Source organism: Sorghum bicolor, chromosome 7, assembly GCF_000003195.3.
Source record: "Sorghum bicolor cultivar BTx623 chromosome 7, Sorghum_bicolor_NCBIv3, whole genome shotgun sequence".
NCBI lineage: Eukaryota > Viridiplantae > Streptophyta > Magnoliopsida > Poales > Poaceae > Sorghum > Sorghum bicolor.
Genome location: NC_012876.2, coordinates 52,600,829 through 52,672,519, shown reverse-complemented (window position 1 = coordinate 52,672,519; position 71,691 = coordinate 52,600,829). Strand labels below are relative to the sequence as shown.

General features: G+C 42.2%; 5 protein-coding genes, 2 long non-coding RNA genes and 1 other non-coding gene across 10 annotated transcripts; 2 read left to right on the top strand and 6 right to left on the bottom strand.

The window, feature by feature from the left end:
* LOC8073534 lies at window positions 528–6,608 on the bottom strand. 2 transcript variants are annotated; one of them, XM_021464253.1, is made up of 11 exons: window positions 6,480–6,608; window positions 5,571–5,881; window positions 5,208–5,285; window positions 4,580–5,115; window positions 2,946–3,521; window positions 2,699–2,853; window positions 2,197–2,402; window positions 1,983–2,116; window positions 1,602–1,903; window positions 1,388–1,491; window positions 528–1,041 (listed from the first exon to the last, which is right to left on the bottom strand). In XM_021464253.1, exons 2-11 carry the CDS (start codon window positions 5,854–5,856, stop codon window positions 971–973), a joined length of 2,448 nt encoding a protein of 815 aa, XP_021319928.1. In that variant the 5' UTR covers window positions 5,857–5,881; window positions 6,480–6,608; the 3' UTR covers window positions 528–970. The 2 variants fall into 2 exon arrangements, with proteins under 2 accessions (XP_021319928.1, XP_002444307.2); XM_002444262.2 differs by lacking the exons at window positions 528–1,041; window positions 1,388–1,491 and having other exon boundaries at window positions 1,676–1,818.
* On the bottom strand, window positions 14,284–16,004 carry LOC8073533. Its single transcript, XM_002444261.2, has one exon. It carries the CDS (start codon window positions 15,847–15,849, stop codon window positions 14,560–14,562), a length of 1,290 nt encoding a protein of 429 aa, XP_002444306.1. The 5' UTR covers window positions 15,850–16,004; the 3' UTR covers window positions 14,284–14,559.
* Window positions 20,644–21,905, top strand: LOC8073532. Its single transcript, XM_002445422.2, has one exon. The coding sequence runs from the start codon at window positions 20,687–20,689 to the stop codon at window positions 21,512–21,514; it is 828 nt and encodes a 275-aa protein (XP_002445467.1). The 5' UTR covers window positions 20,644–20,686; the 3' UTR covers window positions 21,515–21,905.
* Window positions 26,614–26,684, bottom strand: TRNAG-GCC. The gene has a single exon. It is a non-coding gene; the product is annotated as a tRNA-Gly (tRNA).
* Window positions 30,363–34,877, bottom strand: LOC110436789. The gene is made up of 3 exons (XR_002454632.1): window positions 34,753–34,877; window positions 34,611–34,659; window positions 30,363–31,198 (listed from the first exon to the last, which is right to left on the bottom strand). It is a non-coding gene; the product is annotated as an uncharacterized LOC110436789 (long non-coding RNA).
* LOC8070055 (protein HOTHEAD) lies at window positions 33,940–38,535 on the top strand. 2 transcript variants are annotated; one of them, XM_021464289.1, is made up of 6 exons: window positions 33,940–34,188; window positions 34,818–35,128; window positions 36,125–36,438; window positions 36,556–36,944; window positions 37,623–38,194; window positions 38,284–38,535. In XM_021464289.1, the coding sequence occupies exons 1-6, from the start codon at window positions 34,186–34,188 to the stop codon at window positions 38,336–38,338; spliced, it is 1,644 nt and encodes a 547-aa protein (XP_021319964.1). In that variant the 5' UTR covers window positions 33,940–34,185; the 3' UTR covers window positions 38,339–38,535. The 2 variants fall into 2 exon arrangements, with proteins under 2 accessions (XP_021319964.1, XP_002445466.1); XM_002445421.2 differs by having other exon boundaries at window positions 34,774–35,128.
* Window positions 36,852–39,513, bottom strand: LOC110436790. The gene is made up of 3 exons (XR_002454633.1): window positions 39,085–39,513; window positions 38,866–38,977; window positions 36,852–37,422 (listed from the first exon to the last, which is right to left on the bottom strand). It is a non-coding gene; the product is annotated as an uncharacterized LOC110436790 (long non-coding RNA).
* LOC8070054 lies at window positions 41,303–44,892 on the bottom strand. The gene is made up of 3 exons (XM_002444260.2): window positions 44,564–44,892; window positions 42,513–43,482; window positions 41,303–42,099 (listed from the first exon to the last, which is right to left on the bottom strand). The coding sequence occupies exons 2-3, from the start codon at window positions 43,460–43,462 to the stop codon at window positions 41,610–41,612; spliced, it is 1,440 nt and encodes a 479-aa protein (XP_002444305.1). The 5' UTR covers window positions 43,463–43,482; window positions 44,564–44,892; the 3' UTR covers window positions 41,303–41,609.

Genomic DNA, 71,691 nt, shown 5'->3' with positions numbered 1-71,691 from the left:
TGTAGTGAGCAACATTTATTTTGGGACGGATAGAGTAGAGTACAGCTGTCTTACTTTAAAAGAAGTATGTGCTGACTTGTGTCTCGTAGACTGTCAACGGGGAACTGATGAATGCAGGGTTACAATAGGGAAGCACGCTCAGTGAGTTCCCAATCTTGCATCCTTTCTCTTTGCTGCCAGCGGCCAGGAACCATGTATGCCATAGGTTATTATTAGTGTGACAATTATTATGCAAGGTCAGATTAAAACTGGGTTCATACACTTGCATCATTGCATGTAGTAAGGTGCTTGAGGTATAACTAGATGAGAAGTGTTCATACTATCCATTAAGCACCAGATAATAAGAATGGATTTATTTTCGCCATACACAGGCACGGTGCATTCTTTTGCGTATTCAAGAAAAAAAAAAGACGAGCACGGTGCATTGGCAACCATTTAGCGACGACCAAGACAGAGATAAGTTCTGCCTAACCTAAAGTTTTGGGCACAACCCGCCATAGTTCCATACTTCCATACATATTTGCATGTAGTAATGATGCAAAATCAGATTAACAACTCTAACATAAGCTGGCAAATGTTAAAAAGAAATCACATATGGTACAAATGCCCGGCAACAAGAGTGGGATGCCACGTTTCCACGTAGCACAAAAACGAACATCACAACAACCAAAATGACATAAAAAACTATGCAACACAAATTACAAATTGCAAAAGCCTTTGTGGAGATCAACACCCGCAGTTCAGCGGGCTGTCTATGAAATGAATGGATCTGTGCCGCTGTTATAGTACATAATACTGTGCCCATTTCTCCATGTAGGCAGCAACCATTCTTCAGTTATATTGAGTGGCCTGTGTCCATCCAATACAAATGAGCAACGAATGCTTTGGCCTGGTGGTCTCACACTCGTCAAACAGGTTTGTTTCAGACCCCCAGTATACAAAACAGTGCACTACTTGATGCTCAAATATCCTATGACCTTCCTGATAACATGACAGAGGTGGCATGTATCTCCAAAGAGTGCTCCGGTATGTACGCAAGGCCTGCAGGGCAACAGTCACTTCACAAGACTTCTTTTTATAAAGGTCCTCAAGGCTTATACAAAGATAAAATGTATATCGCATGAAGCAGCTAAAATAACGAATGTATTTTTGGTAGCCTAAATCCACTGCACTAATTAATTTTTTTAAGTCACTACAAACCAGGACAACTAATCCTTCAAGAACTGATAGATAGCAAGCAAATAAACAGACAGACACTCCCTTCTTAAAGTCGACAATCTGTACCTAGCTGCTAAGGACTAAGGTAACATTGTATTGGCAACATTCTGCGTTTAGCTGCCAAATCCTTCTTTTGCATTTTTTAGAAAAAAAAATAATGAAATAATACCTTTCTCACTTGCAGTTATTTGAAGTGTATCAACTGTAATGATTCCATCTGTTAACGGAAGCAGCTCAAGTTTGGCAATGGTGCTTGAACGTGCAGGAACACACCTGTTAGCCACATTCACCATAGCTAAATGTTATTCGACAGTATTTTGGGATATAATTAGCTCAGTCTCGAGTTGACTCTTAAGTAAATCAAAACAGGAAAGGGTCAATACCCTAGGGGCACTGCACTCTGCAACCACAGATGAGTACAGTCTGAAGCATTACTCATTCTATTTCCTCCATTGTCACCTTCTTGTGGAGATCCAGCTAGGACAGAATTCAATCTTTGAAAGCCGATTCCATGTTTTCCCAATCCAGATCTTTTTTCTGACTGATTAACACCATCGAAAGAACCATTTGGGGTGGCTGGATCTGAGTTTAAGGATACAACTGAAGAAGAACCAGATGCTTCAGGAGTAATGACAGTTAACGTAAGGTTTTCTGATGTCATATTAGTAGCTTCGAGTGTTAATACCTGGAAGGAAATGATATAACATTGTCAAGGTGATAAATGGAGAATTTCTGTAACATAATTGAAGAGATACTGCAATAACCTGAACGGGCAGTTGAGGAACTCGAGCACCCAGACTTGGATTTCGTAGAGACAGTTCAGATGATACAGATATCATAAGATCGCTAGCTGCAGAGGGTCGCCAGCTTGTTGCTTGCTTGAAAAAAAGTTTCGATTCTACAAAGATAAAAGGGCTGAATCAGAACTTTCACTGCATTCCTGTTTCACAGAATCTATTTGTTTTGTCAATAATTTACCTGTGTAATTGCTGTGATAAGATACCACTACAGCATACTGGTCACCTAGAGCAACATATGGCTGACCAACCCTTGGTGTATGATTATTTAAAGTAGATTCAGTCATTGTTGGGAGTGACAAAGCCAGAGGTGCGTCACTGTTGGTCTTCCATTCCCTTGAGGACATAAATGCTGGCTTGAGAATAAAAGAGTGCTCCTCGCCCCTCCTAGAAAAATAACAGATAATGTAGAAATTTAAAACAATTGTCACATCCTTTATTACGCACACAACAAAAAAGTGAATCTTGGATATAGAAACAAAAAATTTGTGGTAAAATATGTGAATTAAGATCTCCAAAACATGTTGCAATATTTTGTTTACTTATTTTGTATCTGAAGTTGCTATAATTTGGCATTTTCAAAGGGGAATAAATTTCTTATGGCTGAAGTTATGTCTTGATTCAAGTTTACATAAAGCTGCAATAGATCATGAGCAGAATCAATGAGAAAAGTAGTAATATACCTGAGTGCTAGGTTTGGTAAGTTGTGACCATCCCCAACCTCAATACTAGCAATTGGTAATGACAAAGGAGCACCTCCTTTGGATGCCTCCTCAAACACGATAGTAATTGCGTCAATGAACACAACTATATCTTTCGCATGAGTAGGAGAAATGTTCTGCAACAGGAATTCATGGTATAAGCATTATTTTTGGAACATTAGTTTTACGAAATGAAACATGAATGGATGCTTTGATATATCCGACAAACCTTTACTGTGACACAGAGAATATTTTCCAGAGTACATTTTGCAGCAAAAGAATGAACCTCGATTGGTTGAATGATTTCAACTTTTCTCCGCCATCTTTTACCCAGTAGATACACACCTTCTAGACCACAACGTACAGAATATCGTTCAGGTTCCAAAGGAACTCCTCTAAATGAAAGCTGCCCATCATTAATAATAGCAGGGGTTTTTGCAGGTTTTTCATGTATAAATTCTTGACTTTCAGATATTTGTGGTGGTCTTATATCATTCGGTGTCACAGAAGAGGGTGAAGGCATGGAGTAGCTTCTAAAGTTAAATATTTGAGACCCAGGCGCAGAATAAGAGTTGTGTGATACACTTGTACTGAGAGTAGGGGGTGCTAAAGAACGAGGCGGTAATGTACGATCTAAAGGGAGCACCCAACTAATCAGCTCCCGACATGGATCATCATTACTGTCAGAAAGTCCATCCACAAGATTATCAAGCATATAATTAATTGGTGTACTTTTCTCAAACTGAAGAACTTCAAGCACAGGATCTTCCAGTTTGTTAACCCCAACATTCACCTGCAAAACAATCTGCATCCTTCCACCAGAGAAAATGATTGCTGAATCAGCATGCTTTTAAAACCACAGAGGATTGCAACAAACTACATCATTGAATAATTAATTAAATAGTAACACCACAAACTTCTAATACACAATTACTTTTTTCCAAAAATAAAGTCATGCTTTTCTCTGTGACCAATATATTAATGTATTCTGTATTTACATAGAAGGATTCACATGGATTTTATGAAAAATAAATAATTAATTGAGTAGATTTCAGAAAATTACATTAAGGTTGCAAAAAAAATCAAAAAACTACAAGAATCAATTTCACAAATGTACACTTCCATTGACATTCTATATTGATAAACTAACCTTTTTAACAATAAACATTGCAAAACCAAACTTCAATTATGATACTGCATTGCATAACTACACATTACTTGTTTCATGTTGCAGATCACACATTTAAAGTTTCAAGCCCAAATGAAAATGCAGTTTCACGACATGGAATGACAATAGATGTGAGTTCTGTAATATGTAATGAAAAAATAAGTACACAGCTGCTAAATAAATTCTAATTTATAAGTTCAGTTTTTTTATATGCATGCGAATAGAACTGTATTGCAAAATTGGTTACAAGAAGTGTAATGTAGCTTTCTGAAATTTACTTTAATTAATTATAGAAGGCAATGTGATATTTAAAAGTTTTCAGGACACATCAGTAGCTATTTCCAATCTACAATAGCACTGGGTGGCAAGTTCTTTACATAGATGCCCTTATTAAGTGGAAAGATATATATACTTCACCACAGTTAGTGAAGCCATTTAGAGGAAATGTTGCCTAAAGAAACAAAAAGGACAAGAGTCAAAATCTAAATGAACTTGGTAATTAACAATGCGTTGAATTTGAGTTAGTAGCAAATCTGAGTCGATTTCAAGGTAGGTGCCTGATGCTTGAGCTTAGGTTGAAGCACAAAGCTTGCAGTTGTTTATGCAATGCCCATCAACACCCAGTGGTCATGCACTGCAAGAAGTTGTAGTACATAATGTCACACAGCAATTAAAAGGGACCCTTCAACACATACCACTATGTCTCCATTCTGCAGAGAATAACACTTCACAGTATCTCGAGCAACTCCCCCAGATGTGCTACCATCAAACATCCCTTTATCAGAAATGGTATTGTAAACATTACTCCTTGAGGTCTTACTATTTCCCTGGCTATCTGACCAGTCCTCTGTCGTCGTAGTTGCATTTACTCTTTTCTTGGACCAGAGAGGTTCGTCTGACTCTGCAATTCGGACAAAAAAATTGGATTCTCTGAATCTTTGCAACATATGTTCTATTTGCTGCTTATGATCTTCCATTTGAAGGAGAGATTGAGTCTCCAAAATATCATGTTCTGAAGGACAGCCTTCACCATTGAGTTCAACATCCCGATAGCCACTTTCTCCAGCTTCTCCATTATCATGACCATTTGCACTGACAGGGCTAGATTTATTTGTAGAGTTTTGCAAAGAATTTCCATTCTTAGACATCACTGCAGCAATTCTAAAGGGGGATATAACCTGTCTATCTTGCTTAGAAGCTGACAGGCACGCTAGTATATGAACCTGCTCGCCTGATAACTGAACCAAGTCAATTCCAGAAAATACATAACAAGATGCAATAGAACCAGAGTGTTTAACTAAGTCACAATGAAAACACATTTACCAGGAAAAAGGAAGGAACGGTCCAGAGCCTGCAACTGTACCATTTCTGAAATATCATTCCAACTTTCAGGAAGTGCCTCTGTAAGCAAATTGTAGATGTTACTAACTAGCAGAGATTTACTAGCATCAACTGTTCAGCGGATAATAAATGATTGGCTGACACTTTCAATCTAAAACTAAGTTATGGTCAATAAGTTGGTAGTAAAGAAAAAAAAGGCTGTATAACCTTACTTATGCAATGTAGGTCAAGGATGAGGTCAGGAGTGATCACTTGGTTCATAAAAGATAAGTTCCATGTGATGAATAGAAAACATGAAATGTTTATGATACATAACAAAAATGAGACAAGTCAAAGGCACTTAACTGTATGGAATTGTGATCCACCCTTCGTCCTCCGCTACATCAGTATGTGTCCACGGTGGGACCGGACTTTTTGAATCTAGAGATGAAGGATCTCTGCTGATATTCCCGGAACCTTTATTAGCATCTCCATCTTCACTGCGGGCGGAGGAGGGCAGGTGTGGATCATCTGCGATGAGGCCCTCCAGTGTCATAGTTGGCTTTCGTAAGGAATCGCCATGATCATCTTGCTCTGAAATTCTTGGCAACTCAGGTGCCGCAGGCTGCGAAGTTCGGTACAGGAAATTCATTTCTCAGTACTACTCGAGTTACTTCCTGCAGAGCAAATAAATGCAGAGGCGTAAACAGACAAGATCCACACCTTATTTTGGTAATTTGCAATTCAACATCACATGAAAACAGAGAACATTTTTAACAGAGCATATTCATGACCAGGGTGGAATAGCCATAATCGGATCATGGATTGGACTACATCAGTAGGCCAACACAATGCAGCAGCACCAAAACCACAAATAACTGGATCAGAATAGATAAAGAATAAAAAAATTTAGGTGCATTATGATCAGAAATGTTTTGAACTTTTGGAACCACCATCAGTGTTACGTTTTTTAACGGAATAATCAGTGTTACGTTCTTTAAATTAGCTGAAATTAAACTGAACTTATGTGGCAATTTCAAAGACTATGCTACAGCTAAGGAGCGGACCCAATAAAGTACATGAGCGTACACATTTACATCTGATAATTTTTGCAAAACAATCGAAGTTAGTAGGCACAATGCATGCATATACCCTTGTAATTGAATCAGATCCGAATACAAATGGTAAGGTAGGGTTCGTTCAAAAAAAAATGGTGAGGTAGGGTTTGGGTGCTCGGTTTCGCACAGTAAGAAGGAAGACAAGGGATGGGCGTACCTGGTGACGCTCGTCGCCGGCGAAGGGCCCGAAGATGACCTGGGCACTTGCTTAGGGCGGCCGCGACCCTGAAGACCTGGCCACCTGGCGTAGCGAGAGAGAGAGGGAAAGGCCACGGTTGCTGACCGGGCTCCTTCTAGGGATATATATATACTCCCTCCATATACTAAATAAACGTCGTTCTAGCCACTTCGGCAGTTTGCGGAAAAAACGACGTCGTGGAGCCATAGCTGGTGATTTGGACTTCTTTGCCCCGGCCTCTTCGATTATCGCATGCGCAGTTAATTACTGGCCTCGATTGTCATCTACGCCGCCCACTTGCCTAGTCGTTGCCTGTTGGCTTTGTTAAAAGGACTCGACATCTATGCCGTTGTACCGCTCGCCTCGCAGCTCGAAGCGCTGCTCGCATCACAGCTCCACTCGCCAGTCCTCGCTCTCGATCGATAGTACTCGCCGCTAACTCGCCAGGCTCCCACCTCGCGTGCTCGCCGGCGTGCTCGCCGCGCCGCCACTCGCGCTCGCCGGTCCGTCGCGTGCATGGCTTCATCTCGCTCGAGCCGCTCACGCTCACGCTCGCCGCGCCGCTCGCTGGACAGGGAGATCGCCCCAGATTCACCGTTCGAGTCTGTGCCAGACTCCATCGCATCGCAAGAGGTGCCGGACTCCATCGTGCTGGACTCGGAGATGGTGCCGGACTTCGTCGCGACGGACTCTGAGATGGTGCCGGAAACCTTGCCGCCGGGAGCTTTTCTATGCCCTCGCTGTCATCGCGTTCATGAGAACCGCGAATCATGGGATCGTGCGCACTCGCTGTTTTGGCCATGTTCTCGCTGCGGTCTCGTCCACAGAGAGTATAGAATCGGTGCCTGGCTGTACGACCAAGACGAGTTCGACTGCGAGCTTTTCATTCCCGATCTGAACAATCTCGTGATGCGTGGAAATTCTATCGTGTTACCTGAACACGTGATCAACATGCTCAACGAGCTAGCAGCCGCGAAGGCCGACGCCAAAGCTGCAGCAGCCGTGAAGGAGGACGACGCCAAAGCCGCAGCCATCGCGAAGGAGGACGACGCCAAACCAATAGTAAGATAAAAAGCTTGAGTTCTCATTAACTTTTACAAGGATATCTCTACTAATTAAGCTAACTAGCATTACTCTAATTATTTGGTGCAGCAAGAGTAGCTTCGGCTTCATGAAGTGAAGATGGTTCACAAGGGAGAGAATCTGGCAGTCGGTCTTCTCTTTCTAGTGTATTTTTACTCATGTGAGAAATTTTGAACTTGTTGCATCCTTTCACCTTCATAGCTTCAATGTAAACACTTTGCAGTGTTACAAATATTCGATTAGTTTTGTGTGCCGAGTACTCTATGAATGCCTACAAAACAAATGTGGAACAAATGAATGAATGAGCACTTTTGTAGTTGATGAGACAATGAAACATGTGTGAACGATTTGATCAAATTACCTGTTGCACCGTTGGAACTAGAGCTTCTATTGATTTTGCATTCTTCTTGTATTGAATTGCTTGAATAGCTCGAAAAAAACCCAAGTCAAGAATGTTGAAATCTGGAGAATTTGGTGGTTGACAAATTAGGCGAATATCAAATCCTTCTTGCTTAGCGGCCTCACAAAAATCCGGGTCATCCAATTTCAAATGCGTAGGTGCATTATCTTGTTGAATGAAGATTGGTTTGCCCACATCTTCTCTTGGCCATTTGGCTCGGATGGCAGGTAACACTTTGTTGATCATGAAATCTCTAATCACATCTCTTGTGATCGAAGTTATGGGCTTCATAACCAAGTCTCCACGGACACGTCCGGTTCTCCCATTACCTCTCATAGCCGGTTCATACCGAACAAGTGGAAAACAACCAATCCTACCATCAAATGTACAATTCCCATCCCTAAACCTTGGCCGAGCAACAACACACAAGAACATAAGCCTAGGGATGTAGTTCTTGTTCTTACAAGTCCGATGGGGCTCATCTTCATCGGGTAGTAAATAATATTTTTCAGATTTTTGATAGAGATAGAACCACTTTTCATCAATGAACACAAAGTCATACAAATCTTTGAACCTTGGGTCGGCTAGCAAATCTCTCTTCACCATTTCAACACACCACTTTAATCTAGCCTTCTTGTTAGCTTGCGTGAGATACGGTTTGATGCTACTAGAGTGGAGCCTAAGAAATTCTTTTTTCAAATACCTTTGAATAGCCCATTTGCTCATGTTAAGTTTAGCACACACATCTTCAATGGTCATTCTTTCTTTGTAAGGAATGCTACGCAAAACTTCCAAATCAGCAGTAGACATAGATGACTTACGGCCAACTATTCCCTTCTTACGACTACCAACATCAACCGGAATGTTATTTGCAAGTGCTGTTTTACCTTGCTTCCATAGGCGCTGAACTTGACGAAGATGTACACCAAACTGAGCAGCCACAACTTTTGTATCTGACTTGCCTAGCTTCCCATTCTTGCTTCTTAACAACAAAGTTTGATAAACTTGCTTTCTGACTTCTTCGGACATGTCTTTCCTTCGTTGGTTTGGTTGCACGGGAGCAGGATCTATTTATAGTGAAAAAAACAAACATAAATCTTCTATTACTCAAGGCATGTTCTATATATAGCAAAATACATGGAAAAAATTAAATAACATAGAAGAAATATCATGGATAAACAAACAGACATGGAATAAATAACGGCGTACCAGCATGGTTTTGTAGATAATCAAAGTCGACCGCACCAAATTCATCTAACGGCAGGTTTAAATCAAATCCTGTGACAATAGTCCTTCTGATATGAGAAACGATTGAGAGAAAGAGATAGCACCGTATAGCAAATAAATGGACAAGAAAAGAACAGATAGTAGTACCGTTGTCATGCTCCAACGGAGGTTCTTCGTTGAGATCAAACGCCGCCGTTGCCATTGTGTTTAGCGGAGTGGAAGGATTAGAAGAAAAGCAGCAAGGTGAGCATGCAAGAAGCAAATGCACGGACGGGAGCAGTATGCAAGCGCATAAATACTCCTTTGGTAGCCGAAACGTCTGCACTGCCAGCCGAAAAAAAAAGAAAAAAAAGCGCCAGAACCTTACAGCCGAAAAAAAAGGCGCCAACTATACGCGCGAAGTATACGCGCTCAGGCTCCACAGCGAAACAGTGCCATGCAAAAAGTCGCCATGCAATATTCAGCCAAAAAATTTGGTGTCCAGGGGAGTCGAACATCAGCTCCCCACCTCAAGGTGCTAGCCAGTTGGTCTGTGAAACTTTTTCGAAAAGGATGCACGTGAAGCTGTATTTATTAGGGGCAAACAGGGAAAACTTCACCATAATTAATCACTCCTTGGTATGCTAAATCATGTCCTAAACGACCTTCTTTTTTATATGGAGGGAGTGTATATATATATATATATATAGAGAAGATATATATATATAGGGAAACTCCTTTATACACGTACGTACGTGTATCTACTCCGACCTGGAAGTAACGCACGCGAGCATCGAGCCAAATGGAGCATAACGGGCCGTTGACGTGCGGGTGGTGCTCGTCCACCGAACTTGGCTTCTGCTTATCGGGTTTAATAGCACATCCTTACCCGTTAGATGCATACATCGATACACGGCGTCCTGCATCTTGAGCCTACCAAACCACACGAAGCGGCGGCAGTGGCGCTTTTCCCCATCTCGACGGTGCCCGCGGCGCCCTTCCCCCATCTCGATAGTGGCTGCTGCGCCCTGCCCCATTCCAGTTCTGACGCGGCCGTGGTGGCGCCCCTTCACTGATCGACGGCAGGGCGTATCAGGCGCATGGTGTGGCGCCCCTTCCCTATCCGCTGACGGCGGCGGCTGCGGCCGCGGCCGCAGTGGCGGTCCCTCCTCCGTAGGCGCCGCCCTTGTCCCTCCCTACCGGCCACGACCCAGACAAGTTGTGATCCCCAAGCGGCGCCCCTATCGCGCTAGGCCGTATGTGCTGCCAGCGGGCGGGTGGGCTTGTCCAATGCGTGCAACGCTTCTCTGCTCTCATGCGTTCAGTCAATAGCTAACAGGTATGAGTTCATACCTCCTCTTGAAATCTGAATCAAGATGACGAGTGACGAATCTGATCTCCGTTCGTATATGCAATTGGATCAAGAGAGTATACGTGCATGGCTGCATCTGATTGGTCATGTTATTTTCTTCTTCTTCTTTTTAGGCAGATATCTCTTTATAGATACCACACATGCAGCGATTATGGATCTAGCATTACATTTCTGTTGGCCAAATTTATATTTCTCATGTATGCATATGTATGTCTGCATACTCCTCTTGCCTTCTAACCATGTATGTAGATATACTACCACGAAATATACTACCAGAATCAATAATCAAGAATAAAGAGAGTATGCTTAGATACTGTTTTCAAATATGAGTATGTTTAGATACTTTCCAGATCAGTGTATGTTTGCATACTTTTGTTCATCATAGGATCATTTGATACTTTTCATATTACTGTATAACTTACAATATTTTTTTCTGATAGGTTTGGAATCATGATTTTTATAAAGGGCTCAAATATACGAGGGATGAGTATGGCACGGTAAAGTAGCAAGTTAGTTTATAGCTGATTGTAGGGACTGCATATATATTCAGTTTAGAAACTTTTGTCAGCATGTAGATGCAGTAGAATTACATACCAGTTTGTATATACATTATAGAGTTACTACAATCAACTAATGGACCCATCTCATGAAATCAGAAGCCAGTATATATAGCAAAGGGAGTATATACTTTTACTCCCTTGTAAAAAGATGTACAAATACTCCTCAGAATTGTATACACCATATAATCTACTAGCTCGTCAAAAGTATGCACACGCATACTAGCATACCATTTTTTCTCCTCAATCCTCATTTAATTAGTGTTAGACACTTTATTATAATGTGTATGTACTGATACTCGTCAAAAAGTATATGTCTACAGGTGTCAGAAAGTATGTCCGCATACTATTTTAAATTTGTACTCCTAAAACGCTATATATACTTTATAATCAAATTTCATGTGTATATAAATCTACTCGTAAATACATGTATGTAAATATACCCATTTTATTTATTAAAATATGTATTCATATTTTATTTATTTACGGAAAGCATATACCAGCAGCTTCTGTAGATACGCTCGGGAGCAGCTCATGGAAACCCGTTAGTGGAGCTAACGGACATACGCCCGACATTTCTGTTCCCGTTAGATACGTCCGCGAGACTCACTAGCACTCCCGTCCGTACGTAGGAGTAGTTACTCGTACGTGTAAATAAAACGTGTCCTATATGGTAAATTTTTTCTACTCCCTAAAGTAGTTACTCTCATGTGTGTATCTCTAAATTTACGACATATATGGTCCAACGAAGTATATGTAGATGTAGTATATGATCATACTAGCTAAATCATCTAGGGTAGTATATATATAAAGTATGCAAGTATACATAAAGTATATGGTTATACTTAATTTATATAGTACTGCGGAAGTATTTTAGTAATATATTAAAAGGTATGGTTTTTTTGAAAAAAAATCATATGAAGTATCTTAAATTGAGTATATAAACATACTCAAACTGATAAGATAAATTAGTATAAACACATACGTAACATGGTTTATTGAATATATATATATATATATATATATATATATATATATATATATATATATATACCATTTGGTTCTCGATCGGTTCTCTCGGTTATTGATGAAATTCAGTTTCTAGAACGTGGAAACCGATCGGTTCAAAAGAAATTACGAACCGAGCATTTCGGTTCTCGGTTATTTTGGATCCGTTCCTATTCTAACTGAATTTTTAGCAAAGGTTAATACAACAAAAAATATATAGACTTTAAAACAAATATAGGCAACATTACCTCTAATTTAGGTAATAATAATTGATAAGGGAACAATAGTAATATAGTAACATAAATATATAACAATTCATTATAAGACGTCACATAAAAATTAAACTTTATCTTATAGAATACTAGTAGGTAAAGTAAAATTCATGAATTTCGTTTCATTCGGTTAATTTGGTTATCCGAGAGTAGGAACCAATTTTTTCTAGTTATTTCGGTTCTCAAAACTTAGACCAAATAAGGAACCGATTTTTTTCGGTTTCGGTTACTTTCCACAGCTCATTCACCTTTAGGGATGAAAACGGATCGGATCGCAGTGGATAATAGCTTCTCCATATCCTAATCCTTTTTTCTTGATCGGATTCGGATATCATGCGGATTCAGATATGAATACGGATTTTTTTAGAATGTCGGAAATGGTACGGATTTGGAACGGTATCGGATTTGGAACGGTATCGGACCAGAAGTGGACTTTTTAAAGTCGGATAATATGTGCTTACGTGTTATTTTTTATGATGAGAAATAATTCATTAACCAAAGTCATAAAGCGGTTGTGCAACTAAAAATAATCACCTTCAATCCACCACTTTGATTTAAGATCTCAAAAATTTAATATATATTAGCGGTTTGCATTCAAGAGTATAAAAAATATGTAGAATAAGTAAATATTCTTAATTAGACAAAATTTTGCTTTCACTCTTTGTCTTGTACTAGTTCTTCACTTTGGTAAAATTCTTTCATCAGACGAGCTTTATTGGGCTACAATATAATCATGTTTATGTCATAGCCTAGACTGACTTATATTCTTTTTACTTGAACTTCTTAAAATATTCGGATTATCTTATTATAAGCGTCGGATAATCCATGTTCAATTATCGGATAATCCATATCGGTCGGATTCCACCAATCCCATATCCTACACCGCATCCGTCTATAATCGGATTCAGATTATCCATATCCGCACGGAATTAAAAATATTTATCCATATCTTTAAAATTTAGATTCGGAGCAGATCGGAGCGGAGAATTATCCATACCACTTTCAACCCTAGTCACCTTAGCAATCCCCTCGGGTCGCCACCCCAGTTTCATCCTCTATTTTGCAGACCCTTGTGAACTAAGGACGTCCTGCACGTCCGGCAATGGATCCTTTCTCTCGTGAGCAGCTACCCAAAAGAAATTGACTCTTGGGGGGTAAAGTTCTTCCATGTGCAGTGCTTAGGTTAGTTATATTTGCATAGTGAGTTACTTATATTTTACTGAAATGTCTTGACTATAGTAATATACCCCCTTCATCCCAAATATTATAAGGTATTCCAAAAATTTTAGAGTTAAAGCATTTTAAGTTTGACCAAATTTATAAGATAAGATGATAACATTTATGATATTAACTAAGTATCATTAGATTCTTCATTAATTATATTTTTATAGTATATCTATTTGATGTCACAAATCTTTATGATCTTTTCTATAATTTGGTTAAACTTAAGATGTTTTGACTCTCCAAAATTGTTGGAATACTTTATAATTTAGGATGGAGAGAGTATACATTAAAATCCTAGTCCCACCACTCCTTACCTGACCACCACTTAATGAAGCAGCCTAAAGAAAAAAAGAAACTAATCACTGTTAAGAGAATGTGGATACTATAACCCGGTTGTGATTATAAACTACTCTCTCGGTATCAAAAAAAATGTCATTCTCACTTTCTAATAAGTCAAATATTTTTAATTTGACTAATCATATGTAAAAAAATAATATTTATAACATATAATTAGTATTACTATATAAACCGCAGAATATATTTTTATAACATTTTTTAGTGATACAAATGTTACTAATATTTATATAAACCTAACCAAGAAAGTTTGACCAACACACATCACTGTAACGTCATTTGTTTGGAACCGAGGGAATAAAAGATATATACAAAGATGAGGATGCATTATTAATCTTAACCTGCAAGATGATTACATTATGAAATTTTCATAATCTTACACTATATTATTAGTGCAAAACTGTATTGAAATTCTAGCCTGATTTATAATCTTTTTGTTCTCATACATAATAATTCTTAAAAATGAGTCTGTGGATCATTCGGTTGACCAAAAAAAAAAAATCTAATTTCTCTATCATCCCAAAAAAAAAGAATTATTCGTACATGCATTGGCATCCATGCATGCGAACAATGGAAGGTTTGATCAGAACGAAGAAAAGCCTAACCCTAGCCTGCAATGCGATGACTCAGCTGCCATTTGTGCTGCTTCAGCCGTGGAGACATTGATGGCGCCATCCTCCTCCTGTAGGTCGACATTGACGTCGACGTTGGCGTTCATGTCCATCGCCTTGATGTCGACGCCAATGCCGGCATTCACATCCACCGCCTTGATGTCAATCTCAACCCCGGCGTTCACGTCCACCACCGGCTGCAGCTCCTGCCGCATGTCGAACGCGTCGACGAGTGACGCCGCCTTTATCTCGAAATAATCCTTGTGGTCGTCAATCTGGCCGCAATTCACGTCGAGGTGCTGCTGGTGATGCCTTATTTCCTCATCAGGCCCCGCCGGAGCCGTCAGATCCACTTTGTCGTCGTCGGCGGCGGCGCAGCTATCATCAAAATCGAACTGTTGCATGTTGTCGAGGTTGATGTCGATGGTAGGCTTGCTACTGGCATCGTCGCTGGCGGTGGCGTCGTAGTAGAAGTAGTCGAAGAGCTGCTGCTGCTGCTGCTCACCGTGATCATCCTTGGGGCTATGGTGGACGACCTCGTCGGTTGGAAGGATAGCCGTGTCAGCTTCGTGAGTCGTCGTGTAGAGTGCGTCAACGACCTCTTGCTGAGCGTTGAGGAGGAGCGGCTGGTTGGAGGACGTGACGTCGAGGTCAGCCATGCCGCCGCCCTGCTGCTGCTGCTGCGGTGGCATCGCGGTGGCCGCCGTGGTAGCCTGGCGGCAGAGCGCCAGGTGGTGGAGCACGGCGGAGAGCTCGGCCGTCTCGATCTCGAGCTGGCGCTCCAGGCTGAGGATGAGGCGGTAGCAGCCGCCGACGGGGTCCTGCGCGCGCATGTCGGACTGGTAGATGAGCGTGCCCATGGCGTCGGCGCAGAGCTCCGGCCTGAGCTTCTTGAGCGTCTTGAGGATGTTGCTGACCCCGAAGAGACGGTGCGCGTTGAGGAAGCGCCGCTGCTGGTCGGCGGGGAAGTAGGGCGCGAGCGGGCAGTCCGGGTTGCACTTGCGCCGCTGGTACTTGCACGCCGCGCACGCCTGGTTCGTGCTCCCGCTACCGCTGCCGCTGCCGCCGCCTGTGCCGCCGGTGGTGCTGCTGCCGCGAGGGGAGCTGCTCGCCGAATGCGGGGAGGAGCGCGCGTGCGCGTTGCTGAGGCTGTGGTTTGAGGAGGGCGATGTGATTGCAGAGGTGGTCCCGGTGGCGGTGGCGGTGGTGGTGGTAATATGCAGGTGGGAAGCGGCCGTGGTTGGGGCTACGGAGGAGGTCATTGTCTCGCCGCGCGCGTGTCCGATCGCGCAGGTGGCGGCAATGGCGATCGCGTCGTGCGTGCTACCACCACCGAGGACGGGGGCGTCGGTGGAGGGCTGGCTCCGGCGCCGTCGTAGGAATAGGAGAGGCGCCGCGGGCTGTCCGCGCCATTAATTAGCTTCCGGCTGCTGCGTGATGATGCCTATTAAAAGACATGATCCATGCATGGGCCTGTGGACGGGTGAACTCGTTGAGAGATGGGAAGTTGGATGGCTGTGGCGCAGGACGGCCTGCGATGCATGAAGGGAACGAGGGAGTGGACCGAATCGGTCACGATTGGGTGATCGGCCACTCCGAGCATGCTGGGCTCTTGATCTACAGTACAGGCCAGGGTGGTGTTTGTTCCACAGTCACAAAGTTCCGGGTACATAGGGTACGAGGAACTAGATACGTGGCAGTGGCGGATCTAGGATTTTAATCATGGGGGTACGAACGAAAACGATATAGTTCATCGATATGAACATAACATAATTAGATCGCTAAACGGTGATAAAATAGTTGTGAATATAGAGTGTTAAGGTTGTTATATAAGCTGAGTAGACTAGCAATTATGTATAACAATGTATTATACATGTATATATTATTAAAGAGTATACATATTAAATGTTTTTTAAAAAAATTTGGGGGGTCCCATGCTACTACTCTAGAACCGCCCCTGATACGTGGGACGTGGATCAATAATTTTAAGTTTTTAGTTTGCAAGTGGTATATCTCTTCTGGATAATTAGTAGTATGAGGAGAGGATACCCAAAACGTTACGTAGCTATGGAATGAAGATCGTGATTTCAATTTTCAATATATTTGAGTACAATAGCCTCTTTTCCCCCCTGATTTGCAACACTTTCTTAGACCTCATTTCAGATTGGGCTGCAGGCCCATTTACGTTAGGTCTTCAGAGCTCGGATGCACGCCATTCAGTCCAGACCAGGAGCTTATAACATGCAAAACATGGATTCAAATTGTAGTGACTTGTTAATAAAAACAGGCGTCTAAATTGTTCTCCTCTGTCAATGGAACTATTTTAACAGCAAACAGTCAGGCTAAAATACCCTGTTAACGATTTTCAGAAAACAAAATAGTGTTCTTCCTAGTATTTGAATTCGTGACCTAAAATCTAAGACTTAAAAAACATTTTTCTATTCTAAATGACTCCAAACAGAAATAAATTGTCAACTACAAAGTTATCAGTCGCATTGTGAACTAGATTTAGTATTGATTATGTCAAAAATGCATGCATGTATGTGTCCTCCTAAAAAATCTGAGGTCATTTGAAACTTGTAGATTTTGAATTACAAAATCAGAGAACTTCAAACAAATTTTCTGGACTCTTAAAATTGATAAAGAAAAACCTATCAATACAAAGATGTAGATGTCATTGAGATCAACAATTTCAGCATAAACTTCATCTTCTTCGGACTTTGCATAAAAAGTTATAATTGTTTTAGGCCTAGAGGCAATGCCATTTTTTATAAAAAAAGGATTTTATTAAGTCATAATTATTACATTGAGTTGAGATAATAATTATGAACTCGCTTTCGGTCTCCACATAAAAGCACACAACCTAAACAAAGCAAAGAGAAAGCATGGCACTCTAATGATTATCAACTCTAAGAGAAGCCTCACACTCTAATGACTATCAATTCTAAGACTAGATCATCACTCATGGCTGGGAGAAACAAAAACCGTGACCACTTGTGCCAATTGTTGTGATGCCGCTACAACCAAAGCCCATGAAGTAACTTTTTTTAGGATAACTCGTATGTGGAGCCAATGGATAAGCGATGGTACCATATGTAAAGGAGAATAAACAAGTTTCTTTTCAAACACCAAATCAGTTTTGTTATCTGTTAATCATTTATAGAGAAGACACTCTTAACTGGCTCGCCTCTAAAAATAAATAGTACAAATGAGGTAGTTATTTACAAAGGAACCAGATTGCCTTAGGATGTCTATTTATTAATTGATTAACAGAGTGACAGATGTCCTAATACAACTGTCTATAAATTGATGTTTAATAATGACAGTCATCTTAGAATGCCCACCTCTAATAGGGGTGTGCATTTTCCTGCAGCCCATCTCAACATTTTCACATATGGCAACCACTAATGCCCACCTCTATTAATTAGAATGTTTGTCTATTAAAATTGTTTTTGTAGCAGTGATGATTGAGCATTTAAACATATCATAGATAAAGTAAAAGTAAAATCGCTTGTGTAAATGTTTTTGGAATCGAGCATCCAAATTAAAATCACATCGTATCCTTGTGTTTCTTGTTACAATTGTTTGAAAACAAGACCACACTCTAGTATATTTTAGTGACTTTTCATAAATAACTTCACAGCAAAAAAAAGTGCTTCTGGTACACTACAATTAATTTGCATAGTGGAGTTCAGAAAAAAGAAGTTAGAATATATGGATGTCGATGGTGTAAAAGAAGCATTAATAATGGAGCACACAAGGGTGAGCATGTATATATGTAAAGGTGGATGAGCAACCAATTCCCAAATGAGTTACCCATTTATAATCTCTCGTCTCAATAGTCAATACCAAACCTCGTCCCGAAGAAGAAGAATAGTATTATAGTAAGAACTAAAAAATACCACGCGTTTCTGCAGGATGCTCTTTAAAAAACTATTGTATATATGAGTAAAATTATTTACATGTTCTTACATCTATTTTATCAAAATTACTTGCATCAAGAGGTTATAAGTTAGTGGGATGACATGACTATTAGTGGGAGATGATGTGGATAGTTAATGGAATATGATGTGGATGACTTGTATGTTAAGATAGAATGAACTTGTAATGGAGATTAGCTTTATAAGGGCACTCCCAATTAATGCAGAAATCATCATAGTTTCTATAGAAATTAATTATGGTATCATCTAAGCATTTTGCTGACGTGGCAATGTAGTTATTGAAGAGAGTAAAAATCATAGATACTGGGTCTAACTAGAAACCATGTTATGCGTGATCCAAGACATGAAGTGATATGATTGGTTGAGAATGGAGAGAGAATGAATGTGATTGGATAACAAATTATTGTATAGAAACTATCCATTGGAACCATAGTTTCTATACATAGTGTCTATAGAAATTAATAAGTATAAAACTACATGTAGTTTCTAGCATTGGGAGTGCCCTAAGAGATATATAGATAAGAGTGAAGTCCACTAGCAATTTTCATCCCGGTGTCTAAGCTCGTAAATCATCTGTTTAGATCCTTAAACTTGTCCATCTCTGTCACCCAATCCCTAAACTTGGAAATCGCCTACTTGGCTTCTCAAACTTGTTCAATTATTGTTCCTAAACTCGCAATCACCCGTTTAGGTTTTCATACTTGTTCAGTTGTATCGTTCCACTCACTAAACATGTAAATCGTACGCTCAGATCTTCAATCTATGTCCAGGTCTTAGGACCAGTCTAAATGGATCTAGACATGTAAATGTATGTAAGAACATCTTCATGGATTCCACCCAACTGTGTCTCCCGAGCTGTGTTGGTCCCGAGACGTGAGCTAAATAAAGAAGAGAGGGAGCTCGGGACATAGAGAGGATGAGAAGTTAGATGGAGTTGACACTGTTAGCATACCACATCAGTACATACATGTATAAAGAAACTTGATGGCATAATCGAACAAATTTAATGACCTAAATTATATTTAATTATTAAAATTAAAAATATTTGATTTTTCGGTAAGCAGGAATAACACTTTTTAGAAATAGATGGAGTACACGCTAAACAATGGCACATACGCATACGATTTGAGCATCATTTTCAAATGCTTTAGGGCCAATAAAAAGCTATAATACTGTAGTCCCTGCGACTCAAAAAAAATTATAAATCCCGTTTCATGATGAATCAAAGAATCTTAAATTAAACTAAGAAGATTTTATTTACTCTATATCTCTAATTAGTTTTATTATAAAAATATATTTCACAAATAAGTACACATCTCGTTTTCCTAGAAGTCAAATATTTTTAAGTTTGACTAAATATATATATAAATATACTAATATTTATCATATCTAATATATTTCATTAGATTGAGCATGAAATATACTTTCATAATATACTTATTTGTAGATACAAATATTGATATTATTTAATATATTTCTAGTCAAACTAAAAAAATTTGTCTCCTCGAGAAGCGAGATGTGCATTTATTTATGGACGGAAGGAGTAAGCGTTAATATTTTTTTTATATACATTTAGTCAAAATTAAGAATATTTCTCGAGAAGCGAGATTTATAATCTTTTTTGGGGGCGGAGTGGGGAGGAAGAAGGATGCGCCACGCCAACCGTAGCAGTAATAAATTAATTTGATTCAATAGGCATGGACAACGTTTCCGTGTTGCTTCATTCACCGTGTGTACGTACTACGTACTGGTAGGTAAAGCAGACACGTAATTCGGAGCTAAAGCAGCGGCAAACTACGCGATCCTAATCCCAGGGCGAATCTTCTCGCTGGTCGCCGCGGTGGCTGCCAGGCCAGGACTAGTACTCTGAAAGCTCGTGCGCCACTTGCCATGGCCACTGGCCACACATGCAAAAAGAAGCCAAGGGACAGCGATGCCAACCTCTGCTTTGCCGTTCCGAGCTGCGACAAAGGACGCGGCGGATCTACGCGGCTTACCTGTCCCGCCCGTTCACACGTTCCGCGCGGCAGCCCGCAGCCGGCAGGCTGTCACCCAACATGCACGCCGGTCCAGTCCCTATATATATATTGCTCCTACAACAACTCACACAGCTCGCCTGAGCTGAGGCAACACCAGTACTCGAGCAGAGCTCGGTCGGATGGCGCTTCTAACGCTACTACTGTCGCGGTGGCCGCTGCTGTCGCCGTGGCTCAGCCCCGCCGCGGCGTGGTTCATCTTCTTCAACGCCGTTGTCGGCGCCATCGCCGTCATGTCGACCAGTGGCGCGGCCGTGGCCGGGGCCGGGGCCACGTCGTCGCCTCGGCGCAGGCTCTGCCGCAGCGGGTCCTCATCATCTATGGTCCTGGATCGGCTCCGCTCCTTCTTCATCTTTCCCGTGGGGCAGCTGCCGATCGATGAAAGCAGTGCTGCCTCGGGCTCGTACTGCTGCTCCCCGGAAGCAGAGGCGGCGTCCGCGACTCAGGTGTGCGCACCTCAGCGCAATCCACAGGAGGTGGTGGCTGCAACAGCCGGCGCGCCTGTGGCGATGGCAACAGCGGAGGACGACGCGCCTCCCGCACCGCCACCGTCGTCGTCGGAGGAGGAGGAGGACAGGGCAGAGGCAGAGAAGGAGCAAGACCATGATGAGTCCATCAGCTTGGACGAGGCGTACGCGCTAGCCCAGCGGCATCGCGCGAAGCCAACGGCGTCGCCGCCGCCGCCATTAGCAGCAGCAGGCTCTGCCACGGCTGCCCCTGCTGCGTTGCCGACGCCGGAGAACAAGAAGAAGAAGCCAGCAGCGAAGGTGGTGGTGGCGGACTGGCGGAGGGTATCGAAAGCAGGGGAGCTGGCGCTGGAGGGGAAGGCGGAGTTGAACGCGCGCGCAGAGCTGTTCATCCGGCAGTTCCGGGAGGACCTCCGGCTGCAGAGGCTCAACTCCATCCTCAGCCACACCCACGCCCTGGGCTCCCCGACGGCGGCGCGGTAGCCGGCGTGCACGCCGCGGCTGCCATGATGTGCTTGCTCGCTCCGTTGTTCAGACGGACATATCCTCTGACACACAATTTTGGAACATTGTTTTTCTTTAGACTCCCTTACTAAATTTTAGCTAGCTAAACTTTAGTCACTTTAGTAGCTAAAGTTACAAACATATTGACTAAAAAAAGCTAAAATAGTTTAGTTCCATTAGTCATCCAAGAGTAGCTAAAATAATTTTAGCTAACTAAAATTTAGCGAGGGGATCCAAACGGGCCTAGTTTAATTATTGTTTTTTTTGTTATTAGTTTATATGTATACACAAGATAAGAACATCTTGTTCGCCCAGCTCAGCAGTACGAGACACGTGAAAGTGTACAAAATTTTTAAGATTCCACGTTACATCGAATCTTGTGGTATATGTATGGAGCACTAAATATAGATGAAAATAAAAACTAATTATACAATTTGTCTGTAAATCACGAGACGAATCTTTTAAGCCTAATTGCTCCATGATTGGACAATGTTTGTCAAATTAAAACGAAAGTGCTACGGTGTAGTTTTTCCAAAAAAATTTGGAACTAAAACCAGGCCTAAAGCTCGGGGAACGAGATCCCCTGCAGTCAGTCTCATCGACTGCAGTCTACAGTTGGCGTATCTGTGCCGTTCGTTGCCATCCAAGGGACCATATTAGCTAGGATTCCTGGGAGGCAGTCCAGCAGCCCATCTAAAGCCCACGACGAACAACCCTTGAGCAGGCTGTCTTCCTTACCGCCGCGACTGCCGTCTTCCTTATCGTGTACTATCTTCCTCGGCAACTCATTCCTTCCCTACTGCCGGTCGTTTCTGGCGCTGCTGCTCGTACCTGCCGTCTCGAATCGGCCTCATCTTCATAGATCGACTTCAAGCTTCTTCCTCATGCTCGGCGTACAGATGTTGGTGAGCCATGCGGATGGCTCGTGGGAGACGCAGATCGTGGGAACTGGGAAGTGTGGATGGCTATGGTGGTGTCCTCACGAACTGCATCCTTGCAGGCGGCAGGGATGGCTGCGATAGCGTTGTGCAGCGGCGGCCTCCGAGCAACAAGGATGGCTAGGGTGGCCACTAGGCTCAAGAAAATTCATCGCTTGAGGCTTTAGGGCCTGTTTAGATTGGAGATGGAAATTTTTTAGTGTTCTATCAAATGTGTCGGAAGGATGTCGAGAGAAGTTTTAGAAACTAATAAAAAATAAATTATATAGTTTGTCTAGAAACTGCAAGACAAATCTATTAAGCATAATTAATCTATCATTAATCTCGCGATTTTCAACCAAACTGTGTAATTAGTTTATTTTTTTATCTATATTTAATGTTCCATACATGTATCCAAAGATTCGATGGGATGGATGAATAATTTTTTTTATAGGGAACTGCACCCTGCGCCAGAACTGAAGAGCATGCGCACCTCGCGCTAAAAACGCTAGCAGCGATGTGCTGGTTGGGCCGTTGGGCCAAGGTCCAGCGGCACTTTGAAGACTCAGGGGCAAAGGAAGCGCCGGGAGCTGGTTGCCATTCGATCTTAGTGAACGGTGGGATGCCTAGGGAGCAGTCGCTGCATGTGACTGCAGGGGATCTCGTTCCAAGCTCGGAGTCCCTTGAGCAGAGCATTACATGAAAAGAGCTAAAAGAAAAGCAGCCAGCAACCATAGTACAGTAGTACGGTTTAGGAAAGGTGACCAAGTTTAGGCTTTGTTTTTTATCCAAAAAGTTTTTGTGTTTTGATTTTGTAGCACTTTTGGGTCTTGTTTACTTCCAAAATTTTTTGCAAAATAGGAATAGTAGCACTTTCGTTTGTATTTGACAAATACTCTCCAATTATGGATTAACTAGGCTCAAAAGATTCGTCTCGTAAATTCCGACTAAACTGTGCAATTAATTTTTATTTTCATCTATATTTAATACTTCATGCATACGTCTAAAGATTCGATGTGACGGGGAATCTGAAAAATTTTACAAAATTTTGGGAGAACTAAACAAGACCTTGTTTGTATCTGGTAATTATTGTCAAACTATGGACTAACTAGGCTCAAAAAATTAGTCTAATTATTTTTTTATCTATATTTAATGTTTTATACATATGCTGCAAGATTCGATGTGACAAAAATTTTTGAAAAGTTTTTGGGTTTTGGGCTGAACTAAACAAGGCCTTTGGAATAGCCCCAAAGCAACCATGTCATGTGCACTCGTACATTTTTTTAAAAACATGTTCACCGTATGATCAAAGAATATGTTTTTTTTTTTGGTTTACTGGGCTCATCGATCGGAGCCTGGCCAGCAAGCCGAGCCTGGGAAGCCTATGTCTCCGCTGGGCCTGGCTAAAGGGCCTTCGGTAGCTAGCGGAAGCCAGGATGATTTCAAGCAACCAAACATACAGAAATTGCATTATTGGAGGCTAGCCAGGAAAATGAGAAGGAAACTAAATACGGCTTATATAACATTAATTGATTATATTTGAGTTCAAGATCAGCAAGGAAAAAGTATTTGCGATCGGTAAATTTGTAGTACAACAAAAGAAAGAAGACAAGCTGTATAGGACAAACCTTTTCAAAAAATCAAACATTTTCAATTTTGATTTGACCAAATATATGTAACAGATAATTTTTATGGTGCATGATTAAATCATTAGATCAAATGAATATAATTAAATATAAATGTTGTTAACATAATTTCTATAATTCTAATTAAACTTAAGAAAGTTTGATCCGCACAAAATCTAGACGACTCTCTTTTTGGAGGGAGGGAGTATGCTACTTAGTTGGATATATAAGTTCTATCCCCTATCTATCGTTAATATTAATTTATATCTATATTTATTCTTAATATTAAATTTATATCTATATCTAATATAAACCATGAAAATTATCTTGGTTTTCAATACATTTTTTTGTTCCTTTCTTTCCTTTTATTCTTTTATTCTTTGTGTTTCCTTTATTTTACTTTCGTAATTATAGGGTAAGGTTATGATGAGGATGTTTTGAATGCTTATAAATTTAAATTTGAACTAAAAGTGGATTTGATCATATGAACTTTGGGTTTTACCAGAGCACATATCCTGGAAATCACATGACAAAATACTATTTTTTAACACATGAATTTGGATGTTTTTTTACGGATTTTTATATACCACTAGGTAGCATGCCCGTGCGTTGCTATGGGACAGTTAACATTTTTTATTTAAAATACATGGTTCGCATAATAAGATAATAATATTGTAATCTCCTACTTATTGGCATATCTGTTTGAGATATCTATTTGTTGGCATATTATAATCTATTTGTTTGACATTTTAATTTGCATTGCAGATATAGCTTCTAATGTGTGTATGCAATAGTTGCTCAGATGAAACATATGCAGTCGGGTGCCTTATGTGGTGAGCCTTGGTGCTGCCTTACTTTAAAAAAACAAAAAAATACAGAATGTCAGTCAAATGCACACATGCTTTATACACTCATATAGAGGGATGAGAATACACTCATACTAAGGGATAGGAACCTAGATACGGTCACGGCTGTTACAACTGCTTGATAAAATATAAATTGTAGATACAGGGTCACGACTGTTACAACTGCTTGACAAAATATAAATTGTAGATACAGACACGACTGTTAATATACTCTTCCCATTATGTTGTAAATTTTACAATTGTTAGGAGATTTTTAGCACAAAATGATAGCTATTCCATTCCAACCCATGACCATGAGTATGTAAACCAATAATAATAAAATATAAGTTATTTATTTACAATAAAACACTCTAGGTAATTATATATGCCATCACGTAAGTATGTATAGAGTATCTCTCTGTAGAGTTTGATAAGCCAATTGAAAATCTCTAAGAACAATAACAAATATGGAGATAGTGAGATATTATTTGTGCAGAAAAATTTGAATTAAAAAATACAATTATGAATCAATAAAGTAATATTACCTCGTCTATGGCGTTAGGACCTCCTTGTATACAATATTTTTTTTTTCTGAAAACGGCCTGTGCGTTGCTAACAGTTTATACTAAAAATACATAGGTCACACAATAAGATTTTAATACTGTAAAATTTAAGTATCAATATTAAAATACATAGAGGTGCGGAGCGGGGGCGCAGGAGTGTCGAGGGTCGCGGTGGTTCAACAGCCTGGTGCGGAGGCGACTTGGTGAGAACGGATTGGAGACGGTGGCTTGGAGGTAGAACTGATCGTGGGGGCGCATGGTCGCGGTGGTTCAACGGCCTGGTGCGGGGGCGGCTTGGCGACGACGGCTTGGAGGTCGAACTGATCGCGAGGGTGCACGTCGCGGTGCCGTGCGAGCGGCAGCTTGGCGGTCGAGCTGATTCCCACGAGGACGAACTAATCGCGAGGACGAACTGACCGAGGGGTTGACGTCCGGTGTCGTGCAAGCGGCGGCTTGGAGGTTGAAATGATCCATGTGCACATTGCGGTGCTGGATTCTTTTTGTGTAGTGTCCGTACGAGATTTTTTTTGTTTCCTTCTTAAACTGAACTGATCGAGGGCGATTGAAGGATTTTTGTTTCCTTTTGAACGGTGCCGGATTCCTTTTGTGTAGTGCAGCGTGCGTATGAGATTTTTTGTTTCATTTTGAAATTGAACTGACCGAGATCGCACATCGGGTTGCTGGGTCGCACGACGGGTTGCTGGGTTTCCTTTTTCATTCGTACGCGTTATTTTGGTTTCCTTTTGGAGTTGGGATCGCAAGGGGAGATGAGACTTAGGTTACACCAAACCAAAGTTGTACGAAAAAATTATCTTATTTTTGTTCTTTTTAGTTGTATATAGGAGATTTGGATGCTAAACGGTTTAAACAAAAGCTCAAATACAACATTACGTGATCGCATAAACATCCGTGCAAAATGACTCGTGCTCGATTTTTTTTCTTTTAACTTGAAATGTTACAAGATTTATGGAGCTCAATAAATCCTTCATTTCAAGTTAAGAAAAATAAAATAGAAAATCAAAAGCAACCAGAGTCCAGAGCGCCATTCGACATTCTAGATGCACCACACGACGGCAGTAATTTAACGTCAATCCAAAGAAAAACAAAACTGAATCAAAAACAAAACAATGCACCAGCCGGGAATCGAACCAGGGTCTGTACCGTGGCAGGGTACTATTCTACCACTAGACCACTGGTGCTGTTTTTCTATAATTTTAAATTAACGGTATTCATCTATATCGACGTACGTGTAAAAATATTATTTTTCTTCCCTTTGGGCAGTTTCATGCTCAAATGTCATTGGGGAATCAAAAACGAGAAAACTTCCGTTATTGAAATTCTTCCTAATCCCATGAAAGTCTGATTTAGAACGTAGACGTTTTCCCGTTTTTTCTACATCAATAAATCTGTGTCAAATTCGTATAAAAAGCCAATGCTCCAATTAGAGGCTCAATTAATTTGTAAACAAAATTAAGTTGCTCCTGCCCTATTCATTGACTGAACCATTGCATTTTTTAAACTCCATTACATGTTTTTTGTACCTGTCATCTTCTTCTGGGCCGGGCAATCACTAAAAAGACCATTAGGTCCTGATACCCTGTTAGGCTTTGGTCAGCAGACGAGTTCTAAATTTGAGCCACCACTAGTTTCCATGTAACTTGATGGTTCTATGTGGCCACTCATTGGTGACGGGTCTTGCCAAGACACATCATTGAACGTGTTAGCGGAACCAGATCTAAGGGCATGATTAGATTCAAAAAGTTTTTTGATTTTGATATTGTCCAACCATAACTAGACTTAAAAAAATGGTCACATAAATTATAGTCAAATTGTGTAATTAGTTATTTTTTTATCTATACTAGGTTAATGCCCGTACGTTGTTACGGGTTTTAAAATCCACATACTTTATGTTTCTTCATTGTTATTTTATTTTTTTCTGTCTATATTCTATTTTTTTCATTTTTTTAGTTTTTGTTTTTTGATTTTATTTTATTTTCTGTCCTATTCTTTTCTTGTTTTAATTTTACCTTTTATTTTCTTTTTGTTTTGGTTTTATTTTTATTGTTCTTTCTTGCTTCAGATTTTCTATGTTTCTTCATTTTTATTTTATATTTTATTACCTTTTAATCTTATTTTCATCTTTATTTAAATTATTCATTAATTTTATTTGCTCTATGCACTTTTTATCATTTGTTAATTATGTTTGTTTTTATATTTTTTCTTAGTAATTTTATTTTTTATTTTTATTTTCTATATATATGTGATATTTATGTAGTATATATTTAGTGTTCTATATTGTGTTATGTCATGTTTATGTAATATATATGTGATGTTCTATGATGTTTCTTACGGGAGTTGTGGCTTCACCATGGGTGTGGTAGATGGGTCCTTTTCATAATTTTTAGTTGTAGAGATTTATTGATGTTAATGTTCTATATTTACGATATTTAAAAAGCAGCCCTTAGACATTATTTGAAATTTTTCTCCATTTTGTGTTTTTATTTTTTTCTTATGCTTTTTACTCTAGATTTTTTTTATTATTTTTATCTATGTCATGTATTTATGTATTTTTATGTATATTGTAATATCAGTTTCATAAACCTAAAACCAAAATACTATTCTTCTAAATCGATAACATTTTTTTACAAAGACAAAACATTGTCTGTTGAACCTAGAATATTGTTTCTACTTAATAAAAGAAAATATTTTATCTTTATAAGATAAATATTCATTAATAAAATTTTATCTAAATATATCCATGTGTGATCTTGTTTTGAAGGATTTGTTATAAGAAATTTAATGGTGCAATCAAAATTTAATTTATATCTCTAGTTTAGGAGTTATGACTTTTTTAATTCGCTAAAACATTTTTGCATAAATAGGTGAGTGAGGCCTAGGTTGATGGGATAGTGTGTCATCGCGCAGTAAAAAAGACCACCAATGAGATGAAAGTTGTAGATGGGTCCTCTCCATAATTTTTAGTTGTAGAAATAAATATTAATTAATAAAATTTTATCTAAATATATCCATGTGTGATCTTGTTTTGAAGGATTTGTTATGAGAAATTTAATGGTGCAATCGAAATTTAATTTATATCTTCGGTTTAAAAGTTATGACTTTTTTAAATTCGCCAAAACAATTTTGCATGCATGGGTGAGTGGGGCCTAGGTTGATGGGATAGCCTATCATGGCTAAAGGAATGGGAGTTGTGGCTTCACCATGAGTGTGGTAGATGAGTCATTTTCATAATTTTTAGTTGTAGAGATTTAATGCTTCATGCATGCATCTAAAGATTTGATGTGATGGAAAATCTTGTGAACTTTTGAAATTTTGAAGGCATCTAAACAAGCCCTAAGTGATAGGATCATGATTTTGCACATCTGACATTTTATTTAGTGGAACAACTTAACGTGGATGTATTAGCAGGCAAGCAGGCTTTTCACAAGTCTGTCGTAGCATCGAAAACGAACTTGGCAAGGAGAAAACTCCTATACTTTTGCTGATAAATAAGAACATACGGTGTTTCCATAGAACAGTGAGGACTTGTCTCCAATCCATCTCAATTCACATGGATTGGGAGGAATTGAGACCTTGTTTGGTTGCAATCTGATCCATTTTAATTCTCATGTGTTGGTATGGAAAACTAAATAATTTTTCAATTCAATCCACGCTAATATATGTTGATTAAGATGAATTGAAGTGCAGCTAAACAAGCCCAGGTGAAAAATTAGTCTTTATTATTGATGTGAGGAATAACAATGTTGACGCACAAACAAGTCAAGAACTTGGGGTGACCCGGGCAACAACTTTCTCCTTAATGCCTAGGTCTCCACTAGTGCACTTCTTCGTTCGCCTCCGTTATCGTCCAGTGAGCAGCGTAGTTACCAGTGTTAGTGCAATCACCTTTTTCTCCCCATCCATTTTATATCATATTTAATTTCCTTTTTTGATCATGGGTTGAGGAAGATGCATGCGCAAGGGGAAAGAACGTCAACATGTGGGCTAAATTTTGTGATCCTAGGAGGGCTATGTGCAGTCAGTCTGAGGCATACACCATCACGGATGACATGTAGAACCTTATCATCATTGCGGAGGGGTTGGACGAGCTTCGTGTGGTATGGGGTTTGTATTGCCGAAATTGGGGGTCAGTGCATGTGAGTAGTGTCCACAGCCTATGGTAAACACTTTCTAGTTTTCTAGAACCTATTGTGGGAGGCTTTCCCAACTAGAATCTCTCTCTGTGTGTGTCTCTCTATGGCTTTCCCAACTAGAATCTCTCTCTTTTGTCAAACAAAAACTAGAATCTCTCTGTCTCTGTGTGTGCGTGTCTCTCTCTCTCTCTCTCTCTCTCTCTCTCTCTGGGGCAGTGAGGTGCTAACAATCGACATCATTTAGCGGTCCTTTGCAAACACGAAGACTTGGTGCTATTACCATATTCTAATATCTGAAGTCTCTAGTGGTGATGGTATTTTTCAGCTTAATGGTCAGGGTTCAACAAGTGTTTGGAGTTGTTCTTCACCTATGGCTTTTTTTTTATGCTTGAGCACCAATTCTATTTTCTCCAAAATGTGGCAAAACTGGTTCTTTTGGAGTCGATGTAACATAACAAGTGAGAATGCTAGAAATGACTCTACAAGTTGCTTGTTGGTGATGCTATTTTCCTTTGTTGTTCTTCGTTGTTAGGTGCATCAGTGTTCACAAAAACAGTGTACTCTTATGTTTGGATTAAGTCAAACTTTTTAAATTTATAACTAGATTTATAGAAAATATATAAAGTATAAACGTCTATATTGGAGGGAGCACGACAAATACAGAACAACTCAGATTAGGTGTGGTGACAAAGAATCGGACGTCTATATTTGGGAACTCAGATTAGATCCATGGATTGCAGCATATAGAGCAATGAATGCAGTGGTCCATCCATGGCATACGTGATGTCCACGGAAAAACAAGCTTCTCTGAATCCGATGCAAAATCTGGCATCCGATACTTTTTATTTTCGCAGGTGCAGTGGTAATGGTAACTCATCAGACCATGATCCCAGTTCTGGCACACCAAAACTTCCAAGGGAAGTACAGAGGGAGCTACAGAGGCATCCGCTTGACCCTCAGGGCACATGAATGGCCTCCCCGGCCACATACTCACCAATAAGAAGCTCAACTGCACGGCATGAAATTGAATGATTTGCTGCAAGAAGAGGTTGCTGCCATAAATGGATAACCAACAGGGCCAGATCACACAAATTAAGCGTAGCCCGGAGTCTTTTACAGGTCACTGCAATTAGCCAAAAAAAAAAAAAACAGATCACTACGCCAATACTTTCATGATTTGTCTCCTCATGATTGTCTTGCCCAGTGCTATTACTAATATCAGCATCACATTAACATGTGTATTTTATGGTTGTGGAGGGTGTTAAACTGCAACCATCAGCCCCAGTGCAGAGTGCACTTCACAATCACAGGGAGATCACTTCCTAATCCTAACAGAATTGCTTTCTCCTAGACGAGAAAGGAGGATGGACGGCCGGCCACCCAACGCCTGCTGAATTGGCGGGTGGTGGAAGAAGAGTTGTTGCTGTGCTCGCTTCAAGCCTTCAACATTCTTGCAAGCTGGCATTGCAGACAGAATATTAAGTGCACAATGAATGATCATTTGAACTCATGCTGTCTATCTACAGTAAAGTATTTTGACCATAGCTTTTCCTTAGGCTTATCTGCAAGACAGGCAAAAAAAGAGCTTTTCAATTTCAACAGCAATGCAGTTTTATTTGGTACGTATCATACTAGGTCTAAGAAGTAAGAACACTGTTAATCCCTTCAGCAAACGAAAGTAAAAGAAAACGACTGCTGTTTTATGAATTCCGTTGCACACTACAGATTCTCTATTGAACACACTTCAATCACTGAGCAAGAAACAGTAATTCTGGTACGGACACTTGATTAGTGAGACGCAAGCAAAACAGTTCAGATCTTCAAAACCAACCTTGCTCATGATATGCTAACTCCAGACCATGTGACCTGCCCTTTTGGAAGGGCTGTGCTGCGCTGTATGTTCTAGACTTGTGACAAGTTGAGAAAGAGAGGTCTACGCATCCAGTTGTATGGGCAAGGAGGTTCTCTAGGTCCCCTACACATTTCAAGCCATTTAATTGAAATGGGCGGAGGAAGTTGTGATCTGACCCAGAACAGGTTCAGAATGGGGTGGTCTATGCACAGAAAGAAACTGGCACAAGAACTGCTCACCTTACAAACTACCTACTCCAGTAATTCATGCCAGTTCTATGAAAAAACTGATTCCTCGTCTTTCCCAAATTTTGTTCCCACTTTGTTCCTGCCTACAGCTACAGCAGAAACCTTAGAAGGTAGCAGGGTAATTCTTGGCCTCCTGATAGCTTGACCTATGTACCAAACATAGTTTAAAAGGATGAGACGGGAACTAATTTGCACAAAGTTAAGGTATATGTGAATTAAGATTTTGCTTATACTTCTCTTGTTATTGAGCATCTCTATTTTGGCACAGGGTCCACATATTTTGCAGGATGGCACTGAAGGACAACGTTTAAAAGATGATTGTGACGTCTATTTTTGCTTCGATACTTAGTACAGTCGAGTATGAAGTTAACATCAATAAAGTTTCAGAAAAAAGAAGTTAACATCAATAAGTTCAACCAATGCCGTCCCTCCGTCCATTGCTGTCAAATTGAATTGCCTAGGCAATCTAGTGTGCCCTCACTGGCTAGTGGCTACCCGAGAGACATACATACCTTACAGTATCACTGTTGAGGCGTGGCAATGACACTGCATTAGCAGTACAGAATCATAATAATCCGTCCTTGAACTGAAGTACCTAGGCCAGATGATTGGATTATTCAAAGGTTTATCTTGATCTCTCTTTCATGTAAGGTATATGTCTTGCTGACATTTAGCTGACTGGTATGGGAAAGGATGTTGAAATATGTGGCTTTCGATCCTGTTTGGTACAACTTATAGAACCATTTCACAAATATGTTTTTCAGCTTCTACCAAACAGATATTTTGAAACAGCTTTTGCTAAAAGTTGTTTTTCTCTCACATGCATAGGAACCCTGGTGAAGCTAAAAATATTAGCTTCTCCTAGCTTTTTCTCTACTATCTTCCCTAAGAAGTTGTTTTACCTAGGGCTTTTAAAAACAACTTTAGCTTCACTAGTGAAGCTGAGTTGTACCAAATGGGCCCTTCCTGTGTCTCGTTATCTTCCATCATATTGCCACCTTGTAGAGGTTCCTAGTCCATACCAGTCCGATGGTCATTCTATCTATCAGCCAAAGAGTCTGTTTTCTACACCGACTATATGCATTTCGTTTTCTTGAAAACAATATCTCCAGCCTTCAACAAACAGTACAAGGTAAGATGTCTAGGTAGAATGGAATTGCATAGGCTGAAGGAGAAGATTGAATACAAATTATTTTCTTTTGCGGTATATATGCTCCTTATCCGTTTGCTGAATGGAAATGGGGAAATGTCCTCGTGTGGAAAAAAAAAATATATGCTCCTTATTTTTGCATCTTTTAGATACTCTCTGAATTAGGTTGCCATGTAACTGATGTTCAGACCCCTAAAAATACATTTATTCAACTCAACCAATTTTCCATTACTTTCTTACCTTATATATATGATTATTATTATTATTAAGATATGCTAGCTGTATACCTGTATCCCTGTGTCATTTCTCAAAGATGATTGTATCCGCATGTCCGTTACATATGGGTATACAATGCTCGTATGCGTATTTGGGCAACATAGACAAAGACTACTTTCACTTCATGGCCAATACCTATACACCTACGGAAGGTGCAAGGTAAAAAAAAAAACACATTTTCCACCATGCATTGCAGTTTCACCTATTTAAAAAGATGCTCGTTAGTTCCTTATGCCTAGTAGGCTGTTTATTGGGACAGAACGACAGGCCAATCTTCTTTTCCATAAACGCTCTATGAATGCTAATTAGCTTGCATCTAGGCACTAAACAATGCTCGAAATGATGCAAAAACTTAACTTTGGTACTTGCGAGAATTAGTACCACTATACCAGGCATTATCTGCCACCAATATTTAGACGTTGCTGAATGTGGCAGTGACTAGTGATGAAGGACGAAGTTGCACTCAAAAGAGGCTCTGCTAATTGACAGCTGCCAACCATTCAGGCACAAACATTGGGAAAGGAATTAGAATTTATATATTGAGAGAGAGACACGAAAATGAGAGGAAGCACGCCTGTCATGCGTGTAAATCAGGATTGGTGGGTATATTCACAGCAGTTTAGTTGTGGTTGGTTGGGTGATGAAGTTCATAAATCCGAGTTGTACTAGAACAGTGCCGCCTGTGCATTGAATGGCATTCAAATGGTGTGGGTGAGCTCTTGAATGTGTGTACACTTGCACCACAACCCCCCCCCCCCCCCCCTACTATCCCCCCAATTCAGTTGCCTACAAAAACATTGGAATGCAGACTCATGGTTGTGTGCCAGATGAAATCACAGGGAAACCAGGAAGAAGGCAAGTACAGAGAATCAGAGCTGTCTGGGTGAAAGGGCAAAGGCAAGTAGAGGCCAACTGACTGAGCTCGCCGTCACCTCCAGGTTCCTCTCGGGGCTGCCATGGATTTGATCAGGAGAGGGGCGGTTTTCAAGGCCCTGGTGTTCCTCTGCTTCATCATATCATCTCATGGTACATTTCGCCTATCCCATTCTCTGTTCTTCACAGAGACTTGAATCATCTCCCTTTCAATCACTTTGTTCAGCTCCAGTCTTTTGGAAGGGCCTTGAGTGATCAATGTTTCCCCCTCAGCCATGTTAGAGTTTGATAATTGACAGCTTTCTTTCATCCTTTCTGTCTGTCTGTCTGTCAGCTTTTTCTGTTTCACAAGGTTTAACTTGGCATTTTGGTTTCACTCAGAAGTCAGAAGTTAACTAGCCATGCTGCTTGGCATCAGTACTGTCTTCTTTTTCCCCTAAATTTTACTATTGTTTCCTAGTCCTTAAGTGACACATGTTTATAACATCTTAATTTAAAATAATAAGACATACAAAATTGTGAAGTAAAAGCACAAAAAAGTTGGAGAGGGAAAAGAATGGCAGCAAAAGGCGCACCTTTTTGGCATTTGTAACCTGTAGAATGAATGAGTAATAACCAGGGGACCTAAAGAATGGTTATTAAGTGTTAACATAACCAGAATCAAATAGTAACAGTTCAGAGAATAAATAGATTGAAATCTTTACTTCAGAATATAACCTGGGTCACTTGAATTTGCAGGAAGAGATCATTTAACCAAACTGAATCTCCCTCCCTTCCTAAAGGCAAGCAGGTTTCCCACGTTTCAGCACGAGGCATATGACTATATCATTATTGGTGGGGGCACAGCCGGATGTCCATTGGCAGCTACGCTGTCCCAAAAGTACAAGGTACTCCTGCTGGAGAGAGGTGGGTCTCCATATGGTAACCGCAACATCACGTTACTGGAGAACTTCCACATTTGCCTGGCCGATGTTTCACCACAATCGCCGTCACAAGGTTTCATCTCCACTGATGGCGTGATAAATGCCCGTGCAAAGGTCCTGGGTGGTGGAACCTGTATCAATGCCGGCTTCTACAGTCGGGCAAAACCAAGGTACACAATTCTCATGTGCTGCTTTTACAAACAAAGTCAAATGACAAATAACCTACTATATGGAATTATCGATAGAGTGCAATGAAATACAATAGGCTTAACTGACTGTAGGTGTGGAAGTGTGGTGATGTCATATTCTCCAAACAGTGTGCATATCTTCTTTCTTAAGCAAGATTGCATTGAATTCTAGTTTGTAAACTAAAACATAAATTGGCCAGTGGATGAAGCCTCACTTATTCTCTCTTTAAAAAAAATTAACCAGACTGGGCAAAGCGGCAAATACAACAGAGCAACAAAGACCCCCTAAAGCCTAGCTTAGTCTAGTAGACACAACGTTTCAACATGTTTAATGGAAGAAGCCTAACTTAGTCAAGTAGACACACTTCTTCAACATGTTTACTCATGAACTAACCAGTCCTACATCAGCTGTTGTTTACACTATATACTACATGGGAGCCATAATGATCATACCAAGATGGATCCAGCTTCCAGCAGACTTACCCATAAAAGTTCCAGATTTTGCACTTACCATAATATTTTATCTCTGCACATGACTGGATCTCTACAGAACTTTTTTCATATCACAATGTTGAAATTTATTAGTAATTATAGGAAGAAAAAATAGACAGTGATTGCAGAATAATATAGCATATAAATTCCCATGCATTAGTCAGCTGAATGGTTCAACTCACCTGGAGGAAAGCAGGTAGGGCTGTCTTGCCATGTGGTAGCATAGATGAGGATTCAGGAACAATCTAGCCAAATTTTGGTAAAGTGAAGTACGAATAGCTTCACAGAATTCCTTATGTTACTAAAAGTCCCGATGACTGCATACCACCAAATTGGAATGATCAATACCAATTGTCTCTGAAATTTCTTCTCTAGATAGTTGTTGTTGAATGTACAATGATTTCTGAACATGTCATATGTCAATAGTGCTAGCAGAATGTTACTGTTATAAGTTTGTAATCAACATTTATGTGCTTGTTCTTTCAGCTTCGTGCAGAAGGCAGGATGGGATGCAGAGCTAGTCAACCAGTCCTACCCTTGGGTTGAAGAGAGGATTGTTCATTGGCCCAAAGTTGCACCTTGGCAAGCTGCACTCCGGGATGGGCTTCTGGAAGCAGGGGTCTCACCATACAATGGATATTCTTATGACCATCTCTATGGAACTAAGGTTGGGGGCACCATATTTGATGAGTCTGGGTATCGGCACACAGCTGCTGACCTCCTTGCTGCTGGAAATCCTAACAACCTTAGGGTACTACTTCATGCTAGCGTGAACAAAATTGTTTTCAACATGAAACAAGGTAACCATTGTTTAAGTAACATCTATAACAGCAAACAAAAGTTGTTACTATAGCTGAAGCAAAAAAAAAGGGGCACTGCAAAGACACATTATTTACAGAACCTCATCTCTTACACAGGCAATAGGAAGCCAAGGGCTATTGGAGTTCAATTCAAAGATGAGAATGGAGGGCACTACCAAGCCTTCCTCAAAAGGAAGAGGGGTAGTGACATCATTGTTTCTGCCGGCGCAATTGGCAGCCCACAGCTATTGTTGCTAAGTGGGATCGGACCGAGGAGTGAACTTAATAAGCACAACATTTCTGTAGTACTTCGCAATGAACATGTGGGTAAAGGAATGTCAGACAATCCAATGAACTCAATCTTTGTACCTATGAAGAATCCTACAAAGCAATCTTTGATTGAAACTGTCGGAATAACGGATGCTGGCGTGTTTATTGAAGCCAGCAGTGGTTTCAGCCAGTCAGATGATAGCATCCATTGCCACCACGGAATCATGTCTGCTGAGGTTTGGCGTCTTTTTTTATTTTACATGCATATGGTTTTCTAACTTCTTATATCCTTACCGGCATCCTGATGCATGACACTAAATATTTTTATGCAGAAACAACACCCTACACTATTGATCTTAAGAAAAATAGCTATTTACATATCTTGATGGGAGACAATTTCCCAACTTTTCCAAAGCTGCCGTTCCTTAATCATAAGTTTATGGATGCTCACGATAGGCATATAAAAAGAACCAGGAATCTGATTACATGTATACAGAAGTTCATATTATTCAGCAAATAGATGTTAACTTAGAACGGTGTACCTCCCAATTGTTAATATTCCGGCACTTCCTGTTATAATATTTTCAAACAGAGTAGAGGCATTAGCAATATGTTTGTTGTAAGCATAAAGCACGAACAAGTTTCTAGAACATTGGGTGTGTGCTGTACGGGTTCTTACACCTTTTCTTCGTAATACAAAGAAGCACAACTTTCCTGCATGTTCAAGAAGAAAAAATTATTAAAACTTTTCTTTATGAATTATGTGTAGGCAATAAGTTGCAAGGAACACAACAAAACTCTCTTGAGCTAACATAAAGAAAATAAAATGTTTAGCATATATTCACTTCCCCATTTTGAGAAGCATATGGTAGATTTCAAGCTTAGCACTAATGAGTTTTGTAACTTCATTGCAGATTGGGCAACTATCAACAATTCCACCAAAACAAAGAAGTTTTGACAAAATCCAAAAGTATGTACATAACAAATATAGCCTACCCAAAGAAGTATTTGATGGAGGATTCATTCTTGAGAAGATCGATGGCCCACTGTCTACTGGTAGTTTAGTACTTGTTGACACTGATATCGATAGCAACCCCAATGTCACCTTCAACTATTTCCAGCATCCACAGGATCTCAGACGATGTGTCTATGGGATAAAAACAATCGAGAAAATATTGAAGACAAACCATTTCACTAACCTTACTGCCAATGGTGCTGGATATCCAATGGAAACGCTGCTCAATATGAGCATATCAGCTAACATAAACTTGATACCGAAGCACACAAATGACACCACATCCTTGGAGCAGTTTTGCAGGGACACAGTAACAACCATCTGGCACTACCATGGTGGATGCCATGTAGGTAAGGTGGTCGATCAACACTATCGGGTGATTGGCATCTCAGGCCTCCGTGTGATAGATGGGTCAACCTTGTTTAGTTCACCAGGAACGAACCCACAAGCGACAGTCCTAATGATGGGCAGGTACAGAACAAAAACTATAGTTCTTGTCTAGAATCAAACGGATTCTGACTTCACGCGCTGATATTCCTTTTGTTGTATTTGATGATCAGATACATGGGAGTGAAGATTCTAAGGGAAAGATTAGGACGAGCAGCTGGAGTATAACAGATTCATGGACTTTATCCAGTTCATTAAGTAAGAATGTGATTTAGGAGATAAGTACATAGTAATTTTTGAAGCGATTCATCAAATCACCAAAGAAAGAAAAGCTAGGGGTTCAATTTGTATTGTTATTGTTCGTATAGGTCTATCACAATCCATAACTGTGTATTGGTTCCACAATCATAGCCACTCTTGCTTAATCTCACAAATGCTCATATGACAATGTTCTACATTTTGGACAATACTGCACACTGTAATCACATAATCTGACAAACTTGGACTCATCAGAATTCAAAAGACAATGGGCAGAGATGGTTGCAGGTCCAAATAAGGACCAAAGTTGAACATCTGTATTTTCATTCTGCAACCATTTGACATTTTGGCTGAATGGGAGTTTCTGAACTAAGGAAAGGCTTAACCAGTGAAGAAAATACCAGCAACATAAATGCCACCAATGTCATGTGCTCAAAGTCAAAGGGTATTTGAGCAAGCAAATCATATCAGTTTAAGACATGGAAGAAACATGATACCTAATTTAATCAGGCAGCCGCGCTGAGAAGATGGTCCCCAGTCCACACTTCAAAATCATGTCATTCCATTGAACTGGTGCTCTGACGCCTTGACGGCTTCCCCAGAGCGAACCTGACACAGAAGGAAAACGACAGTGTAACACGGCATGGCTGTGAACCGATCCACGACCACGGGGTAGGGACGATTCGTCAGCTGATATGGCGTGGCTGGGGCATTACCGTGAACATCTGGTATGCATCGACGTTCAGGTAGACACGACGCTGTTGTCGTTCATGTTGTCAGGATTAGGCGGGTGAAGAGATGCCTGCGCAGCGCCGAGAGGAAGCGGCAGAAGGTTGGTTCAGGGTAGACTTGACGAATCCATCGCTGGGAATGACGGCGCCGGCGAGCCCGTCGTGGCGAGCACCTCGAGCTCTCGACGTAAGGAATGGGGGGAGCCCCGTTTGACTTGTACTTTATCCGTTCAAAATTACTCCGGCGGTCCGTCCGGGCTAACTTGGCCCCCCCAAAAAAAACAAAAAAAAAAAGGTGAAGACGTCGCATGGATGAAACATGGACGCCCACTATGACACTGTCAATAAGTACTTTCTGCAGTGTTTTTCAGCTCCCTAAAAAAAAGTGAGCTTATCAGCCGAATCTACAAATCATTCAACAGTATTTTTATCTTACAACAAATTAGCTAACAGTACTTTCTGTTATGGCTTATCAGCCAAATGAACAAGGCAACCCTAAATCAAATCACTTTATGACACTTAAAGTTGGAGCTAGTTGGAGCTCTACCAGAGCTAACTTCTCTAAAAAACGTTTCAAAATCATAATCACATTATAAAATTGTTTGCCTCGTAGGTTAGAATATGGTTCAAAAATAAATTGTCTTTCACAAAGAAATCATCTAAATAAAAATATGTTTTAGAGAAATTTAAATGCAGCACATTTTAATTTCACTACAGCATGACTCACTTTTTCCTACAATTATGTGTTGGTGAATCAAGGGTTTTAAGTACACATAGGGGGTGTTTAGTTCTCCTATTCTAAAAGAATTTAGGTTTTGGTTCATTATTTTACATAACGGAACTAAATATCATGCAATTTTTTTGGGAAAAAGATGATTATTCTCCATTTTTAATTTTGGCCTCAAGAGGCCAAAAAAGGCTCAAGAGGAAAGCCCAAAAGAGCTCATGAGAACAATAAATTTTGTATTTTGGACTGAAATAAATATGACCCTAAAAATTTTTGCATTTTGTATTCTATCATTTTAAAGTAGTTAGCATTTTGTATTTTGTATTTTATAGGGAACTAAACGCCCCTACAGTATGTTGGCAAATTGTATAGTCTTTTAGAGTCAAATAAACTGTCACTGTCACCGATAATGCTGTAAGACTACACCTCATGTGTCGGCATTTCTCCTTCCAACCAAAAAAGTGTTGGTGAAAGGCTTTAGACAAAACAAGTGTACTAACTTTTTTTATTAATCATGTCAATAAATAGGTTGTTCCACCAAGGTAAAATAGTGGTAACTCAAACAGTTTGGCAAATTTTGTTTCCTAAATCATAGTATTTGCCAACTTCCAAAATTATATAGAGAAAAAAAAGAGTTCATCTTCAATAGTTTGACATAATTTATTTCCCAAAATAAAAAATAAAAACTTAAGTCCCACAAACTTGTTTTTTCTCGGAAAAATATGTTTCCGCGCCACGGGACTACTTCACGCGCGCTTCTGGATGTCCACCACCGCCGACTCGTTGCCGCCCTTTGGTTCCTGGCGGCCAGCATAGGGCAGCAGCACCCGCAGTAGCAGACGGCAGCAGCTCTCGCAGTAGCCGATATCAGTAGCAGACGGCAGCACTCGCGGCGTGGGAAAGTGGACGGATCCTTCTTCGCGCGCACGGGAAAGAGGCGACGCGGAGAGAAGCCTGATGCGCGGTGCGGCTTCACATATATATTTGCGCGCCTCAGGAAGAAATTATACCAAATTATAAAAGATGAAAAAAAAGATGTCAAACTATTAAAGAGAGATTTTTCTCTTTTTTTCTAAGAAAAAAACAAGGATGAGAAAGGGTTTTGGAAAACTGTTGGAGATACTACTCTCAGTAACGCCATGGACTTTGGCTCCGAATTGATAGTAAAATGGTAGAATTAAATAGGTTCAAAAAAAGTGGTAAGATTCTCTATGAAATTTCTTAAAATGTTGTGTGTTTTTACAAATTACACAGTACCAGGACTTTTGCTCTTAAAATGTTATGATGACATCCTTTCTATTACAATCCTCATGCCAACAAACCCTACAGTTAAATCTATGAAATTTTCATAAAAGCACGGTTTAGTAATGCATAATTTATATTGTGATATTCAAGGAATTCCACAGCATCTTTACGTTACCGAATATACTGCTGAACGCGGCAAGCCTTTTTTTTCCCCTCGACACACAACCGAACAGATGACAAAGCTTCAATTTAAACACCGATCCATATGTACAATATTCAGAGATACCGACACCACACATATTTACAACAAACAAAATATTTTGGAAAAAATGCTCTCCTGGTGCAGTGTGGACAACTTGACATTCATTTACACCATTGCACCATCATGGTTTCCAGATCAACAGATGCTAGGGTCTAACAAATTTGATCATTTGACACCATTTTCATGAAGGGGTGCACTTGGTCTTCCATGTATGGATCCTACCCAGCAAAATACAGTTGCCTAGCTCGCTACACCCAAAGAAAAATAACAATAACTTTACAACTTTGGCAGCAGCCACCCAAGAGCCCACCCAAGAAGAAACCCAGCTCCAGCAAGACCTAACCCAACAGCAAATAAGATCGTGTCAAAGAACCCACCTCCCTTCTTCTGCCTTCTACCCTTCCTCCTAGTCCAATCTCTCTGTTCCTGACCGTGTGTAGGCTTCTCTTTTAGGGTTAACCATGGAAGTTCAGGTATGATGGCTGCTATCTGATGCTCTTTGTGCTTGAGCTGCAGGACAATATTCTCCAGCTGCATTATTTTCAGCCACTGATTGCAAGCAAAGAGATGTGAGGCTTGTCGGAACAAAAGCTTGATGACATCGTCTTTCTCATTGTGCGCTTTCTTGGCAGCCATATCAGCTTCTCTAGCACGGGTTTGTGAATGGCGGAGTGCCTCCAAAATCTTGTCTCGCTCTGAAGCATTCCAGAGTGTTTGTTTGCTTTCCAATCCGGTTGTGCTACTGCTAGAAAAATATTGAGCCGCACTGCACATAATGAAAATGAGATGAAATGAGTATGTGACCACAATACTAAATAAAATTATGAAAAAATTGAAGACATTTGAAAGTCTTCAAACTCTGAGAAAGGATGTATATACTATATATATGTGAACTGTGTACCCTCTTGCTGACAATAGACATGCAAAATTTACTAAGGCTTGATAAATTTTGAACAACAAAAACCAATATTAAATTAGACTGCATATCCCACCACCAGATCCAAAGTTATCAATCTTTATTATCTTCTTGCATGCTAATTATACTTGTAATATGCTGTTGATGAATCTTCTATACCTCAGATATCCATATATGAAATGAAACAAAATAAGCTGAAAGTCCAGATACAGTTAGGACACCTAATGCCATGGGGGTAATGAGCTAAGCTGAAGAACACACACCTATATGTATCATTCCTTCCATGCTGTTCCCAAACTCCATTACCATATAATAAAACCAACTCATCTGTACTTCCTGTGCTATAGCTACACTCGATATGGTCACAATGTCCAGGAACAGGATGTGTCACTCTTCCTGCAGGAGATGAAGATCCCCCATAGTCACCTATATGTTTGCGAGTATGTGGTTCTGTCCTGTTAATACGTACTGTCTGGGTAGGCCTTGGTAGATCACAATTCTCAATGTGCTGTGTTGCTCTTTCTGCAACTAGTGAAGCCAGCTGCTCCTCATCAGCAATCTGCCACCATGGTCGAATCTTTTCACCTTTCCAAGGTGCATCCATATCAAAATTAGCCTTATCTGGGTTCTTCAAAGGTGCTGGGTCAATACATTCAAAATCTGGGGATTCATTATCCTTGTACAAACAATTGCTGAGAGTTTCTATGCACTTAGACACTTGAGAATAGCTATCAACAGTCTTCATCTCTTCTAAGCCTGTTTCAAGGGAATACTTCGTGAAGGCTGACGAAACCATCCATGGAGGATCCAAAACATCCCCAATCTTTTCAGTGTTGGCATCAACTGCTTGACAGAGTAATGTTTCCTCATGTTTAGGTTGTGGCGCTGAATCTTCCACTTGCTTCTCATGAATGTCCGTGCCCAGCGAACGCAGCCGCTCACTAACAATATCCTTCTGGATCCCAAAATTTGGCTGTGACTGAACCCACCATCTGAAATCTGGTGGCAGATTAGAATGCATGGGATTCCATCTCAAAGGCACTAAACTGCAGATGGGACGATCAGCGGAATTTCGACAGTTCCCATTGTTTGTACCATGTTGTTCAGCCGATGGTGGACAGCAAGCTAGTTTTGGAGCTCTCTTCCTGTCCTCCTGAACAAGGCAACGGTTTGCAGCACGTTGCCAAGCAGCCCTTGCTTCAGCAGCAGCCATTAGTTTCACTGATCACAAAACTGTCCACAACAACAACAACAACAACAAATTGTCAACCTGATAAGCAATCGCCCACCGAAATAAAACAAGAAATTGGATGAAGATCCATCTCAAAACAGCAATCACACTATCCAAGCGATGCATAAGTCTTTATGTTGATAAATACTGGCATGTAAGCATACTTCCTTGACAATACGAAAGAGGCCACCCATGAAACAGAAAACTCACTATTACTTTACCATATCCTAGATCAAGCCATGCAAGCGTAACGAAAATGTAAACTGGGTAAGAATTAAGATTGCATGGAGCACAAGCTGTGCCCAGTACTGGCAATACATAAGTATCGAAGCTTAGGATACAGATACTAGAACAATAAGCAGTTTATGTTTCTGTCGTCCATTGAGGTAAATAAGCCATAAAGCAGTAGGAAGAAAAGGATGCATAGCTGAATCAACAAGTTTTTGTGATTTAGCTCATCATTTTCAGCCTATCACAGGAATTTAGGGTGATTAATGTAACATGAAGACAATGACAAATCAGCTGAATTGACTGGCAGTACTGCAATACATTGTTAAGTTGATTGTCTCCCACTATTCCAATGATTCAATCCAGATACACAATAAGGATGCCACTTGCCACCATTTGGGTTTTAAACAATATACAGTGGATCATTTTCCTAATAATTTCCCAACCACAGCCGTAATGGTTTCCGAGAGTTGTGCTAACATCAAATGCGTTCTGTCTATTGGAAGTTGTGCTAATATCAAATGCGTTCTGTCTATTGGAAGTTCTGGTTAATCAATATTCCATAAGACTGATTGTAGACTCGCTATTTTCAGATAGCACTACTGAACAAACAGGCCAATTTCTGCCCTCCGATGTGTCATTTTGGTTTTGGCACTGAACTCCGTGGATGGGTGGACCCAGTAATAGAGGACACTGGTGTACACATGTACCCAGTAATTTTTGCCATCAAATCGAAGTTAGTAGCCATAATACACTTCAATTACTAAATCGGATCCTCGGAATACAAATATATGAAGTTAGGGATTGGTTGATCGGTTTCGCACGGCAGGAGGTGAAGAGAAGGGGCGGGAATACCTGGCGGGTGCTCGTCGCCGGCGGAGAGCCGGCCAAGACCTGTCTACCTGGCGTTGAGCGGCGGCAGTGGTCCCCCAATCGTCGCCAAGAGAGAGAGAGCCGCGCGGGGTGAAGGGAGAAGCGAAGGCAGGGTTGAAACGCAGCCGGCGACGGTGCTGGCCGGGAGAGGACGGCCGTCGCCGTGGCGTTGGCTCCTCGTGTTCTTGGGCGTGCGGCGCGGGGGAGCTAACCCATCGGCTTTATGGGTGGGACAAGGCCGCAAGAGTCGAAAACAATGGATGGATGGTGAGTGAATCCGACGAGTCCCACAGAAATGGAGGAAATCAAGAAACGATGGTCGATGGCAAGCGGATTGGGTGGAGTGGCAATGCACCATTCTTTTTTGCTCCGGCCTGTCGGTTTCCGGGCCCAGGGATAATGACTCGTGCGCTTTTTAGTTTTGTTTCTACTACACATTCAAATAGCATCTTCCTAAATTTTCTTACAAATTTACCATCATAGTGAAAAAGATTTCTTATAAGATTATCAAACATGGCTATTTTTGCTTGTGTGGCGTGCCAGATCATGGCGCCAACATGGAGGCACATTGCAAAATGACTAAGTTGCTCCTGGCAAAATGACCAAGGCCTTGTTTAGTTCCCAAAAAATTTTGCAAAATTTTTTAATTCTCCGTCACATCTAATTTTTAGACACATGCATGGAGTATTAAATATAGATGAAAATAAAAACTATTTGTACAGTTTGGTCGGAATTGATGAGACGAATCTTTTGAGCCTAGTTAGTCTATGATTGGACAATATTTGTCGCATACAAACAAAAGAGTTACTGTATCAATTTTGCAAAAAATTTCCAAAGTAAACAAGGCCCAAGTTGCTCCTGCTCTTAGCACTATTAACACATGCGACTCTTTTCTCTCTCTCATGCCCAATCCATTGTGTAGAGGCCGCCTTCGCCTCTTGGGTCCCCGTCCCGATGCCGCCAAGCGCTATTGCCGAAGCTAGCGCCAGCCGCTAGGATGTAAGGTACACGAATGTACCCTCATCTCTCAACCTTATTTCCTACTCGAGTTTGACTATGGATTTTAGCTAGGGTTTGCGGATTGATTGCCTAGGGTCTTTGTTTGATTCGATCTTACTAGAAGCAAGTTCAACTTGCACCTACCTCACTGCCATCTGAGCCATCATCACAAGGCTCGTCAATTTTGGAGCTTCCTATTAAGAAATTGCACCAAGAAAGAAGGTAGAGCAGAGCTTCTTTAGAATCCGGAAGAGTCTTCTGAGTTTGTTATAGCTCCTTTGTATTCTTTCATTTAGTATTTACTTTATTCAGTACTCTACTTGTTTAGTACTTTATTCGAGTAAATATAGCTTTTCTTTGTTCAAGTTCTAGCTCAATCTTTACCATTTTTAGTGAGCTTAGGTGCTTACTCTTAGTGTTAGTATCATAGATAATATTTTTCTTAGTCTAATCTTTGTTAGTATGGGTTTCACCATCTAGTTAGGGTACTTTGATCTTATTTCATCGGAGCTCCAATCAAAGTAGTAAATTTATAGATGAAGTGAGGTGCTTAGGCTATCTTACCTATGGATAGATTGTGGTAGTTGGCAGGTGCCTATTTTATGTATTCCACCATGTTCGGTCTAGTTATTAAATCATAGGGCTTATGGCAGTCCTTGTCTAGATAACCCTCTTGGTTGTTAGGCGGACTATGCCTCGAAGTACTAAAGTCTTTTTTTCTAATCTCTAGTTTATCCTTGTTACTTAAGATGAATAGTTGCTCGCTCTCCCACTTAGCTAGCCACACTTTTAGTTTGCTTGTTATATCCCATCCATATCACCAAACCATTTACACCTTCACCCACATCCATTCACCCCTTTTGGCTAAGGACAAAACCTTTACTTTAGCATTCATATCCACCAAGCCAACCTCATCCTACTGTCTTTCCTTGGGATAAATATAAATTTGACACTCATTTCTCATCGAGTGAAATGCTACAAGATAGTTTTGTACACTTGCGAAATTCCTCAATAGACATAAGAAACATCAACATCTGAGAGTCGCCACTCCCCACTAGTCCTCATTGAACCACCCATGCAAGGGTGTAGCTCCTCCTTGATCCACGCAACAAACCGAGTGCGCTCTACAAGCTGATTCTTTGTCACTCCAACACGGTGAATCGCCCACAATCTTTCACACCATGAGTTGGGTTATCCACAAGCACCACCAGATGATCACTAAGCTCCCAATCACCACCAAGCTATCTAGGTTGTGCCGATCACCAAGATTAACAAGCATGAACTCTCACTTGACCTCCAACCAACCCAAATACGAAGAGTGGATGCACACTTGCTACTCTCTTTGCATTAATAAGGTCCTTAATCTTCCAATTAACAAATCCTAACACGTCACTAGGCACTTGCTTTCCCTTGCACACCAAATAGTTTCCTCAGCTGAATAAATGGGCAAAAGAACCTAAATGCACGAGTTGGAGGGTATAAATAGCCCCAAGGCATGGAACTAACCGTTACCCCCAAACTTAGCATTTTTGGGGTTACTGGACACAAATGTGTCACATCAGATAGCCTGTCCGCTGACACCCCAATGACTAGTTTTTGAACTAGCCGTTATAGTATCAAGCACTGGGCGCACACCTTGTCCGGTGACAACAAACTGTGAACTCACCTATTTTTAGCGGTCTATGGAATTTTATGGAAGTGCACCGCCTGTGACACCTTTGAGCCAAATTCCAAAACCAACACTTTGGAAAAAAAGCGACGATGCCACCAGATAGCTTATCTTGTGCACCGCCACCCCTATCCGGTGACCAGGGCATCACTACCACCATTTCTATTGTCCTTCAGTTCAATCACAATTTGAATCTGAGTTTCAATCTTCTGATGATCTTGGGATTTGTTTGAGCTACCTAGCATTAGATTTCATGTGTGCACATCCACCCACTAGACTTACCTAGGTAAAGCTACCCATCCATGCCCCCCCTTTATAGTACGCTAAAGGAAAAATAAAGTAATAAACTACTCTAAATGTCTCTCAACACCAAACAATTTAGTCAGTTCGCTTGGCAGAAAAGCCATAGCTAAAAGTACTGTTCGCTGATTTATTGTGAAAGAAAAACAATGTTGAATGGCTAGCATATTCGGTAGATAAGCTCAAGCGAACAAGCTAGAACTAGTTTGTCCTTAAACTTGTTGTCCATCCTTTAAAAACCGAAACAATTTTCATCGATAGGGATATGGAAACCATAAATGGCCAATCAATCACCATTACCGTAACCTAAATTATAATGCTTCTGTAAAACACATGTTAGTCACCGAAACCCAATTAGGGGGCCTAGAAGGTATGTCCACGCTTCTCTTCTCCTCGGACGACCTCCCTCTTCTCCTTCGCCGGGGCCCTCCTTCATATTCTCCTACGCCGACGATGCGAGCTCGGGACTCGGTGTGGTGGGCATAGACTCCGTGCTGAATTGGTAGCTATCACGCCGACACCGAGAGAGGCTCCAGTGAGGGCAAGGCAGCTTGCACTATGAGAGAGCCAATGCCAGGCAAGGCTGCCGCAGAAAACAGGTATGGCCTCCACGCTACCGGATGAAGCCCCTGCCCCAAATATGGATTGAGATGAACAGGGAACATGAGAGGAGAGGAGAAAACATAGGGGTATAAAGGTCTTTCTTTATTTTTTTGTCAGCTTGTCCAGCTCTAATAAATCTTTTACGGGACGGATGGAGTAAATAATATAATTGAACTAGAACGAAAAAGCATTGGCACAGATGAGAGATGGCAAAGAAAGATGATAACCGTGTACTAATGCACTGGACATGCATGTTGGGAGTACTTTATAAGCAGGGGGCGGGGGCAGGCCAGGGGTTAGGTTAGAACAGGTTTGGTGCTAATAAAACTATAAGAGCTGAGCATTTATCTGGCGCTAGACCAGGCCAGGGGCGATGATGACGGCCGAGCGGCCGAGACAGTAACAATTGTTAATGACCGTCGGCCGTCGCTGCCTGATGAGCCGCCCAAGCGACGCAAAGCAAAGCAAGCGGGTTGGCTTCAGCAGGCCCAGGCGTCAGCCGTCAGCAAACTCAGGCCTGGTTTAGTTTCTAAAAAATTTTAAGTCACATCAAATTTTACGTCACATATATAAAGTATTAAATATAAATAGAAATAACTAATTACACAATTTATCTGTAATTTGCGAGACGAATCTTTTAAACCTAGTTAGTCCAATTTAGATAATAATTACTAAATATAAACGAAAGTGTTACGCTAACCAAAGCCAAAAAAGTTACCAACTAAAGCAAGGCCTCAACTGGAACTTATGCCGGTCATGCTCACGACTAGGGACGGCAGCAGCGAGGGACGACCTTGACACTTGGCAGTCAGCGAAGGCCGCGGCCACTAATCGCTCTGCTCGTTTTTCTTCAGGCGGGAGAGTGCCAGGTGCCAGCAACCTGCAAAAAGAAGAGCTCTCGACTCTAGTGAGAGAGTCACCGGATCTCATCCCACCCAAACCGTGGGCGGGCGTTCAACAGCCGGGTGACGTGCACGGCGCGGTCGCTTCTCTCCTTCCTGCGGGCAACTCAGCGAGAGCAGAGGAGAGTCGCTGGGGCAGTGCAACTCTCCCTCTGCGCTCTGCCTGCCAGGTGCTGAGGTGCCATGCCGCCTGCCGAGTCGCCGGCTCACGGAGTCCGTGGAGGAAGCACTGACCGCGGCGTGCTAACAACGACGCCTACCACACGTCGATCATCGATCATCATCTACTGATCTCTCGTACTGGATCTAGATGGGATGGTTCCTAATCTTTTCATTGCCTTGTTTAGATCAAAAACTTTTTTGAATTTTGATAGTAGCACTTTCGTTTTTATTTGATAAACATTGTCTAATTATAAAATAACTAGACTTAAAAGACCCGTCTCACGATTTACAGGTACATTATGCAATTAGTTTTTATTTTCATCTATATTTAATGTTTCATGCATGTACCATAAGATTTAATGTGATAGAATATCTTGAAAAAATTTTGGTGTTTGGGATGAACTAAACAAGGCCTTGTATGTTCAGGTATATCAGCATGTACACACTCACTCGGCCCCCGTACCCAAACGTGCAGAGTGCGCCGGCCACATCATTATCAGCTTTGCTACATCACCAAAAAAGGGAAACAAAACCGTTCACAATTCTTTAGTCCATCTCATTGTCATCGAATGAGATTGAGATTTCAAGAGCAACAACATCCACCAGTTAACGCCTGCTACGCCTCTGCACGGCCACAAAAGACAGTGCCTTTCGGAGTCGGTGTCGGATCGTTCAGAATCGGTTTTGGACCGTCGCGTCTTGTTGCGGTACACGCATCTGGTTACATACTGGTCTCCATAAAAAGTTGTTTCTAGGCTGGGAATGGGGGGCAGCGTCATGCTCAAGCTCAGCAGCCCGCGCTCAAATTGTTGACTGTATTGCTTTGCATGGTAACATTAACACGCTTCTCGTTGACAAATAAGAAAAGTACATATACTTCTCGATATCATGCAATTCACGTATTCCAGATACTTTTTAAAATTTAAATAATTAAATCTATAAAAACTAACATTTACAATACCATGTCATTATCAAGCTTTTAAATCGCGGGCTACGATATTTTAGCCGTAGCCTTCACTAGCTAGTAGCTTTAAAAAGCTATTGTGGAATGTAATAGAGACGATTATTTCATTTAGTGGTTCTATAGAGAATATGAAAAATGTGGGGAAACATGTCATTGGCAAAAAATTATGAACATGAGCATCTCCAAGAGTATCCTATTTTTTCTCACAAAGATATTAGTTTTGCAACTCCTGAAAAGATATTGGGAGAAAAAAGTCATTTCCAAGAGTTTCTAATAATCCACTCCTAAAATAAAAGACAATTTTACATTAGGAATCCTATACTATTTCTAAATTATCGTAACCAGTTTATATATTATTTTCTCTCGTACATTTGCATCAGGAACATTTACTACTATCTATTCTTTTCTACACCCTTCCACTTAGAAGACGGCGTGATGCGCGCGACAAAGGTTGCGCACATTTTTACGCATGATGCCGGTCTATTTGCCAATTGCCAATAGATGATTTTTTCTCTTTTCCCAAAAAAACATGTATAGGGAAGTGATATGGAATACTCTTAGAGATGCTCTAAATACTCAAATACATGTATAAGGATTTGGAGAACATATTTATAGATCCATTACTTAAGATTCAGTAAAACAGCCAACATACTCACGGTTATAGCCAACATTCATTCCTTCACCGCTAAGAATCAAAGAATTCAAAAAACTACTCAATAGTTGGTTACATCATTATTTAATTAAAGATCACAATGATGATGCATAGATTGTAGTTATTAAGAGAAATGAATGAATATTTGCCTTGGTCAATGTTAATAAACATATTTACTGGCTAAGCCAAATGACAGTGTTTAGCAGAGCTATATCGTCATTAGTTGCAATAGTGGAACAATAGGCAATATTATAGCTTTATACCCTACAAAATAGCTACTCCCTTCGTAGCCCGAATTTGGGAATCTCATGCGAATGTTGGTGTGTGCAAGTGAGAAGAAGGATTCTAGTTAGAATTGGAGTAGTAGTATGTTAGCGTGTCCAAGTGACTAGGGATGAAAAATGAGGCGACGTACCACATGCTGTTTAAACCGATTCCTTCAGTGAAAGTCCGGTGAAAACGGGTGAAGCCTTTTCCCGACCGTTTTCTCATCGTATTTTCACGGGCACTTCCCGCCGATTATTCCTGTATTTTCCTTTCGAGTATAATACGTTGTGGTCTAACTTCGCGGCCCACGAGCGCGAATTAGCCCAGCCCACAAAGCACCGCTGCCGCCTGCTGCGCTGCCTCATCCTGGGCGTTCGGTACTACCGAACCGATCGGTTCGGTACTTCGGTACCCTCTCTAATTCGGTACGAGAGAAAGCCGGTACCGTTCGGTTCCTGAAAAAACTCGGTACCGAGGTACTTCGGTTTCGGTACTTTCGGTTCGGTACCGGTAAATACCGAAGGTACCGAACTGCATGTAACATTAGGTTCAGTAGCAAATTTTGACAGAAATTTGACATGAATCCATCATAAATTTGACATGAATCAATATAAAATAACAGTGCCAAATCAAACAAATAGATAGCCACAAATACATAATATATAGTTGTCCACAACAGATCCACTGGAACACTTAGAAGTGCTATGTTCTCACCACTCAAATACAACATATTATTCAAATGGGACACTTGGGCAGCCGCACAGCAGCACTGCCAATGCCAACAAGGCAGCAACGCCAACACACTTCACATAAATAAAGAAAGACAGGAAGCATTAAGAAAAACGACACAGTTTGCAGCAACAAGCACTAAAAACATAGGAAGTCTAGGCGTCCAGCACAGTTTGCAGCAGCAAGCATCACTTGATCACTCACCTTCATTTGTTCTTAGACTTGAAACATTATGCAGCAAGGAACACTACAATTAATCATGAGTTGTTCTTGTTCACAAACTAGAAAGAATAGAAAGAAGATATTTAAGTTCCTTACATGATCATTTAGATGGAGGCCTAGGGGGCTTGCTCAGATTGCTCTTGCTTGATTTGGTGTTTGAGGTTTTTGTGGTGTTGGAGGTTTTTGTTGGTTGGGACGTGATATTGGTGGCGGTAACCATCTTGCTTTTGCTGCCTTGAATTGATGACTTGGTAGCATGACCATCAACAATAGCCAAATTCTTGAACTCCTCAATCAGTTCTGAAATATAATAACAAGAGGATGAAATATTTGTATTGAGTAATGAACAAGCAAAATAAATGACAGAGATAGAGTTTTCAAGTTATCACCTTCTTGATATTTACTTAACGCCTCTGTATTTTCAGAAAGATTGACTGGAGTTGTCCTTCGAAGCTAATCTTCAGTGCAGACTAGAGCTTCAACCATAAATGGAGTGAGGGAAGTCCTAAAATCAGGGTCAAACTTCCAAGTACCTATGGCAGTTCCTTCAGTAACTTGCAAAACACCTTGTGTTGCATGAGCACTACACTTATGAGGATTACGCTTACAAACACTAAAATGCTTGCGCAAGCCAGACGTACCATTCAATACTGGATGTGCTTTGATCTCAGTAGGGCAATACTTGCACTTTCCCCTCACAACCACACCTTTTTCTTTGATTTTGATGAAGTGGTCCCAAACCATTGATCTAGCATTCATCTCCTTTTTCTTGATCCCCTCCTCAGATTCTAAATCTATCACCTCCTTCTTTTTCTCTCCATCAGCAGAAGGCGCAGCTTCCTGATTCCTTCCCATCAACACCAACAGCCCCTCCCTTACTCGAGGGATCTTAATTCATTTGCTCCTCCAGCTCCAGTGTCCAATCAACAACTTGGTCGTATTCCTCAGACTGAGACATCTGTTGAAAAACAAGCATACACACAGACCTAAGTCAACATGCAAATTTGGTGACCAAAATTGCTCTACGAAAGGGCCAAATTGCTCTTACCTTTGAGTCACAGGAAGCAATTGAAGTCGCCGTCGTGGCCGCATGGCGGACCTACGCGACTGGCGGCGGCGGCGGCGCTGCAGAGGCAGGGGGCAGCACAGGGGCGAGCGGGCCGCGGGCGCTTATGTGTCACACCCATATTTTAAGAACAAAATAGGATGCATAAAAGACTCATATGTGCCCCAGAAACAGTCGCACACATAAGTAGACAAATCTCAAATGTACCATTGCAGTGTTTATTACATAGCGGAATATAATATATCACTTAGTCTCATAGAATAAAGATAGCACAAAGTAAACAACGCTCTCGACGGAAGCTCCACACAGGGACACTGTTGACTGGTTGACTCCAAACCTAGTACTCATAACGATAATCCTCATTCCAGTCATCTTCATTATCATTTCCTGAGGTGTTGGGAAATTGCAAGAGTGAGCACATATCGTACTCAACAAGTATAACCAGGGGTTCATGAGGCTCAATTAGCTGACTTTGGTTTGACTGCATTTAGCTTTTAATAGTGGATAGCATATTCATAATTAGATGGCAAATGTCAAGGTAGCATAAACGATCCATTAATCCCATGATCCAGTGTAAGCATAATTAACTCATAGCATAAACGATAATCAAACGAACATAATAACATAATAAGATCATCATCTTAATGTAGATGTCCCCAAGGCCGCTCCTGACCGTGAGCTCGGCTAGTATACCAGTTTTACACTCTGCAGAGGTTGTACATCATTACCCAAGAGTCATGATTTACCCTTTCGCCCGAGGCCCGTCGACCTCTTAACCCACTACCAAGGAAGGTCGGCAGGGATCACTATGAAGCCTTTCAAAAGTTCGTCTAACATGTTAGGACCGCAAGGTTTCCTTTGCGCGCAGATATAGATACCCCCCTTCTGAATGGCACAATGACGCGCAGCCTATACACATAGGGACAGGGGCTCGCACTATACCCAAAACGGTTCAGCCCCTCCGCCCTTTCGGGTAACCTCTAACAAGCTAGAAGAGGGCTTCATACTGAGCTAAAGCCAGAGCCATTATAGCCCTCATGGTTGCACTGTTATCCCGGGTGATCACGTACAGACAAGATCTCATACAGTTATCTGTCATTCTTTTATGTTCATTGCATAGCTATTAATCATCTTACAAGATCATGGATTAAATCAAGCACTAGCACATTTACAACAAATGCATATCAAGTAGGTAGCAAGGAATACAGGTATCAATCATCTATGATTTTGCTAAGGTCGACAAGGTGATAGCATGCATATGATATATATGTGTAGTTATAAGTGAATAGGTAACAAGGATGGTCCCAAGTTATACTTGCCTTGCTCAAAGCTCTCCTGAGCTTGCTGGTCCTCAAAAGCTTGGTCTTGGTCACCAACGTACGGCTCACCGTCTAAACCCAATCATCAATCAACAACACGCAATCCAATGTAGACAATCATACACGAAGCAAACAAGATATAATTAGAGCAATACACCAAACAGTAGTAAAACAAATGTAAAAGTTTATCATAATATTCTACGCAGCGCTACGGTCGCACAAACATAAAGTTCACGAAAATCGGAATTAAAACGTGAAAGATATGAATTTTCTAAGATTTCCTATAGCGAAATAATTAACTAATAGTACTAGGAAATTAAAAGGTTCCAAAACAGTAAACTAATATTTCTAACATGAAGAGCATATAATTACGAACCTAACGCAACTTGAATGGACAAAAACGGAGTTAAAATGAATATATTATGAGCTAAACAAAATCAGTAGCAAATCTGTAATTTCTGGAAAACGCCTTTGAACTGAGTCGGCCGAAAATACGCTTTTAACGCTGGAAAGCGTAAACTTCTCCAGGGCGCCAGGACCGCGGGTTGAATACTCAGTTCTCCAGGGACTCTTAATGAAAAATCCCCTCGAAGGGGTATCTTTCTTTCTAGGCCGTCGATCTCGATCTGGGCGGTCCTCAGGTCACCAGGGAGGCCTCGGCGGCGGGCCGGCCGTCTGCTCCCCCTCCGGCGCGGCGATCGCCATGGACAGGGAGGTCGAGCTCGCCGGCGTCTGCTCCCTTCTCGTTTCCGGGCACGGTTTCAAGAAATAAAAACACCGGGAGTTGGAGAATCACTTCGCAAACTCACCTAAACGGTCTAATCGAGCCGAGGGCGTGCAGAGAGGACGTGGTGCTCGCGGTGGCGGTGTGGCTTTCGGCAAGATGCAAAGCTTCGCGCTGCGGCGGCTAGGGTTCCTCGGACGCGCGTCTAACGGAAAAAGGAATCCGCTGCGATGCTTGGAAGCTTTATAGGGCGCTGGGCAACCGTTTTGGCAAGCAAATCCCGGAGTTCTCGGGTTTGGTTCGGTGGAGAACTTCTCGGCCGAGTCCTACTCGCCCACGGCGAGAGGAGGGGGACGAGCGCCGCCAAGTGGGGCCCGCATGTCAGCCTGCCAGGGAGGAGGTGTACGGCCGAGCGCAGAGGGAAAGGACGCTGCGGCCTAAGCTGGGCTTCGGGGATTCCTGGGCCGCGCGCAGGGGCTGGCTACGGCTGGGGGTTTTGTTATTTATTTTTTTTTAAACTCTTTCCAATATATTTTTCCAAAGCCTTTTCAAAGAGAGTTTTGAATGCAAATAAAATCAAACAGAAGGCAACAACACAAAATTAAATATGCACGAGCGTGAAATGCACAACCATGTTTTCTAAACTTATATTAAATTTTAATTTTGGCCAAAACTATTTTATTCACTAGATTCCATGCTCACCAAAATGCTTAATTAAATCAAATTAATTCCTATTGATTTGAAAACAAATTTTCAGGTGTTACAAACTCTACCCCCCTTAAAAGAATCTCGTCCTCGAGATTGAACGGTGCTTACTCGAACAGATATGAGTATGACTTCCTCAGATCATCCTCCCTTTCCCAAGTTGCCTCTGCTTCCGAATGCCGATTCCACTGTACTTTACACATTTTGATGACCCGACTTCTAGTGACTCTCTCAGCTGTCTCCAATATTTTGACCGGATACTCTTCATAAGTGAGGTCACCTTTAACAGAGAGTTCTTCCAATGGTAGTTGCTCCTCAGGTACACGCAAACACTTCTTAAGTTGTGACACATGGAACACATCGTGCACACCAGACAAACTTTCAGGCAATTCCAACCGATATGCTACTTCTCCACGCCTTTCTAATACTTTAAACGGATATACCTTGGAGCTAGCTTTCCCTTCATATTAAACCTCTTCACACTCCGCATAGGTGACACTTTCAGATAGACATAATCACCTACTTCAAAAGCCAACTCTCTCCTACGCGTATCTGCATAGCTTTTCTGACGAGATTGAGCAACTCTCAAGTTATCCCGAATGGTCCGCACTTGTTGTTCTGCATGTCTAAGCACATCTGTCCCGAACACCTGAGTCTCTCCCGTCTGATTCCAAAACAAAGGTGTCCTGCACTTCCGACCATATAGGGCCTCGAACGGTGCCATCTTAAGACTTTGCTGATAGCTGTTGTTGTAGGAGAATTCTGCATATGGCAAACTCTTGTCCCAACTAGCCCCATACTGCAAAGCACAAGCTCTCAACATATCCTCCAATATCTGATTGATCCTCTCAGTCTGTCCATCTGTCTGTGGATGATATGCTGTACTGAAATTCAACTTGGTTCCCAATGAATCATGCACTGCTTTCCAAAAGTGAGATGTGAATTGAGTACCCCTATCTGACACAATCTTCTTAGGTACCCCATGCAAACAAACAATCCTCTCCATATACAGCTCAGCTAGGCGTTCTCCAGTGTACTTAGTTTTAACAGGTATGAAATGAGCCACTTTAGTCAAACGATCTACTATCACCCATATCGAGTCATACCCTCTCTGTGTACGTGGTAAACCCACTATAAAATCCATGCCTACTTCTTCCCACTTCCATTCAGGAATCTTCATTGGTTGCAACAGTCCAGCTGGCCTCTGGTGTTCAGCTTTCACTCGCTGACAAGTATCACACAAAGCAACATACTCAGCTACATCTCTCTTTAAACCATACCACCAGTACTTCTGTTTCAGATCTAGATACATCTTAGTACTTCCAGGGTGAATGGAATATGCTGACTCATGAGCCTCTATCAGAATCGTATCACGAATAGCCTTCACTTCAGGAACACATATCCTTTTTCCAAACCACAATACACCATTGTCATCTATTCTGAATCCTGGTGCTTTTCCTAGTACCACATTCTGTGCTATCTCCTTTAGTTTCTCATCTTCCAACTGTCCTTTCAATATCTCTTCCTCTAGAGTAGGACTGACCTCAATCTCCATCGCATTTACTACAATTCCCAAGTTCAAATATGCAAATTCAGCACACAACTCCTCAGATTCAGGTGTCGCCCGAAGCTCATTAGCATATTTCTTCCTGCTAAGTGCATCAGCTACGACGTTCGCCTTTCCAGGATGATAATGCACTTCCAAATCATAATCCTTTATCAGTTCCAACCATCTTCGTTGCCTTAAATTCAAATCTGTCTGGGTGAAGATATACTTCAAACTCTTATGGTCAGTATATATGTCACTCTTATGCCCAATCAAATAGTGTCTCCAAATCTTCAATGCATGAACCACAGCTGCTAACTCTAGATCATGAGTAGGGTAATTCAGTTCATGTTTCCTCAACTGTCTAGATGCATAAGCAACAACTCTACCTTCTTGCATGAGAACACAACCCAAACCCAGACGAGAAGCATCACAATAGATAGAGAAACTCTTACTCAGATCTGGCAATACCAACACAGGTGCAGTAGTCAATCTCTTCTTAAACTCCTCAAAACTAGCTTGACACTTATCAGACCATATGAACTTAGCATTCTTCTCCAATAGAGCAGTCATAGGTTTTGCAAGTTTTGAGAACCCTTCAATGAATCTACGATAGTACCCAGCTAAACCAAGAAAACTGCAAATTTCACTTACATCTGTAGGTGGTTTCCAATTCAACACATCTTTCACCTTACTAGGATCCACTGCAATACCACCATTAGAGACAACATGACCAAGAAAAGAAACTTCCTCCAACCAAAACTCGCATTTACTACGCTTAGCATACAACTTATGTTCTCTAAGTTTCTGTAAGACCAATCTCAGATGTTCAGCATGTTCTTCCTTGGTTTTAGAGAATACCAGAATGTCATCAATAAAGACCACCACAAACTTATCAAGATACTCCATAAATACTTTATTCATCATGTACATAAAGTAAGCTGGTGCATTGGTCAAACCAAAAGACATAACCGTATACTCATATAACCCATACCTTGTTGTGAAAGCTGTCTTTGGTATATCTGAATTCCGAATCTTCAATTGATGATAACCAGAACGCAAATCAATCTTAGAGAACACACAAGCACCTCTTAGCTGATCAAATAAGTCATCAATCCTAGGCAATGGATATTTATTCTTGATAGTGACCTCATTAAGTGACCGATAATCAACACACATCCTCTGACTACCATCCTTCTTATCAACAAAGATAACTGGTGCACCCCATGGTGAGGAACTAGGACGAATGAACCCTTTATCTTGCAATTCCTTAATTTGTTTCTTAAGTTCTTCTAGTTCTTTAACCCCCATTCTATATGGTCTTTTAGCTATGGGTGCAGTACCAGGTAGTAATTCAATAATAAATTCTATGTCTCGGTCAGGTGGCATACCTGGCAATTCATCTGGAAAGACATCCGGAAACTCATCCACCACCAGGTTCTGAGGATCAACAGCATCATTCAGTTGGTTCACTTTAGCGGTGAGTGGTGCTTGCATTGTTACATCGACGCTGATTCTTTCTCCCTTTGGTGTTGTCAGTGCCACTACTCTCTCTTTGCACTTAATATCTGTGTCATGTTGCTTCATCCAATCCAAACCCAAGATCACATCTATGCCTGAAGTTCTCATGACCATGGGACTGATAGGAAAATCTACCCCCCTTAAAGAAAGACTTGCTGAGGGGCAACGTAAAGAAACTGGTATAGTCCCACCCGGTGAATTAACTAGCATAGGAGTTTTCATTGCAACAAGAGGAAAGCTATGAATTCTAACAAATGCTTGTGATATGAATGTATGAGAAGCTCCAGAATCAAATAAAACTGTAGCAGGGATAGAGTTGATACTGAACGTACCCATCATGATCTCTGGTCCCTCCTGAACTGTCTCCGTAGCCACATTGTTCACTGTTGCTGCATAAGCAGTAGACTTCTAGTTGTTGTTCGGCTTGTTGAGCTTCTCCGGGCAATCATATGACATGTGTCCCTCCTTCCCACAACGGAAACACCTGGTAGGAGTGTTAGGAGCACTTCTTTTTGTGGGGTTGGCATTTGAGTTCCCTGAGCGAGGTGTCTGCTGACCATGCTGCTGCTGATTATAGTTACGTTGCTGGAATGGTGGACGCTGGTTCCCACTCTGTGACTGACCCTGGAAACGCTGGGGTTGCTGGTTGCGGTTCCACTGACTAACTGGTCCCTGGAACCTCTGCTGATGACCTTGATGGGAACTGAAACGCTGACGGTTGTTGCTCCCAGATCCTTGTGCCAGCATCCTTCTCTTCTTATCCTGACTCTTCCGCATATTATCAAGCACAATGGCACGATTCACAAGAGCTTGGAAGGTAGGATAAGTGTTTCCTGCCAACTGCAACCTGAGTTCATAGTACAAGCCCTTCATGAATAGACGCTGCCTATCAGCATCTTCCCTGACATCATTCGAAGCATAGCGAGCCAACTGTTCAAAGGTGTCATGATATTCTGCCACAGTCATGGAGCCCATCCGGAGTGATCTGAATTCTTCCTGTTTGAGCTCCATCATTCCCTCATTTATGTGTCGAGCTCTGAAGTCCCTACAGAATTCTAGCCATGTGACAGGAGGAGCATTGTTGGGACGAGCAGCTTGATATGACTCCCACCATGTTTGAGCTGCCCCCTGAAGTTGTCCAGAAGCATACAACACCTTCTCCAAGTCATTGCACTGTGCTATGTTTAGTTGCCTCTCCACATCACGTAACCAATCGTCTGCCTCCATGGGATCAGCTGAGTGTGTAAATACCGGAGGTCTTCCCTTCATAAACTCTCCACGCTTGTCCCTCACATGAACAGGTGGTGGTGTTGGTGGAGGTTGTTGCTGCAGGTGCTGCATGAAAACGTGCATCATCTGATTTTGGGTCTGCATGAGTTCCTCCACGGTGATTGGGGCATTGCCACCATTGCCATTGTCATTGCCATTGCCACGGCCCCTGCCTCTGCCTCTTCCCCTTGCTGCCATCTGCATTCCAAGATACACAAACATATCTTAGTAACGTCCAACATGACAATTACAAGAGTTAACGGAATCTAAAATTTTCTGGGTAACATCCAACATCAGCAGATCAGAACATCAGTCATAGCTCGAGTTCCATAATTCAAAAGGATACATGCTGTACACCGTTGGAAAGATAAAGAAATTGTCTACAACTTTCATTTAGTTCACATTACCAGATTCCAACGTTAGGTAAATCAAAAACTGGGTACAACCGAAACTGTTCCAGAATTCCAGACTGCGCAGAAACCTCAACTTTAAACAGTCATAACTCACAGCTCATAATAGATAATATGATCATTCTTGCGGCATTGGAAAGATATGAAAGTCTACTTATTCCCAGAAAAATTTGATGAACATTGCACGAACAGAATTTGATTTATTCCAGAATCATTGCAGACTGTTCCAGAAAACAGCAAAAGACAGAAACAGGATATGACCCCAAACCACTATTTATTCATGTTCTTACTTAAGGTTCTTAACTAGGGAACTTGTGGACATGCCCACATAGTCCCAGCACTCATTACAAAAATCCAAATCACACATATTCATAATAACAAATCAGCAAGCACACCAAGTTCACACCACAATAGCAAAAGACTCGAAGTAACTCGTGAACTACTAACGTTCCTATTACATATGGGTTCTTTTCTATTCATCGGGTGCAGCATCCTTCAAGATGGGTTCAACACGCAGCCTCTTATGGAGCTTGGGACGGCCTAACTCCGCTCGGAGGTCATCTGCTTCCCGTCGCTCTTTCTCCATCAGTTTCCTCTCACGGTGCAGTTCATTCTCCAACTCTATCACCTTGACGGTTAGCTCATAGGTCAACTCCACTTGTGCTTGAAGCTTTGGTTGTGAAGCATCTGCAAATTCTATGGCCCAAGTCATCTTCTCTGGTACAAAGCGAGGAAAGTGATATGTTGCATTGTACTGAACATCCTCAAAGCGTCTACCCCGGTAGAAAAGCAAGGCCTGGTAAGCTGCATCTGCCATGCTCTCCTTCATCGTGTCCCGGCTGATTCGAGTGATGTGTTTTGATTCCACCTTTCGAATCCCCTTAGTGGCATCCAGTGTCTTGACTATCAGCTCTGCAATCCAAAGTGATCTCCTTAGAGGGTGCTTGTGCTCAGTGCAGTTATATTCCAGTGTGGCTTGCAAATCTGGGTAATGGTGTTTCAATGTTAACACCAAATTCTCATGGAAGAAGGCCTTGGGATCTGCTTCCGGAATCCACAGCTCAGTAGTCCATCCCATCCTTGCATTAGCAGACTATGGTGGAGGTAGATCTTGCATCTCCTCATCTTCAGGCACTTCCTCCTGAGCTTCCACCCTTGATTCCTCATCTTCCAGCTCAGGAGCTCCATCCACATGCTGTCCTCCTAGGTTGAACATGGCACGGTACTCCTCAGCAGCTATGCGTGCAGCATTACGGGTACGGGGCGGCCTCTACAAAAGTTTTTAGACATAGATCAGATGGATGCAATAATTTCACAATAGAGCAAGATAGAGAAGCATAAACTTTTAACAAATAACAAGACCATAGTGGGGAGCATGAAGTAAGTAAAATAAGGACCTAAATTTTCGACCATTTGCTAACTAGGTTTGCGTCCTACAGTCAACAAAGCTTTGATACCAATTTGTCACACCCATATTTTAAGAACAAAATAGGATGCATAAAAGACTCATATGTGTCCCAGAAACAGTCGCACACATAAGTAGACAAATCTCAAATGTACCATTGCAGTGTTTATTACATAGCGGAATATAATATATCACTTAGTCTCATACAATAAAGATAGCACAAAGTAAACAACGCTCTCGACGGAAGCTCCACACAGGGACACTGTTGACTGGTTGACTCCAAACCTAGTACTCATAACGATAATCCTCATTCCAGTCATCTTCATTATCATTTCCTGAGGTGTTGGGAAATTGCAAGAGTGAGCACATATCGTACTCAACAAGTATAACTAGGGGTTCATGAGGCTCAATTAGCTGACTTTGGTTTGACTGCATTTAGCTTTTAATAGTGGATAGCATATTCATAATTAGATGGCAAATGTCAAGGTAGCATAAACGATCCATTAATCCCATGATCCAGTGTAAGCATAATTAACTCATAGCATAAACGATAATCAAACGAACATAATAACATAATAAGATCATCATCTTAATGTAGATGTCCCCAAGGCCGCTCCTGACCGTGAGCTCGGCTAGTATACCAGTTTTACACTCTGCAGAGGTTGTACATCATTACCCATGAGTCATGATTTACCCTTTCGCCCGAGGCCCGTCGACCTCTTAACCCACTACCAAGGAAGGTCGGCAGGGATCACTATGAAGCCTTTCAAAAGTTCGTCTAACATGTTAGGGCCGCAAGGTTTCCTTTGCGCGCAGATATAGATACCCCCCTTCCGAATGGCACAATGACGCGCAGCCTATACACATAGGGACAGGGGCTCGCACTATACCCAAAATGGTTCAGCCCCTCCGCCCTTTCGGGTAACCTCTAACAAGCTAGAAGAGGGCTTCATACTGAGCTAAAGCCAGAGCCATTATAGCCCTCATGGTTGCACTGTTATCCCGGGTGATCACGTACAGACAAGATCTCATACAGTTATCTGTCATTCTTTTATGTTCATTGCATAGCTATTAATCATCTTACAAGATCATGGATTAAATCAAGCACTAGCACATTTACAACAAATGCATATCAAGTAGGTAGCAAGGAATACAGGTATCAATCATCTATGATTTTGCTAAGGTCGACAAGGTGATAGCATGCATATGATATATATGTGTAGTTATAAGTGAATAGGTAACAAGGATGGTCCCAAGTTATACTTGCCTTGCTCAAAGCTCTCCTGAGCTTGCTGGTCCTCAAAAGCTTGGTCTTGGTCACCAACGTACGGCTCACCGTCTAAACCCAATCATCAATCAACAACACGCAATCCAATGTAGACAATCATACACGAAGCAAACAAGATATAATTAGAGCAATACACCAAACAGTAGTAAAACAAATGTAAAAATTTATCATAATATTCTACGCAGTGCTACGGTCGCACAAACATAAAGTTCACGAAAATCGGAATTAAAACGTGAAAGATATGAATTTTCTAAGATTTCCTATAGCGAAATAATTAACTAATAGTACCAGGAAATTAAAAGGTTCCAAAACAGTAAACTAATATTTCTAACATGAAGAGCATATAATTACGAACCTAACGCAACTTGAATGGACAAAAAGGAGTTAAAATGAATATATTATGAGCTAAACAAAATCAGTAGCAAATCTGTAATTTCTGGAAAACGCCTTTGAACTGAGTCGGCCGAAAATACGCTTTTAACGCTGGAAAGCGTAAACTTCTCCAGGGCGCCAGGACCGCGGGTTGAATACTCAGTTCTCCAGGGACTCTTAATGAAAAATCCCCTCGAAGGGGTATCTTTCTTTCTGGGCCGTCGATCTCGATCTGGGCGGTCCTTAGGTCACCAGGGAGGCCTCGGCGGCGGGCCGGCCGTCTGCTCCCCCTCCGGCGCGGCGGTCGCCATGGACAGGGAGGTCGAGCTCGCCGGCGTCTGCTCCCTTCTCGTTTCCGGGCACGGTTTCAAGAAATAAAAACACCGGGAGTTGGAGAATCACTTCGCGAACTCACCTAAACGGTCTAATCGAGCCGAGGGCGTGCAGAGAGGACGTGGTGCTCGCGGTGGCGGTGTGGCTTTCGGCAAGATGCAAAGCTTCGCGCTGCGGCGGCTAGGGTTCCTCGGACACGCGTCTAACGGAAAAAGGAATCCGCTGCGATGCTTGGAAGCTTTATAGGGCGCTGGGCAACCGTTTTGGCAAGCAAATCCCGGAGTTCTTGGGTTTGGTTCGGTGGAGAACTTCTCGGCCGAGTCCTACTCGCCCACGGCGAGAGGAGGGGGACGAGCGCCGCCAAGTGGGGCCCGCATGTCAGCCTGCCAGGGAGGAGGTGTACGGCCGAGCGCAGAGGGAAAGGACGCTGCGGCCTAAGCTGGGCTTCGGGGATTCCTGGGCCGCGCGCAGGGGCTGGCTACGGCTGGGGGTTTTGTTATTTATTTTTTTTAAACTCTTTCCAATATATTTTTCCAAAGCCTTTTCAAAGAGAGTTTTGAATGCAAATAAAATCAAACAGAAGGCAACAACACAAAATTAAATATGCACGAGCCTGAAATGCACAACCATGTTTTCTAAACTTATATTAAATTTTAATTTTGGCCAAAACTATTTTATTCACTAGATTCCATGCTCACCAAAATGCTTAATTAAATCAAATTAATTCCTATTGATTTGAAAACAAATTTTCAGGTGTTACATTATGTGGCCTGTAACATGCAATGGATTGAGTTATTATTATGTGCTGTGAAAATGGGCTTTATTTGTGAAAGTGGTATATGGCGATATGAGTTGAATGTTGGGTTGTTACTTCCGCATACTTGATGTTAGGATGTTAATAAACAGGCTTGGATGGTGATATCATCAACCACGTTATCATCCATGTCATCGTCCATGATGACGTGGCAATTCATCAGTGACGGTTATTTTTCGTCATAAAAAATGAGCTTGGGCTGGGTTAATTGGGCCTCGGGCTTTACTGTGACGGTCTAAGATCATCACAGATTATGTTGATCTGTGACGGTTTTCAGAAAACCATCATGGAGATCAATTCATGACGCTCAATCCATGACGATATCTAAAACCGTCACAGATATTGCATTGTGACGGTTTTTTAGTGATCCGTGACGGAAATTGTTCGTCATGGATTAACAGGATCCTTGTAGATTTGCATTTGAGCGTGGCTTTGAGAGCCAAGTCCTTCTTTTCTTCTTTCTTGGATGAAGAGGACCCGCATGGCTTTGAGAGCCAAGTCCTTTTCTTCTTTCTTGGATGAAGAGGACCTATCTTGGGGGTTGATGTGCATGTACATGTGATGAGCGTTGATCTTCCCCAAGATGGATGTTGGCGTGGCGATTGAGATCTCCTTGATGAAGCATCGTGACTATGCGCCCATATTTGTCAATGGGTAGGACACATATAATCTTCCTTGCACATCCACCGGACTCATCTTGTTGAGTCCAAGTCCACTGAGCTCCTCTACAATCATAGTCAAGTGAGAATACATTTTATTAACATTTTCTTTGGGAAGCATTTTGAATGTATTAAGCTTGTGCATGACAAAATGGAATTGCTCCTCATGCTCACTCTTAGTTCCCCCATGGAGCACACAAAGCTCAGTCCATAGCTTATGGGCATCTTTGTGGTTCTGCACACGGTTAAACATGTCTTTGCAAAGTGAAACGACCTTCCACAAAGGGGAAAAATCCATGGATTTGAATTATAATGTGATAATTCAGAAATTGAGCCATCACATTATCAAATATCAGATGTTATCATAGTCATACATCGTGAAAAACAAGATTACAATACATTTACTTTACAACTCTTGGTCAACAAGCCTATTACATCATTTTTGTAGCGGAAACACACACGGGTCTTTATTAGAGTCGATGTAGCGCGTCAGCGGTGAAGGCTCTTCCTTCACGGGCAATCATCAGAGTCGGTGTAGTTTATCAGCGGGCGTAGCCTTCATCTCTGAACCAAACTTGAGTGCAGGAACGAGACCACCTAATCCTTCTATTCTTTGTAGTTATTGTCATAGACCACGTTCAAAACCTGCTAAACAATTTTCAGTACGATTTGTACTGGCCACTGGCTCCAACCCTATGCTTTTGCGTAAGCTTTGTGGTAAGTGGAATGCAAAGGGTAGATCAAGAGGTCTATAGATATGGCTGTAGTCTTCCTATGCAAGTTCATCAATATTTTATAACAATAATTCATCAAGTTTTATTCCATCTCATCCACACATCCATCCATCCATCCATCACACATCTCACCACTCTCACTCTCTAGGCGGCAAGTACGACTCCCGCTCGTGCCTTGCCTCAACGGCCAACGCCGGATCCAACACAAACCCAGGGGAAGATAGAAGGGATTCCTCTCTCTAGTCAAGTGAAGTTGTACTTAGGAAAGGTCCATAGCCGACGAATCGGCATATGTATCGATCGATCAACCAAAACTCTGCAGTGGTTTACACTAACCACAAGATCACCATCATCGACGGTGGCCCCCGTCTAGGCTGATTTCGAGCTGCCTCCCAACTAAATACGATGCCACCCTACCACTCAGAACTGGGGCCATACCGGAGTACCACCGGCATGCTGAGATTGTGAGGCGCAGTTTCGGGCCCCCAAAGGTCACTACGCTGTCTTAGGAGGGTGTGGGTCCTCATGCCCGTACCTCCCTACACTATCTGCTACCAACCTAGTAGTAGTGGCACCGCACTAGCTGGTCGTACATCCATCCCGCACTATAATAAGGTGAGTGGCGTGTAAGGCTTCCTAAGACCCGGTCCATAGAACATCTCAGACCTTAGGGTGACCAAACAGGACATCTTCACGAGGGGCCAACCGATGCCCCGCTCGACGGGACATCCGGCTACCCCGTGCTAAACTGCACCTCCCATCCCGACGCTTCGTCCCACGAAGACACTCCACTCCGGGACCTCTCCCTGTCACATGTACCCGCCACAGGTATCTCTCATGGAGAACACCCAGGTAGCGTCCTCCGGCAAGACTTGTCCCAAGACTCGTCGTAGATCCTGCTCGGTTGACTCAACCCTCACCACACACCCAAGACACACGCCAAGATCTCCCCAAATCCATTATCCATTCCTTATCTGGTTATTGGCACCATGTGCCTTATCCACTCACATCCAATCTCCCACATTGCATCACATCACAGATATAATGCATAGTAGAAGCAGTAACAAGTAGTATGCAAGCATCTAACCTAACAGCGGGTGTGCAAGGGTTATAGGTTGCAACAAGGCAATGGCTCATAAGCATTTCTACCATGCAACCTATCTCAGTTCATTTGCATAAAAGTAAAACACTAGCATCTACATTATTGCATGTCTAGTAGGATTCTACAAGGTTGGGTGGGACGTGGCACCTGTCGAGTGACATTTCCAAGATCCTCGGTTCACTTGTAGTTGTACTCATCCAAGGTCTTTCTTCTATCTGCATGTCCTTCCTCCAATAGGTCCCGATCCGATCAACGCAATTCCTGAAGCAACTACCTCGTAAGCGACAAACAAGGCGAACAATCAGACCACTGGACCTAGAAAGACTGCGAAAAGAGGTGACAGAACACTGAAGAACAACTACACTAAGAGAGCACCGAAATGATAACGGCTTAGCCCTCTCGGCGGATGTCCGATCCCTAGGCTAAAAGAAATTGGAATGGTTGTTCACTAAGTACAAGCTGGAGTCTTGGCCTAGCCGGTACTTCCCGGGTCGATCATGCCGACCTGTACGACTTTGATAACAAAGGCGTAGAGCCTAACTTATTCTCAGTAAACACTACGGCTTACGGTCATCCGATCCAAGTGTCATAGAGATCGACGGGAACCGAAAAGACTACAAGCATGAGAAGTTCCGGTCTCTCTCAATCCATACGCTATTGTAGTTGCCGAGAGCCAAGAGAGGGTGGAACAAAGAGAGAAGAAAAGGGGAGTGGTCTACTTCTTCCCATCTACTCGCCATGGTAAGAGCCGGGGGATTAGAAAGAGTGACACACAAAGAACACGAGTGCTCAAACTACTTGTAGGGTACCACAACCTAGGTGCACTAAATGCACTAAGACATCCCTAGGGTTCTTAGCAGTGCGGTTATCACCGTGAGAGCCAAAGAAATGCTACAGTCAAAAATAGGTACAACAAACAAGAGTTTAGCACGAAGAACCAAAAAGGCAAGGAAAGACACGGGTTTCACTTTCCATTGATCCACTCGCCATAGCAACGGTGGGGATCGCGGGATTGGAAACAAAACACCAAGCAAGCAAAAGGGGCAAACGCACATGTTACTAGATCGACGTGGATTGAGAACAAGAGAGAAGAAGAATGGAGTTCACACTCTTTCGACCAATTCGCCATGGAACAAACGATAGTTGGAGAAATAAACACGACCCCATGAACTACACCAACTCATAACACTTCATGACCTAGGTGCTTTTGAATAGGCACAAGGTCATTTCTATAGTTCCAGGCAATGCGATTGTCAGCGCGGGAACTACGGGGAAATGCCTGGGTCTAGGTGGCATAAACATATGAGGTGGTTAGGATAAACACGCGAGAAAAATGGGGTAAAGCCCGATGGTCATGGCAAGGTGGACTCGCGGCCATGAGCTTCACCTAACAAGCCCCTCCGACAGTTCCACGAAGGTTGTCCCCTAATTCGTACTAGGTCACTTAGGTCTCGAGTGTGCGGGTAAGAACAGCGTCGATAACGACCTCGAGTCCGTGACGGCCACGTTCGAGGGACGAGAATAGGGGCTAACGAGCGTAGTACAATGAAGACAACTAAAGCACGAGAGAGGGGTCATGTTTGGCATCGCGACCATCGCGAGACGAGTTCGCGATCGTAACGTTCAAACACATCACTCTCTCAACCGGCTCGACGGCACGGTCCACAACGATAAGAACAAATGCACAAACTGCAGGAGTCGTGACTCAACCAATGAGTAAACAACAACACTAACAAGATGACAACTCAGAGTAGCACATACATCCATAGCACAAGAGATAGAAATGGATAAATAGATAAATAGACCGGCACGAAGGCACGGCACAGGCATAGAATAGATAGATCTTGTATCGACAAGTATGTACAAAGATAGATGATGACAAGGTAAAGGTTTTTGTCGACAGAGATTCAAAAGGTTCGACCTTGCAGTTGACGGGCTTCGGGTCACAATCATGGCGAGGATGGCAGAGGGCTTCTACAGCTTGGTCGTAGCTTGCTGCAGGTGGTCAGGGTGCATCTATCATGTTCGGTTGGTGCTGCAGCAATGGTAAAGGCACGGTCTTTGGTCGGCAACGAGGTAGGCTCGGTGTTGCGGCTCTGTGGAAGGCGCAGCAGGTCTGTGGCCTCCCTGTGATAGCGGTAAAACATGGCACGAAGGCCGGTCTCAGATAGGAGCATGATGACTATATGAAAAAGGAAGGCTTATGGCTTTGGTTGCTCACCGGCGACAGAGACGAGCTTGACGTGGCCGTGCTGCAGCAACACGGCTCCACGGCGGTGCTGGTCGAGGATGAGCGGAGCAGGGGGCTCAGCTGCAGCGTCGATGGAGACCTGGCACAGACTCGAAGGCGAGGACGGGGCCATGGATGCCGAACGAGGTCGCGGTGCTTTGTCACCGCAGCGACGTTGCGGTTGCCACGCTGCCGTCGGGGTGGTGACCGCGGCGAGCATGCGGCCAAGGGCTCGGGCGGCGTCAGTGCTAGGTGGCTCTATCGCGGTGAGGGCGCAACGGGCATGGCCGGGGCAAGGTCGATGTCGCACCTCGGTGAGGACGAAGACGAAGGCGTCGTGTCGTGGCTTGGAGCAGGGCACGTCGAGGTACTGATCGCAGCTGCTCGCGACGTCGCAGTTCGCGGACAGGGTGGTGACCGCGGCGAGCCTAGAGCCGCGGTCGGCTCGGTGGCGAGGGCGTGGGCATCGCGGGCTTCAGGTCGGCCGTGGCCGGAGCGAGGAGGTCGCGCACGGCGTCGTGGGTTGCGGGGGCACCAAGTGGTGGCGCTCGGGCTCCTGCTCGCCTTGGTGACCACGCGGTGAGGACGCGACGTGCGTGGTCGGGGCTCCAGCATGAGGAGGTGCTCGGGGCGAGGGCTCTGAGGAAGAGGCGCTCGCCGTGGTGGTGAGGCGCTACGGCTGACGCGACCGCACGTCACAACACGGTGAGGCGTTCCTGGCCGTGGTCGAGCGCGTACGTGGCGAGGTGGTACAACATCTCGGCGAGGACGGAGACGGAGGCGTTGAGGCCGTGGCGATGAGGTACTCGGCGAGGGTGCGGAGCTCCTGCTCGGCGTCCTGGTTGTGGTCACGGGCGAGGTCGTGGCTGCGGTTCTGCTGTGGCGTGGCTTGGCCGGGGCTTTGCACGGTCGATGGTGGCGAGGGACAGAGCTCCGGGTCAGCTATGGCGGTGGCGGTGTAGGGAAGAAGAAGGGCGAGCGGCTGCTGCTGCTCTTATACGTGAGCGCTAGGGCTTCGGGGCGAGCACGGCTGTTTCTGGGCGTCCGTGCCCATGATGGGACGCGTGGCGCGCATTGGCACGAACGCCGAGGTGGAGGGCCAGGCGCGAGCGCGACAGGGAGCAAGAGGGCGCGGGCGCGGGGGTGCTCCCCATCCTGGCGGTGACGGCGGCGGCCTGGGGTCGGGAGCAGCTGCTCCCTAGGGTTGGGCGCTGGTGCAGCTGCGGCTTGGGCTAGAGGGGGAGCTGGGCCGCTGGGTGGCTTGGGCCAAGGAGAGGAGCTGAGCCTCGTGTGCGCAATGGGACGAGGCAAAGGAGGGGATGGAGAGCAGGCCAGGCAAAAGGGGGAGAGGATGGGCCGGGGGTGCGCGTGCAGGACCAGAGGGGGAGGCTGGCCCAAAGGGAAAAGGAAAAGGGTTTCCTATTTGTGGATAAAATAATTTAGGATTAGGTTCAAAGGATTTTTAAAGAGGGGATTGAGAGGGGAATTTCGGGAAGAGTCTGGAAAGGGTCCAAAGGAGTTGAGAAGGGATTCACTTCGCCTTTGAGATAGGCTCAACGGAGCTTCAAGAAGACCTTGCTACGGATTTGTGCACTCCAAAGGAAACTCAAAACCCTAAACAAGACTAAACTCCAAACTGACTCACGAACAAAAGCACTCGCCTAGAAACAAATCTATATGTATGCCATGATTTGTTAGCGGGTTAGGATCGAGTTAGATCTAAAAACTATATGCTTCACATGATTACAGGAAAAATTTTAAAAAGTCCGTATTTTTAGTTTTCGTAAAAATCTGGGATGTTACAGTCCACCCCCCTTACAGGAATCTTGTCCCCGAGATTAAGACGTTGCTCACTCTGGTGAAGAGCAGGGGTGCTGTTCCTGAAGTTTCCCCTTACTTTTGAGTTGTTTCACTTTCAGTATGACCGCTCCACAGACCTTTTCTAAAATGGGAGTGAGTCATTTCCAGGTGTATCCAAGGCTCACTCGCGGGTGCTGGGTATCCAAATTCTTACAACAAGAAGATGGGTATCCAAGAATCGCACCAGGTTGATTAACATCTAGCTTTCGAAGTTGAGACTATTGTTAGTTGGCCTAGATCATCATGCTCAAACCTTCCTGTTCGCTTGCTTGATACTCTTCCAA

Coding starts and splice junctions, on each gene's coding strand:
- LOC8073534 (XM_021464253.1), bottom strand. CDS start 5,856: ATGAATTTCCTGTACCGAACTTCGCAGCCTGCGGCACCTGAGTTGCCA. Junction 5,286..5,570: donor GTGGATCACAATTCCATACA/GTTAAGTGCCTT, acceptor ATTTGCTTACAG/AGGCACTTCCTGAAAGTTGG. Junction 1,492..1,601: donor CAGAGTGCAGTGCCCCTAGG/GTATTGACCCTT, acceptor TGTGGCTAACAG/GTGTGTTCCTGCACGTTCAA.
- LOC8073533 (XM_002444261.2), bottom strand. CDS start 15,849: ATGACCTCCTCCGTAGCCCCAACCACGGCCGCTTCCCACCTGCATATT.
- LOC8073532 (XM_002445422.2), top strand. CDS start 20,687: ATGGCGCTTCTAACGCTACTACTGTCGCGGTGGCCGCTGCTGTCGCCG.
- LOC8070055 (XM_002445421.2), top strand. CDS start 34,119: ATGGATTTGATCAGGAGAGGGGCGGTTTTCAAGGCCCTGGTGTTCCTC. Junction 36,439..36,555: donor TGTTTTCAACATGAAACAAG/GTAACCATTGTT, acceptor TCTCTTACACAG/GCAATAGGAAGCCAAGGGCT. Junction 36,945..37,622: donor ACGGAATCATGTCTGCTGAG/GTTTGGCGTCTT, acceptor ACTTCATTGCAG/ATTGGGCAACTATCAACAAT.
- LOC8070054 (XM_002444260.2), bottom strand. CDS start 43,462: ATGGCTGCTGCTGAAGCAAGGGCTGCTTGGCAACGTGCTGCAAACCGT. Junction 42,100..42,512: donor GGAAGGAATGATACATATAG/GTGTGTGTTCTT, acceptor CATTATGTGCAG/TGCGGCTCAATATTTTTCTA.